This window comes from Rutidosis leptorrhynchoides, chromosome 10 (assembly GCF_046630445.1).
Source record: "Rutidosis leptorrhynchoides isolate AG116_Rl617_1_P2 chromosome 10, CSIRO_AGI_Rlap_v1, whole genome shotgun sequence".
Taxonomy (NCBI): domain Eukaryota; kingdom Viridiplantae; phylum Streptophyta; class Magnoliopsida; order Asterales; family Asteraceae; genus Rutidosis; species Rutidosis leptorrhynchoides.
This window is the reverse complement of record NC_092342.1, coordinates 319,091,640-319,163,728: the sequence shown is the minus strand read 5'-3', so window position 1 is coordinate 319,163,728 and position 72,089 is coordinate 319,091,640. Positions and strand designations below refer to the sequence as shown.

The 72,089-nt window shown below is 36.5% G+C and overlaps 5 protein-coding genes across 5 annotated transcripts; 2 read left to right on the top strand and 3 right to left on the bottom strand.

Annotated features, from left to right (window-relative positions):
• Positions 1-29,571: 29,571 nt before the first annotated feature.
• LOC139871278 (uncharacterized) lies at positions 29,572-31,113 on the bottom strand. The gene is made up of 2 exons (XM_071859008.1): positions 30,250-31,113; positions 29,572-30,135 (listed from the first exon to the last, which is right to left on the bottom strand). The coding sequence occupies exons 1-2, from the start codon at positions 31,111-31,113 to the stop codon at positions 29,572-29,574; spliced, it is 1,428 nt and encodes a 475-aa protein (XP_071715109.1).
• Positions 31,114-38,357: 7,244 nt separating this feature from the next.
• LOC139872860 (uncharacterized) lies at positions 38,358-39,454 on the bottom strand. Its single transcript, XM_071860791.1, has 2 exons — positions 38,973-39,454; positions 38,358-38,884 (listed from the first exon to the last, which is right to left on the bottom strand). The coding sequence occupies exons 1-2, from the start codon at positions 39,224-39,226 to the stop codon at positions 38,611-38,613; spliced, it is 528 nt and encodes a 175-aa protein (XP_071716892.1). The 5' UTR covers positions 39,227-39,454; the 3' UTR covers positions 38,358-38,610.
• A 2,131-nt stretch (positions 39,455-41,585) lies between these two features.
• Positions 41,586-42,014, bottom strand: LOC139871277 (uncharacterized). Its single transcript, XM_071859007.1, has one exon. It carries the CDS (start codon positions 42,012-42,014, stop codon positions 41,586-41,588), a length of 429 nt encoding a protein of 142 aa, XP_071715108.1.
• A 439-nt stretch (positions 42,015-42,453) lies between these two features.
• LOC139871276 (uncharacterized) lies at positions 42,454-45,445 on the top strand. Its single transcript, XM_071859006.1, has 3 exons — positions 42,454-43,638; positions 44,095-44,243; positions 44,611-45,445. The coding sequence occupies exons 1-3, from the start codon at positions 42,454-42,456 to the stop codon at positions 45,443-45,445; spliced, it is 2,169 nt and encodes a 722-aa protein (XP_071715107.1).
• A 22,703-nt stretch (positions 45,446-68,148) lies between these two features.
• On the top strand, positions 68,149-70,183 carry LOC139871274 (1-aminocyclopropane-1-carboxylate oxidase 1-like). The gene is made up of 3 exons (XM_071859005.1): positions 68,149-68,677; positions 68,980-69,358; positions 69,992-70,183. Exons 1-3 carry the CDS (start codon positions 68,175-68,177, stop codon positions 70,181-70,183), a joined length of 1,074 nt encoding a protein of 357 aa, XP_071715106.1. The 5' UTR covers positions 68,149-68,174.
• The last annotated feature ends 1,906 nt before the right edge of the window (positions 70,184-72,089 follow it).

The following is a 72,089-nucleotide window of genomic DNA, read 5'->3' as shown; positions in this document are numbered from 1 at the left end:
GGCGTCCAGGTCAGTATACAGACCCTGTTTTGCTGAAACACAAGTGCACGAACCAAAAACCAAACAAACTCAAATCATGATCCGCAAACAACCAAAACATGTATCATACACCGTTGGTAAGGTATTTTGACGAAGAAAACGACTAGACACATTTCAACAAGTAATTCAACACTTACAACAACCCAAAACCGCATTAAACGTTCATAATCAATGGTTCAAGTTCTAAAAACGCATTTCATGATTCGGGCAACCAATTTACATGTATGATATGCCGTTTCGAAGGTAATCAAACACACATTGCAACAAAACACTTATCAACAATATTTCATAGCATTTGATACATCAAAAGTTCATATAAAGCTTATCAAACCCTAACTAAAATCTCAAAACCAATAATCATGTTAATGTAAGGTTTTCATGTCAATCAACACACCAAAACGAAGCTAATGAAGTAACTAACACTTTGAACACACAACCATTAACATCTAAACACATTTCATCATCCAAAATCAAAGATTTAACAAGCTCTTTTTCAAGTTCATGCTAGTTATGTCAATTCACAAGATCGAGCATACAAATTACATATACGACATCACAATGAGCCATAGACACTAATTAACACACCTTTAAGTCAAGAACACTAAGATTATGAAATTTAGAGTTTTTAGAAAGTTACCCAATCGAGATGAAATTAGTATCAAAACATAGAGAATGAAGAGAGGATTCCAAATATGTAATTTGTTTTGATGTTAGCCTCCAAAATCGGATTTAGATGATGAATTTAGGATTGAATGTTGAGAGGATTTGGAAGTAGTAAAAGATGAGGATGAAAATGAATGGATGAAAGGGGTTTGACCCTTTGACCTAGTCAAGGGTTTGATCCTTTGTCAAGTTTAGTCCCTCAACTTTCGTTCGGGTGCGTGAATTACCTAAATGAGATAATTTAAAACGCGTATTAACGGGAGATGTTATAGTCATATAACGGACTTTAAATAATTAAACGGAAAAGTAAACAGAAAAAGGCGGGATGTTACATTACCTACTCCTTAAAAGAAATTTCATCCCGAAATTTAAGTAGGCGTAGTAGTCGTTGTTTCTTCCTCGAAATCTTGCGTTTCCGGAACCGGGAATAAGTGAGGGTATTTCCTTTGCATTTGATCTTGCCTTTCCCAAGTAAACTCGGGTCCCCTTTTGGGGTTCCAACGGACTTTAACAATCGAAATTCAGCTTTGTTTCAATGTCTTGACGGAGGTGTCCACAATTTCAACCGGTTCCTCCACAAAATGAAGTTTGTCATCAATAGTAAGTTCCTCGAGAGGGATGACGATATCGGTTTCGGCAAGACACTTTTTCAAGTTAGATACATGGAAGGTAGGATGAACGGAGTTCAATTGAGGTGGAAGATCTAAACGGTAAGCAACGGTTCCAATATGCTCCAAGATTTCGAAAGGACCAATATACCGCGGATTTAGCTTCCCGCATTTCCCAAAACAGATTACACCTTTCCAAGGTGCGACTTTTAACATTACCCGGTCACCGACTTGAAATTCGAGGTCGTTGCGTCGTTTGTCGGTATAGCTCTTTTGACGACTTCGGGCTGTCCTAAGCCTATCTCGGATTTGAACGATCTTCTCGGTTGTTTCATGAATGAGTTCGGGTCCGGTGATTTGTGTGTCACCTACTTCAGCCCAACAAAGGGGTGAACGACATTTTCGGTCATATAAAGCTTCGAATGGTGCGGCGTTAATACTCGCGTGATAACTGTTGTTGTAGGAGAATTCGGCGAGAGGCAAGTGCTTATCCCAAGCTTTTCCAAAGTCGATGACACAAGCTCGTAGCATGTCTTCCAAGGTTTGAATTGTACGTTTGCTTTGTCCGTCGGTTTGCGGATGGTATGCGGTGCTCATGTCTAAACGCGTTCCTAACGCTTCTTGAAAGGTACGCCAAAACCTAGAAACAAAACGGCCATCTCGGTCGGAGATAATCGATAAAGTACACCGTGTCGGGCTACGACCTCCTTGATGTAAAGTTGTGCAAGTTTCTCCATTTTGTCGGTCTCCTTCATGGCGAGAAAGTGTGCGGATTTGGTGAGACAATCAACAATAACCCAAATAGTGTCGTAACCGCCCGTCGTTTTTGGTAGCTTGGTGATAAAATCCATTGTTATTCCTTCCCACTTCCATTGCGGGATTTCGGGTTGTTGAAGTAACCCTGACGGTCTTTGGTGTTCGGCTTTGACTTTGGAACATGTCAAACACTTGGCAACATAAGTAGCTACGTCCCTTTTGATGTTCGGCCACCAATATTGTTGTTTAAGGTCGTGGTACATCTTATTGGCACGGGGTGAATCGAGTATCGTGACTTATGTGCTTCATCTAGAATAAGGCTTCATAGGTCCCCATAACTAGGCACCCAAATCCTCCCAGCGAAATATCGGAGTCCGGTTTCCTTGGTTTTGAATCGAGAGACGAGAATATTCAAGAGCTCGTGTGAAATGTTTTCATCCTTGAGAGCCTCATCTTGGGCTACCCGAATTTGGCTATTAAGGTTGGTGTGAATGGTGATGTTTAAAGCTTGGACACGAAGAGGCACCGCTCTTTTCTTTCGACTTAAGGCATCAGCTACTACATTTGCCTTTCCCGGATGGTAACGAAGCTCACAATCGTAATCGTTCAAAGTTTCAATCCACCGTCGTTGTCTCATGTTTAGTTGCTTTTGATCGATGATGTGTTGGAGGCTTTTGTGATCGGTAAAGATAGTACTCTTGGTTCCATAAAGATAGTGCCTCCATATTTTAAGTGCAAATACAACGGCTCCGAGTTCGAGATCATGTGTCGTGTAGTTTCATTCATGAATTTTGAGTTGTCGAGAAGCATAAGAAATGACTTTCGTTCGTTGCATCAACACACACCCAAAACCATGTTTCGAGGCATCGCAATACACAACAAAATCGTCATTGCCTTCGGGAAGTGACAAGATAGGAGCGGTGGTTAGCTTCGTTTTTAAGATTTGAAATGCGGATTCTTGTTCGGTCGCCCAAATGAATTTCTTTCCCTTGTGAGTTAATGCGGTTAGAGGACGAGCAACCAAAGAGAAATCCTTGATGAATCTACGGTAGTATCCAGTGAGACCCAAGAATTGACGAATGTGAGTAGGTGTAGTAGGAGTCTCCCATTTACTAATGGCTTCGATTTTCGATGGATCGACTTTAATACCTTGGTCACTTACAACATGACCAAGAAATTGAACTTCCTTCAACCAAAATTCACACTTGGAGAATTTAGCATAGAGTCGTTCTTGTCTTAAACGTTCAAGCACAAGTCGGAGATGTTGTTCGTGCTCTTCTTCGCTTTTAGAATAGACCAAGCTGTCATCGATGAACACAATAACGAATTTATCGAGATACGGTTTGCACACGCGGTTCATAAGATCCATGAACACCGCTGGTGTGTTAGTGAGTCCAAATGGCATAACAATAAATTCATAACTACCATAACGAGTTCGGAAAGCAGTTTTGGAGACATCTTCCCCCTTAACCCTTAATTGATGATAACCCGAGCGGAGATTGATTTTCGAATATACACAAGATCCTTGTAGTTGATCAAAGAGGTCATCGATGCGAGGAAGAGGATACCGGTTCTTAACCATCAATTTATTTAGTTCACGATAATCAATACACATTCGTAGGGATCCGTCTTTCTTTTTAACAAACAAAATCGGAGCGCCCCAAGGTGAATGGCTAGGTTGGATAAAACCACGGTCAATTAGTTCTTGGATTTGACCTTGAAATTCTTGCATTTCGGATGGAGCAAGTCTATATGGTGCACGTGCTATGGGTGCGGCTCCCGGAATAAGATCGATTTGGAATTCTAACGGTCGATGAGGTGGAAGACCCGGCAATTCGTCGGGAAATACATTGAAAAAGTCACTAACAATTTGCACATCATCGATATGCTTCTCATCGGACTCGACTTTCTTAACGTGAGCAAGGATCGCAAAACAACCCTTACGGAGTAGTTTTCTAACTTTAAGGCACGAAACGAGGTTGAGTCCGGTGCAACTCTTATCACCATACACAATCAAAGGTTCACCATTCTCGATAGGAATTCGGATTGCGTTAAGATCACAAAGGATGTGAGATTTCGTTTTGGCTAGCCAATTCATACCGATTATTACATCGAAGCTTCCTAGTTCCATGGGTATTAAGTCAATTCAAATTCATTACCCAAAATGTTTAATGTGCACCCCCGGTAATATGTGTCGGCACTCAATAGTTTCCCGTTGGCCACTTCAATGGTATAAGTGGTATCTAGTGGGAGTGGTGGAGTGCTAAAAGAATGAATCAAAGTCTCGGATACAAAGCATTTATCGACACCCGAATCGAATAAACAAGTAACATAAGTGTTCTTGAGAAGAAACGTACCCGTGACTAATTCATTGTCATCTCGGGCTTCCTCGGTGTTGATGTTGAAAGCTCGGCCGCGCGTATTGGGGTTATCTTTCCTCTTCGGGCAGGCATTTCTATAATGGCCCGTTTGGCCACATTCATAACAAGTGCCCATTTTTGGTGCATTGGGCCCCTTTCGAGCGATGGGGGCAACACTTTTACACTCATTGGCCTTATAACCAACTCCTTGGCACCGGTGGCAAATTAACTTGCCACATTCACCAAAGTGATGTTTTTTGCATTTGTTGCAAAGAGGTAGGTTCCCGGCATAACCCTTCTTGCCGTCGGAGGTGTAAGGCTTCTTAGCAAAGTTGTTGTTGCTTGTTTGGGGGGCTTCCCACTTTCTTTTGTTGTTACCCGACTTATCCTCGGCTTTAGGTGCCGGCACTACAATTTCGTCCACCGTTTCTATCAATTTGCAGGCCATGTTCAAAGCTTCTTGATGATTAGTGGGTTTGGATGACATTACTCCGTGTTTGATGCTCTTTGGAGGACCATCCATGTAAAGTTCAACCCTTAAAGCTTCGGGGTTCACAAGATTTGGGCACATCAAGGCTAGTTCGGAAAATTGTTGATTATAAGCCTTGAGATCATCTCCGACCGCCTTTAAAGTTCTTAGCTCTTGTTCGAGCCTTCGGGTTTCTTCACGAGGGAAATATTCGACAATCATATTTTCCCTCAAGTCGGCCCAAGAGAGGGCGTGAGCTTCATCGGTACCCACCAATTGTACATAGGTGTTCCACCACGTGAGGGCGATACCGGCAAAGGTGTGGGTGGAATATTTGACTTTATCTTGGTCTCGACAACCGCTTATGCTAAAAACGGCTTCCATTTGTTCGAACCATCGAGTGAGTACAACCGGTCCCCCAGTTCCATCAAAAGTGTGAGGTTTGCACCCCATGAAGGCTTTATAGGAGCATCCCTCGCTTGAGTTACCGGCTCCATGATTGTTGTTGTTGTGGTTGTTGTTATTGTTGGAGGAGTGATCGGCCATGGCCGCTTCCACGGCGGTGGCTATCATTCGTTGTAGAGCTTGTTCGGGAGTCTCATGGCGTGGCACACGATGAGGAGGCATTGTTCCTTCAAAACCCAAGAATACCGTTGATTAGTATTTTCAATAATACTAATCATGATATGGAATAAGGATAAAGAGAAAAATTTTCCTTGACTCGCCTTAAATTCTTTATGCCACAATATCGGAACGTTCATATGAGTCACCGTAATATAATCCCAGAAATTATATTACCCTGATTCATATGTGCATTCGACATCATTTCCTATAGTCAAGGTGGCGCGTCAATCAAATTAAACAACGTGAGGTTAAGATGAAACAAGAGTAGATATGAGTAGAAACGTTCGAGTATAATGCACAAGTAGTCAAGTAATTCCTACTTCAAGTCTATATGCCGGTTGTAGTCTAGACTCACTAATGTACCCTATGACTCGGGGTTGACACCAATGAACTCTAAATCCCTACAACCAACGCTCTGATACCATCTGTAGCGACCCGACAAAATCGTCATTGACGGCGCCGTCTACTTAGGTCCCGTTACGTGGTAATAAGTCTTTAAAACAACGTTTGACCAAAAGTATGTCGCATTCATTTCAAAAGTAAAGATGTTTCAAGGTTTACAACGTAGTTCGACAACTGGTTATATAACAAAGTTTAAAGTACAATTTAAACATATGCGACACAAATGAAAGTAGCCAAAAGACGCTCCACGTATGCATGTTTACTCGACATCCAAGCAAGTATCAAAAGTAATGAGAGGAAGCATGAATCACACAAATGTTCAAGGACCTGAGAAAAACATAGAAATCTGTCAACGAAAACGTTGGTGAAATCATAGGTTTGAGTAAGTAAGTACAAGTGAACCACAAGATTTGCAACAATGATATAATAGTAATACATTCCAAAAGTTTGTTTCACGAGCACCCAATTATCAATGCTTAACATTCCTTCCATAGAACCCCATCACAATAGTGTTAGAACATACGCTGTTTCTCGAAAATATATTTCATTCGTAAACGGTAGCGAACCGTTTGAATGAGGGTTTGTCAAACCCATATGGCCATATAACATAAGTTCTCGCTTACACCCAGCAAGTGTAACTAATGATAATCGAATTGAGGATTTTTGTTCAAACTCGTATGTAGAATGTTTGTTTTCCTGTACTTGTGTTCACTTAGTAAAAAGAAACGTTTATGTTTTCTCATCCCAAATGTAAGTGCAAAAGAGTAAAAGTGGGACTATGATCTCACCTTGAGCGCAAGAGCAAATAAGTACTTCGACAAGTAACGTGTGCAAAAAACAATGCTAGTCTTGACCTAAACAAATAGGTTGTATCAATAACGATAGTCACGATTGGTCAAAGATGTTCAATTAGTCTTATGGCTCAATACGACTCGATTATATAGCATGTGAATCAAATTGTCAAGTTTCATGCAAGATGCAAGTATAGAATCATGTTAGAAAGATTGCATAATCATTTGGTTAAGTTTGACAAAAAGTCAAACTTTGGTCGGTCAAAGTCAACGAAAAAGGCAACACGTTCGGGTCGGGTCCCGAACTATTTTTCTGAGGTTTTTAATCATATATGAGCATGTTAGAACAAGTTTCATGTGAATCGGAGGTCCATAGCATAGCAAACATTTTTCGTAAATTGACCAAGCAAAACAGAATCTGATAGTGCAATTGGACGGCGTCCCAGAGTCTGGACGGCGTCCAAGTCTGAAGGACTGGACGGCGTCCCAGAGTCTGGACGGCGTCCAAGTCTGAAGGGCTGGACGGCGTCCAGGTCAGTATACAGACCCTGTTTTGCTGAAACACAAGTGCACGAACCAAAAACCAAACAAACTCAAATCATGATCCGCAAACAACCAAAACATGTATCATACACCGTTGGAAAGATATTTTGACGAAGAAAATGACTAGACACATTTCAACAAGTAATTCAACACTTACAATAACCCAAAACCGCATTAAACGTTCATAATCAAAGGTTCAAGTTCTAAAAACGCATTTCATGATTCGGGCAACCAATTTACATGTATGATATGCCGTTTCGAAGGTAATCAAACACACATTGCAACAAAACACTTATCAACAATATTTCATAGCATTTGATACATCAAAAGTTCATATAAAGCTTATCAAACCCTAACCAAAATCTCAAAACTAATAATCATGTTAATGTAAGGTTTTCATGTCAATCAACACACCAAAACGAAGCTAATGAAGTAACTAACACTTTGAACACACAACCATTAACATCTAAACACATTTCATCATCCAAAATCAAAGATTTAACAAGCTCTTTTTCAAGTTCATGCTAGTTATGTCAATTCACAAGATCAAGCATACAAATTACATATACGACATCACAATGAGCCATAGACACTAATTAACACACCTTTAAGTCAAGAACACTAAGATTATAAAATTTAGAGTTTTTAGAAAGTTACCCAATCGAGATGAAATTAGTATCAAAACGTAGAGAATGAAGAGAGGATTCCAAATATGTAATTTGTTTTGATGTTAGCCTCCAAAATCGGATTTAGATGATGAATTTAGGATTGAATGTTGAGAGGATTTGGAAGTAGTAAAAGATGAGGATGAAAATGAATGGATGAAAGGGGTTTGACCCTTTGACCTAGTCAAGGGTTTGATCCTTTGTCAAGTTTAGTCCCTCAACTTTCGTTCGGGTGCGTGAATTACCTAAATGAGATAAATGAAAACGAGTATTAACGGGAGATGTTATAGTCATATAACGAACTTTAAATAATTAAACGGAAAAGTAAACGGAAAAATGCGGGATGTTATATTATTGTCATTAATAGAGTTATTATTAACATAAGTATATTATTACTGTTATTATCATTATCTTTATATTAACTTAGTATAATTAGAACTATTGTTCTGATAAACAAATGAAATACAAAAATTATATATGTTTAACACATAACATAACAAAATAATTTTTATTATATAAAAGGAATATATGAAATATAAACATATTATTAATATAAAAATAATATCATTAATAGGTTATATATATAAACTTATTCGATTACGATTATGTGTATTAATATATATATACACAAATGATATAGGTTCGTGAATCCGAGGCCAACCCTGCATTGTTCACTTATTCAATGCCGTCCTATGTATTTTTGCTACAAAATACAGTATTGTGAGTTTCATTACTTCCTTTTTAAATGCTTTTGCAATATATATTTTTGGGACTGAGAATACATGCGCTGCTTTTATAAATGTTTTACGAAATAGACACAAGTAATTGAAACTACATTATATGGTTGAATGGATCGAAGCTGAATATGCCCCTTTTAAACTTGGTAGCCTAAGAATTAGGGAACAGACCCCCTAATTGACGCGAATCCTAAATATAGATCTATCGGGCCAAACAAGCCCCATTCTGGAATTTGGAATGCTTTAGTACTTCGAAATTATCGTGTCCGATGGGTGTCCCGGAATGATGGGGATATTCTATATGCATCTTGTTAATGTCGGTTACCAGGTGTTCAATCCATATGAATGATTTTTATGCATGATGTTTATGAGAAATGGAAATATGAAATCTTGTGGTCTATTAAAATTATGGAAATGATTATTTATGATAAACTAATGAACTCACCAACCTTTTGGTTGACACTTGAAAGCATGTTTATTCTCAGGTACGAAAGAAATCTTCCGCTGTGCATTTGCTCATTTTAGAAATATTACTTGGAGTCATTCATGGCATATTTCAAAAGACATTGCATTCGAGCCGTCGAGTTCATCAAGATTATTATTAAGTCAATTATAGTTGGATATATTATGAAATGGTATGCATGCCGTCAACTTTCGTTGTAAAGAAAGATTATCTTTTAAAATCGAATGCAATATTTTTAAAATCTATCATATAGAGGTCAAGTACCTCGTGATGTAACAAAATGTAATGTATTCATCCAGATGAATTAGGACGGGTCATGAATGATACAAACTAGAAAGCTTGATCTTTAACAACAAACAACAAACAAGTAAGGTGATGATGATACTTGGCGATTTTCAAAGGAAGGAAGAAGAAAGAAAAAAAAAGTTCACTTACAATTTAGAAAGAAAAAGTCTAGAGGGAAAAAAAAGTGGTGTAAGTATGATATGTGTGGAATGGAGTAAAACTAGCATATATGTAACACACAAAAAAATGTGGATCTCCCTCCCTCATGCCAAACCGATCGGTTTTGGCTTCCTAAAGGGGATAGTCAATGTGGTTCTTTCATGTGTGGGAGGATAGTGTTTGCTAGGAAAGTGTATAAGGTTAAATACATGGGAAGGTGGTGCATGCATGCTTGAAACATCCTTGTCTCCAACACTTAATTAATCTTTGTTTAATCTTAATGAATCACTAGCATAATAATGGACTCACTAATTAGTTTATTAAGTAATGTAGGGTAGACTTTGATAGTCCAAGTTCAATAATATAAGCCCATGTATAAGTATGCAACAATTTAGTAAAAAGCCCAAGTAATTAACTACTTACATTAGTTAATTAGGAATAATTAATAATATTTAATTATGAACGTAAATAATATTTGAAATATTATTCGTGAAAAGCGCGCGTCGAAAAGACGAGTCATGACATTGGAAAGTCAATTACGGTGACAAGGAAAATGTATCAGAATACATCTATTAAAACGCAAGTATTAATAATAAATATTAATAATATAAATGGGAAAATCCAGGGTCGTTATATTACCCACCTGTTAAAGAAAATTTCATCCCGAAATTTTAAGCTAAGGTAGATGGAGGAGTTGGAAAAGGTGAGGATACTTCTGCATCATTTGATCCTCTCGTTCCCAAGTAAACTCAGGTCCTCGTTTGGCATTCCATCGGACTCGGACGATCGGAATCTTGTTGCGTTTCAAAGTTTTGACCTCACGATCCATAATTTCGACAGGTTCTTCCACGAAGTGAAGTTTGTCATCAATTGTAAGTTCCTCCAGTGGTATGAAAAGTTCCGGTTCAGCAAGACACTTCTTCAAATTCGATACGTGGAAGGTAGGATGAACTGAGCTCAATTGAGTCGGAAGATCCAGACGGTAAGCAACGGGTCCAACACGCTCCAAGATTTCGAAAGGACCAATGTATCGCGGGTTGAGCTTTCCACGTTTTCCAAAATGGATTACACCTTTCCAAGGTGCGATCTTCAACATTACACGGTCACCCACATTGAATTCGAAGTCTTTACGTTTAAGGTCGGCATAACTCTTTTGGCGATCACGGGCCGTCTTGAGTCTCGCTTGAATTTGGACAATCTTCTCGGTTGTTTCATGGACTAACTCGGGTCTGGTGATTTGCTTTTCGCCTACTTCGGCCCAACAAATAGGAGAACGGCATTTGTGGCCATACAACGCTTCGAAAGGTGCGGCATTAATACTCGAATGATAGCTGTTGTTGTAAGAAAATTCAGCTAGCGGTAAATGCTTCTCCTAAGCCTTTCCGAAATCAATAACACATGCACGCAACATGTCCTCTAAAGTTTGAATCGTGCGTTCGCTTTGTCCGTCGGTTTGCGGGTGATACGCAGTGCTCATGTCGAGACGTGTCCCCAAGGCTTCTTGCAAGGAACGCCAATATCTAGAAGTGAAACGGGCATCTCGGTCTGAAATAATCGATAAGGGCACACCATGACGAGATACAATTTCCTTTATGTATAGTTGAGCGAGTTTTTCCATCGTATCCGTTTCTTTCATGGCTTAGAAGTGTGCAGATTTGGTAAGACGGTCAACGATAACCCAGATGGTATCGTATCCGCCCACCGTCTTTGGTAGTTTCGTGATGAAGTCCATCGTTATCCTTTCCCACTTCCATTGCGGGATTTCTGGTTCCTGAAGTAACCCAGATGGCCTTTGATGTTCGGCCTTAACCTTTGAACAAGTCAAACACTTTCCAACGTAAGTAGCAACGTCCTTCTTAAGATTAGGCCACCAATACTGTTCCTTGAGATCGTGGTACATTTTATCGGCTCCTGGATGAATCGAATATCTTGACTTGTGGGCTTCGTCTAGAATGAGGCTTCGTAAATCCCCATAACTAGGCACCGAAATTCTTCCGGCGAAGTATCGGAGTCCAGTCTCCTTAACCTCGAATCGAGAGACGAGAATGTTCAAGTGTTCATAAGAAATATTCTCCTCTTTGAGAGCTTCATCTTGGGCTACTCGGATTTGGCTATTGAGATTTGAATGGATGGTGATGTTCAAGGCGTGGACATGAAGAGGTACCATTCTTTCCTTTCGGCTCAAGGCATCGGCTACAACATATGCCTTGCCAGGATGGTAACGAAGTTCACAATCATAGTCGTTCAGCGTCTCGATCCATCGTCGCTGTCTCATGTTCAGTTGTTTCTGATCGAATATGTGTTGGAGGCTTTTGTGATCGGTGAAGATAGTACTTTTAGTTCCATAAAGATAGTGTCTCCATAATTTGAGCACAAAGACAACGGCTCTAAGTTCGAGATCGTGAGTAGTGTATTTTCGCTCGTGAATCTTCAGTTGACGAGAAGCATAAGCAATGACCTTCGTTCTTTGCATCAATACGCAACCAAAACCATTTTTCGAGGCATCGCAATATACGACGAAATCGTCACTGCCTTCAGGAAGGGATAGGATAGGTGCGGTGGTCAATTTCTGCTTCAAGGTTTGAAATGCTGATTCTTGTTCGGTTTCCCAAACGAACTTCTTCCCTTTGTGAGTGAGTGCGGTTAATGGGCGTGCAATCAGAGAGAAACCTTCAATGAACCTTCGGTAATAACCGGCGAGGCCTAAAAATTGGCGGATGTGAGTCGGAGTAGTGGGGGTTTCCCACTTGCTGATAGCTTCGATCTTTGTGGGATCAACTTTGATACCCTGGTCACCCACAATATGACCCAGAAATTGGACTTCCTTCAACCAAAACTCACACTTGGAGAATTTGGCATAAAGTTGCTCTTGTCTCAAGAATTCCAACACTAGTCGAAGATGTTGCTCATGTTCTTCTTCGTTTTTGGAGTAGATGAGGATATCATCTATGAAGACGATAACGAACTTATCCAGGTATGGCTTGCATACACGATTCATGAGATCCATAAATACGGTAGGTGCATTGGTTAAACCGAATGGAATTACCAGGAACTCATAGTCACCATAACGAGTTCGGAATGCAGTCTTAAGTACATCGCTCTCCTTCACCCTCAATTGGTGATAACCTGATCGTAAATCGATCTTAGAGTAAACGCTTGATCCTTGCAGCTGATCGAAAAGATCGTCAATTCTGGGAAGGGGATACCGATTCTTGATCGTCAACTTGTTTAGCTCACGATAATCGATACACATGCGGAAAGATCCATCCTTCTTCTTCACAAATAAAACAGGTGCGCCCCAAGGCGAAGAGCTTGGTTGGATGAATCCACGGTCTAGCAGTTCTTGTAGTTGACTCTACAACTCTTGCATTTCGGAAGGTGCGAGTCGATAAGGTGCGCGAGCCACAGGTGTTGCTCCTGGTATTAGATCAATCTGAAACTCTACTGATCTCGGTGGGGGTAATCCTGTCAATTCTTTTGGAAAGACATCGGGAAATTCGTTCAAAATTCGTACATCATCTACGCTTTTCTCCTCAGTTTCTAACTTCTTCACATGCGCTAAAACAGCAAAACGCCCCTTTTTCATAATCTTTTGTGCCTTCATGCAACTAATAAGGTTCAACTTTGGGCTACATTTCTCCCCATAAACAATCAACGGCACACCGTCTTCGCGAGGTATACGAAGAATCTTCTCACCACAGATAACTTCTGCCCTTACTTTGGACAACCAGTCCATGTCAACTATCACATCGAAGCTTCCCAACTTAATGGGTATCAATCCAATCTCAAAATCTATACCAGCTAAGTTTATAATACCTCCTCTGCTAATTTGGTCAACTTTCTCAAGTTTTCCATTGGCTACCTCAACAAGCATACTTTCCTCCAAGGGTACTAACAATCAATCTATCTTAGAGCAAAAGTGTCTATCTACATAACTCCTATCGGCACCGGTATCAAACAAGATAGAAGCTAACAGTTTATTAATAGTAAATATACCTGTGACCAAGTCAGAATCCTCACGGGCATCCATGGCGTTCATGTTGAAGACTCTCCCACGTGCTGGCCCGCCATCCTTTTTCTTGTTTGGGCATTCATTCTTAAAGTGACACTGATGGCAGCATTCAAAGCACTTCTTTGGCCCATTCTGATTTGTTCTCACAGCTGAGGTGTTGGTCTTGCAATCCTTGCCGATGTGTCCAGTCCTTTTGCACTTTTCACAAACCACGTTGCAGTACCCAGTATGATATTTATAGCATCTCTTGCACTGCGGGAGGCTACCTTTGTAGTTAGGGTTCGAGCTAGGGTTCGGGTTAGGATTCTTCTAGTCGTTGTTTCCCTTGAAATTCTCATACCTCTTAGCTGGGTTTTGATCAAAACCTTTTCCCTTGTTTCCGTCCCACTTACATTTCCCATTACTAGCTCCCAATTCTGACTTCACTTTCTCTGGTTCCTGTTGGGTAATTTGATTCATCAGGGTGTGCACCATGCGCATAGCTTCCGAGACATCAGCTGGTTTCGAAGAGGTGATATTTCCCTGAATGGACTTGGGAAGTCCCCACAAATACCGTTCCATTCGCTTAAATTCAGGGGTAACCATCGTGGGGTACATCAAAGCTAGCTCCAAGTACCTTCAGTTATAGCTATCAAGATCAGCCCCTACAACTTTCATTTCCCAAAACTCCGTTTCCATCTTCTGAATTTCAGTTCGGGGGCAATACCCCTCAATCATAGCCCCCTTAAATTCCTCCCACAGTGTAGCATAAGCCTCGTCAATTCCCTTAGCCTGAGCAAGGGTGTTCCACCAAGTTAAAGCGCCGTCCGACAGTGTACAGGAGGCATACCTAGTTTTGTTCACTTCGAAGCAGTTACTCACACGGAATACAGATTCCAACTTCTCGAACCATCTTGTCAGCCCAACTGGCCCCTCAGTACCACTGAAATTGTGGGGTTTGCAGCTTTGGAATTCCTTATAAGTACACCCGTTATGAATGTTCTGGTTAGTCGGTGGGACTTGAGGGTTGGAATTCGCCATAGCTGCAGCTACTCAAGCAGCAATCATTTCCTCGATCCGTGCCGCTGTAGGCGTTTCCCTTAGAACTCTTCCGTTTGCCATTGATCTTCTAAACGAAAATTTTGACTTAAGTCAAAATCCAGCATTCAATAATAATAATACAGTATATGGTAACTAACATAGAATCAACACAACACATGCTAATTAAGTATTGCAACTAGGTACAGATACCACAAAATCATCATATAGTAACGTAAATAGATCACCGTACAAAAATTAAACAACACTAAGTTCCATTCATTAATAAGAAAGTTGTATACATCCGCATAAGGTTCGTACAATACATGAGTAAAACATGAAACTACAAACGGGATTACATAGTGAAATCTAATACAATAGCCCTATGGTGATGGTGGGTAAAGGATGTCCATCATGTGAGACACCTGGTCCTTGAGCTCAGTTACCCGAGCACGGAGGGCATGCACCTCCCTCGTCAGTTCCTCGACGACGGGGATGCTGGTGGGGCAGGCGGTGCAGATGGTGCTGGTGGAGCTGGTGGTGCAGATGGTGCAGTACCAGAAGTAGATGGTGCATAACGGGAAATCTTACGCACGAACGGATCAGCTGGGTATGGCACAACCCTCTTACGGGCGGTAACCCTAACCAACTGTCCACGTGCGTCCAAGAACGGTCTACCTTCGTTAACCCCTGGAATAACAGTACCATCAAAACGATACCGCTTCTTCGTCGGGGTAGAGGGCGGCTGCACGGGCACCTCCTCAGGGTCCTCCTCGGAGTCATCCTCGGAATCCTCCTCGTTGGAGTCATCGGATGATGAGTCGTCTGAATCATCTGAAGGTGGATCTGCTCGGCCGGTGGTCATAATTCGATATCTGCTAGGCGGGATCGGCACGACACGTCCATCAGCAAGGCGTCTGACCCAATGTCCTCGCTCATTATGGAAAGGACCGTCCCCGTTTCCCCCAGGAATCACAGCACCACCGGAATGGTGCTGTGGCTTCGGGAGTCCTGGGCTAGGTGGAGCTGGAATCTCCTCTGGATCCTCGTCTCCGTTTGAGATGATCATCAAGTCAGGTGCGTGGCTACTGTCCCCAGAGGACGAATTGCCAGAGTCGCTGGAGGGTAGCGATGACGGGATCTGTGAGTCAGCAGCAGTAGCAGGCGAGGTGGCAGATGAATCTGAGTCGCTCTCCAAGTCAATGATGATGGGTGGAATGTCCGACATCTGAACAAGGAAAAATAACTTTTTCCATGTCAGTAAGACATATAGCAAGCACGTAATGAGGCAAAATAACTACGACAGTCTAGATCATCTATAGCAGTAAATAGCGTGGCAATAATAAAAAATCCTACAGAAGTATCGTGCAATCGAAAGCAGATAGTAGCATGCAGTAGTGAAAACAGGTAGTAGCATACGGCATATAGCAGTAAAAGTAAACAGTAGCATGCAGCAAGTTCCGCAGAAACAAGTAAGCTAGCAAGTTGTAGATTAGTCCTATTAGTTAATCCTATTTGGCTCGGTCTAGACTCACTAATGCAACCTAATTCCCTACAACCAATGCTCTGATACCAAATGTGATTCCCCGTACAAAATTAACGTGTACAGATCATCAACAACAGGATCATTACAAGGTCAAACACTATATGCTGTTTTAAAATAAGTTTGCATTCATAAAAAGATGTGACGTCTTAACCAACACCAAAAGTTCTACAAACGATAGTAGGCTTCTACGAATAGAAGCAATTAACATAAGTACGAGACCCAATGGTCATTACAAATTCATTGTTCAGAAGTAACATAGTTTGTGAATGCAAGGTAAACGTTTCATGCGGAGACATCTCTAACAAAAGTAGCGGGAGTCTACACAGCAAGACTACTACAGCGGAAGCATCAAACCTCTAAGCACCGGAGAAAACATGCTTAAAAATGTCAACACGAATGTTGGTGAGCTATATTTTAAACTGTAATAGTAATGTACGGTAGGCCACAAGATTTCAGTATTTCAAAACAGTATGAAAAGTATATGCTTAACCGTGGGCACTTGGTAACTAACTTAACGTAATTGATGGAATACCACAAGTAAACAAAATCATAAAACCCATTTTATGTGTCAAATATTTCGGCCATAAACATGACCTAGCGGAAGCATTTTTAACTTTTGTTTAGTGTGTGTTTTAACCATTTAAAAGTATTCCATTTTTAGATCTAGTCTTGTAAAATATACTCAAAAATAAATAGAGCTAGTTTAAGGTTTATACCTCTCCAAGTTAGGAGGAATAAGAACAAGATGAAGATTATGATGTAGATGAAGAAAGCTTCTCACTTGAAGCCTCAAATCTTTGATACCCACAAGCAACTAACAACACCAAGTAGTTAGGATTTTAGACACAAGTGTATGCTTGAAAAACCAAACTAGAACACCCTTTCTTGGCTTCAAAAGTGGCGGCCAAAGGAGGTGGTGAGGAGAGTTTTTGGTTTTTTCAAAAGTGTAAGTAATGTGTGTGTTTAGATGTGTAAGATGCATGCACCAAATGGATATCTTTTTAATCAAAATTAAAAGCAAGAGATGGAGTGTCTTGGACTCCTAAATGCAGCCCCATTCCCACTTTAATTTGAATTTTATTTGATTTTCTTTTCCATTTAAATTCTATGCTAATTAATTTAAATTAGCAAAAGTTACACATGCATAATACTTACACTATATTATTTATAAACCCATTATAATAATAATGTAAGTATTATTATTACTTGTACATCATTAAACTTATAAGCCATTTATAAGTTACCTAAGTGCTCCTTGCACTTATTCTTAATTTTATAACCATATTATAAAATCATCACACACATATAAGTTTAATCATAAAACTTACATTTATAATTATCCAAATAATTATTTCATGCATATTAATTTTAGAAAACCAATTTCTAAAGTCTAAGTGTCTAGTATTTATTTTAAAGATCCATTCATTAAAATAAACACTCTTAAGGTGTTGTCGACTTGTTATTGGGTATGACCCGACTTGGATCATAACATATTGGCCACATTAATTAATATGTCTCTCGAGCATATGAAATACCTTCAATCTCCCACTTGCACGAGAAACATAAGAAATTAATGCAAGTGATGGATACCACCTAACGACCGTCCATCACCCCCAACGTGTTATGACTTAGTGCCATTCAATAACATCATCCCCTACGAGTTCCCATCTCGAATATGATTAGGTGAATCTTCAATACATCCTTTTGTCCTAGATGTCATGTTAAATCCAAGAGACATAGAGTGATCACTCTCTTATAGATTTAACTTTATCAGGCCTTAGACATCTGACTCTCAACGAATAAGAGGGACAAATTCCATCTTGATTACATACGTCCTAGACACTACACCTTGTACCATACCTGAAGCCCCCTTATGAGCCACCTTCTCAGGATAGCAAAGAAAGGAATCAAAGCATGACATTCGGTGAATATCCGAACCCAATATGTATCTCAGGTCAGAGGATACAATGATATTCTCCTTTACTCAAGATTACGTGTGATCAACCACAAAGGCTCCATACAGTAAATCTTGAGAGCGGGTCTCCCAATATTTGTTTCCCACAAATATCTATGAACTTTGGCAGCTACCTAGCCCCACATTCAATCCTGTGAATGTATACCAATCCTAGTTCATAATAGTTTAAACCTCATACTTGTTCCCACAAATATGATCAACTACGGGATTTAGAATAAATATTTATTCATGGATTAAATATGCTAAATAGGAACATAGCTCAAAATTGAAATAATACCATAATTATATTAATGAGCTTGAACTAATTCGTTCCGTTACAATACATAAAATAGATCATTTCCAATCACTAGAATATCGAAGCCCTAATGCACAAACATGTCCCTCATGTTTTGGCCCATGTAAGAGCTTCGTGAGTGGGTCCGCAACATTTTGATCTGTGTGAACTTTGTGAATACATATCTTTCCCTTTTCAACTTCATCTCTGATGTAGTTGAATCTCCGCTCAATGTGACGAGTCTTTTGATGAGCACGAGGTTCCTTAATTTGAGCAATCGCTCCCTCGTTGTCACAAAAGATCTCAAGAGGGTCCTGAATGGAAGGGATCACTCCTAAGTCGTCTATAAATTTCTTCATCCATGCAGCTTCCTGAGCTGCCAATGAGGCGGCAATGTACTCCGACTCTGTAGTGGATAATGCAACAACATCTTGTTTCGAACTCTTCCAAGAAACTGCACCTCCATTTAACATGAACACATAACCGGATTGCGATCGAGAGTCATCTCGATCAGTTTGGAAACTCGCGTCCACGTAACCTTTTACAACGAGTTCCTCCTCACCAGACCCATATATTAGAAACATATCCTTAGTCCTTCTAAGGTATTTCAATATACATTTAACCGCAGTCCAATGACTATTTCCTGGGTTATTCTGGTATCTACTTGTCAAGCTTAGAGCGCATGACACATCCGGTCTAGTACATATCATCGCATACATGATAGACCCAATAGCAGATGCGTATGGGACCTTTTTCATTCTCTCTTGTTCATCTTTCGTGGTAGGACACTGAGATGAACTGAGAACGGTTCCTCTTTGAATAGGTACCAAACCTTTCTTAGAGTTTTCCATCTTGAACCTTTTCAAGACCTTATCAATGTATGTACTTTGACTTAAGCCTATCAATCTCTTGGATCTATTCCTATAGATTCCAATCCCCAATATATATTGTGCTTCTCCAAGATCCTTAATGGAGAAGCAACTCTTTAACCAAGTTTTGACTTCTTGCATTGTGGTTAAATCATTCCCAAATAATAATATATCATCCACATATAGCACAAGGAACATTATGGAGCTCCCACTAGCCTTCTTGTATACACAAGCTTCATCACCATTTTTAATGAAGCCAAATTTCTTTGCCTCTTCATTAAAACGATGATTCCACATTCTAGATGCTTGTTTCAATCCATAGATCGATTTCCTTAACTTGCATACCTTTTTAGGATTTTTCGGATCGACAAAACCTTCTGGCTGTACCATATAGACATCTTCCTCAAGATACCCATTTAGGAAAGCGGTTTTGACATCCATTTGCCAAATTTCGTAATCATAATGAGCAGCGATGGCAAATAATATCCTAATAGACTTTAGCATGGCCACAGGCGAGAAGGTTTCATCATAGTCAACCCCTTGAGTTTGAGTGAAACCCTTTGCTACAAGTCTAGCTTTGTATGTATCCAAGTTTCCATGTATGTCGGTTTTCATTTTGAAAATCCACATGCAATCAACTAGCTTAGAGCTAGGAGGTTGCTCAACAAGTTCCCAAACTTGGTTTTCATACATGGATTGCATCTCGGCGTTCATGGCTTCCTGCCATTTATCTTTATCTATCCTTGATAAAACATCTTTGTAGTTTGTCGGTTCATCCAAATCAACCGTATAGCAACCATCCACGAGAAACCCATATCTCTCGGGAGGATTACTAATCCTACTAGATCTTCGAACGTCTTGTGTACCTTGATCATCCACTTGATCATTTTCAACATCCTCATGTTGAGTGCTAGTGTCAACCAATTGTGTATCATCGGCTTGATCTTGTACCTCTACAAGATCTATTTTCCTTTCACCATCACCTTTCATAAGGAACTTGGTTTCAAGGAATTCCGCTTTCCGAGCTACAAATACCGTTTGCTCGGATGGATCATAGAAGTAATATCCCATGTCATCTTTGGGATATCCTATGAAGATACACTTTGTGGATCGAGCATGTAGCTTATTTGCTACATAACGCTTAGGATAAGCTTCACATCCCCATACTTTCAAGTATGAAAGAGAGGGAGGTTTTCCAAACCACATCTCATGAGGAGTTCGTTCCACTTTCTTGGTTGGGGCCATATTTAAAATACGAGCCGCGGAGCTTAGACAATAACCCCAAAATGATAGAGGCAACGAGCTTCTTGCCATCATAGATCGAACCATATCCATTAGGGTTCGGTTCCTCCTTTCGGAAACTCCATTAAGTTGGGGTGTTCCGGGTGGAGTAAGTTGTGAGATAATCCCACAACTCCTAAGATGATCTTGGAAGGCATCGCTTAGGTATTCACCTCCTCTATCGGTACGTAGTACCTTAATTGTCTTATTGAGTTGATTTTGTACTTCGTTTTGATATTCTTTGAATGCTTCAAACGTTTCGTCCTTGTGTCTTAATAAGTAGACATATCCGAAACGACTAAAGTCATCAATGAAAGTAACAAAGTATCTTTCACCTTTCCTAGTCATGGGTTTAAAGGGTCCACATACATCCGAATGTATTAATCCCAATAAATCTTTAGCCCTTTCATAGGTCCCTTTGAAAGGTGTTTTAGTCATCTTGCCTTGTAAACAAGATTCACATACTTCAAACGAATCCATTTCATTTGATTTCAAAAGTCCATTCTTTTGAAGTGTATGTATTCGGTTCTTGTTTATGTGACCAAGGCGACAATGCCATAAGTAGGAATCACTCAAATCCCTTTTGAGTTTCTTGGTGCTTGTATGGTACATTGAGCTACTAGATGATGTGTCATCATGAACCAATTCATAAATTCCATTTGAAGGCGAAGCCTTGAAATAGAATACATTATCTTTAGAAACATGAATATCATCATCAATAAAATTAACAACGTAACCACATTGTTTTAAGCGAGAAATAGAAATAATGTTTCGACATAAATCCGGTGCATACAAAACATTTTCTAAAATAAGCTCCAATCCACTTGGAAGCTTCAAAACAAATTCTCCTTGAGCTTTAACATGCACCTTTGCACCATTGCCCATATAGAGACTTGATGTTCCCGCTTTATGATCACTTCTTTTGAACCCCTGCAAAGAATTGCAAATATGAGTTCCACATCCCGTGTCTAATACCCATGTATTAGAAGAAGTAATACTAAGCTCTATATATACCATATATATATTACCTGAGGTTTGCCCTGCATCCCTCTTGTCCTTCAACTCTTTAAGATAGACCGGACAGTTTCGTTTCCAATGACCCATCTCACCGCAACCGAAACATGGGTCTTCCTTGGGGTTTGCCTTCTCGGCTACCTTTTGCTTCTTGGCCTTGTTGATGGTTGGGGTAACCATCTTCCCCTTCCCTTTGCCTTGATGGACGGGTCCTTTTCTCTTAGCCACCTTTGGCTTAGAGGTGTTACCTTTAGACCCACCTTGATCGATTGCTAACACGGGTAAAGCCCTTTTACCCATGCTTGTTTCCGCCGTCCTAAGCATACCATGAAGCTCACCTATGCTCTTATCCATCCCATTCATGTTGTAATTAATTACAAATTGATCAAACCTCTTTGATAGGGAGTTAAGGATAAGATCGGTGGCTAACTCATTAGATATGTTAAGGTTGAGACGGTTTGCACGATCGATAAGGCTTTTCATCTTAAGTACATAAGATGAAACCGATTGGGATTCGTCCATACGACAAGCATGAAGCGCCCGAACCGTTTCAAAACGCTCAACACGTGCTTGTTGGAGAAACATCTCCTTCAATTGTGTTATCATGTCGTAAGCGCTATGATGCTCGAAATCCTTTTGGAGTTCGGGTATCATAGTCCCAAGCATTAAGCATGAGACTTGAAGGGAGTCGTGGCAATACTTATCGTAAGAGGCCATTGCCTCCACATCACTCTCATCCGGTTGGTCGGGAATGGGGTCCTCAAGCACATACATTTTATCCTCTTGTTTGAGGACAATCCGAAGATTGCGGAACCAATCCATAAAATTTGTATGGTTGAGTTTGTCTTTCTCGAGGAGAGACCGTAACGATAGGTTGTTAAAGTTAAGTGGTGCGTTGTTCATGTTGTTGTTGTTATTAGCGGCCATCTACAAATTTCAACAAAGTTCTTTTAAGTATTGATTTCAAATTTAATAAACAATACCCTTTTAATATCAATTGTTTAATTAAATCTTAGAATCCAACGGTAAATCAAATTTTGGTTAGGTGACCTTTATCCCATCATTTGATTTAGCTAGGTAGTCATTTACATGACAATTGCAATCCTTTTGCAACTTCTAAGTTATGGGATCATGCAATCTTTTTGCATGGCATATTAATCCCATCAACGCCTATTTGTTCCTCATGCTTCGGTGACCCTAAGTTCATGATTCCCAAATCAAGTCGTCCTATTTGTGCAAACATGTAAGATTAACATACAAGTGGTTAGGTGACCTTTATCCCACAAGCATGTGAATCTTACCTTAATTACATTAGTTTGCTCATGACGGTTAGGTGACCTTTATCCCATCATGAGTTCACTACTATGTTCAAGTGTTCCACAATTAGGATGGCGTTTAACTTGTTTTGCCATGTTGTAGTTAAGGGATTTTAAGTTTTCCTAAATTCTAGTTTAAGAAAACAAAGTGCTATACACCAACATGCATTTGGTGTGTAGTATATTTTGAAAAACTAATTTTCATGTCCTTTTAGTAAAACCAATTACTACCTTTTAAAATAAACCATTTTATTTAGTCCTAATAACCAATTATTAGTGTCTTATGTTATGTTTTATTATAACCATTTATAATGTATTTTGCAAGTTGTAAACATGTGAAATATTTGTAGCAATCCAAACAAACAAACATAATCATACAAGCATGCAAACACACAAGTCCACAATCAAGCCAATTTGGTAGACATTTGTTTAGCCAAAACAAATGTCACCTTCTAAGGGTTAACAAAACAAGCAAGAGATTTTATACAAAATCTCCCACTTAATCTTGTAATCTTCAAAGTTCCATCTTGTAATCTTCATCTTGAATCTTCATTTTCTCTTTACAAAATTATATCCTAATACAATCTTTCTAGAAAATGAAATACAACCTATTCTATTATTACAAACCAAATAGAATAAATTACATCAAACTTACAAGAAATAATACAACTTATTACATACCAAAATGAATAAATTTATTACAAACCATAAGAATGAATATTACAACCACAACATTCAACAAAACAACCACAAGGTCTAGGCTTGATTGTGAACCATAACATACAACAAATTTTGACCAAAACAAGTTCCAAACCCCTTTTGGAACCACCTATATTTCGGCCAAAATAACCAAACCCACCAAAACTCATTATTTTTACTTTCTACTTTCATGCATGTTGGTAGATTGTAAGATAAATGAGTTTACTAGCCAAAAACAAGAAGCATATTAACAAGACTTTGGCTCTGATACCATTGATGGAATACCACAAGTAAACAAAATCATAAAACCCATTTTATGTGTCAAATATTTCGGCCATAAACATGACCTAGCGGAAGCATTTTTAACTTTTGTTTAGTGTGTGTTTTAACCATTTAAAAGTATTCCATTTTTAGATCTAGTCTTGTAAAATATACTCAAAAATAAATAGAGCTAGTTTAAGGTTTATACCTCTCCAAGTTAGGAGGAATAAGAACAAGATGAAGATTATGATGTAGATGAAGAAAGCTTCTCACTTGAAGCCTCAAATCTTTGATACCCACAAGCAACTAACAACACCAAGTAGTTAGGATTTTAGACACAAGTGTATGCTTGAAAAACCAAACTAGAACACCCTTTCTTGGCTTCAAAAGTGGCGGCCAAAGGAGGTGGTGAGGAGAGTTTTTGGTTTTTTCAAAAGTGTAAGTAATGTGTGTGTTTAGATGTGTAAGATGCATGCACCAAATGGATATCTTTTTAATCAAAATTAAAAGCAAGAGATGGAGTGTCTTGGACTCCTAAATGCAGCCCCATTCCCACTTTAATTTGAATTTTATTTGATTTTCTTTTCCATTTAAATTCTATGCTAATTAATTTAAATTAGCAAAAGTTACACATGCATAATACTTACACTATATTATTTATAAACCCATTATAATAATAATGTAAGTATTATTATTACTTGTACATCATTAAACTTATAAGCCATTTATAAGTTACCTAAGTGCTCCTTGCACTTATTCTTAATTTTATAACCATATTATAAAATCATCACACACATATAAGTTTAATCATAAAACTTACATTTATAATTATCCAAATAATTATTTCATGCATATTAATTTTAGAAAACCAATTTCTAAAGTCTAAGTGTCTAGTATTTATTTTAAAGATCCATTCATTAAAATAAACACTCTTAAGGTGTTGTCGACTTGTTATTGGGTATGACCCGACTTGGATCATAACATATTGGCCACATTAATTAATATGTCTCTCGGGCATATGAAATACCTTCAGTAATATCACCCCCTAAAAGTACACTTGGCGACTGCGTAAGTTTACGAAGTATTAAACACTCATTAAATGCTAGCACGACTAGCCCGAGTGGTGATGTCAAACCCTATGGATCCATATCTAAGATTCGCGTTCACCGGTTCAAAAACCAATGACTAAACGTTACCGAGCTAAGGGGAAAGTTTATGTTATTATATAACCTACACATATATAAAGTTTAAGTACTAGTGCCTAGTATGTAAAACGTAAAAAAAAACGCATGTATTCTCAGTTCCCAAAATAGTTAAAGTAAAAAGGGATGCTATAACTCACAGTGAAAAGTAGTAAAGTCGATACGAGATAAGTAAGCAAGTAGTTGGTCCGAAAGATCCTCAACCTAAGTTAAAAGTTACTAAGTCAGTAAATCGTTCCCAAGGGTTTAAAAGTATGTAAATTAGTTCTTCAGTATCATCATCATTCAACAACATAAGTAAAAAGTAAAGTAAGTTTTCAATCAAGAATAGAGATCGAAACAAATGCTGAATTCGTTCAGCTGCCATGACCTCTATACGAACTGAAATGAGGTGAGACCAGTGGCCATGGCTCCGTATATGAGTCCTTTAACCACTGACCAACTTTCAGAACCAAACTCATCTTCGTTTGACCGTGACGACATTTTAAGTGTGAGTAGGTCAGAAATTTCTGCACAACGTTAAAAGGGCGTAGTGACTTTCGGAAGGCTATGAATCCTAAACCGTATATCGGATTTAGGAGAGGCCTAAATGGAAAATCATCTACTCGAACCGAACTAACTGGAAATCAACTTTACAGTAGCCCAGGGAGTTTGATCAGACCCAGAAAATAGTAAGCAAAGTGCTCCGATGGGATTCTTGGTGCTTGATGTTCATCACGGTTCTCATCCTTGATGCTTGTAGCTTCAAGTGTACAACTCGTTGATGTGTTTGCATCACTTTAACCAAGTTTTGACCATCATGACACTAGTGTATGTCTAAGATAAATATCACAACTCATTTAAGGGTTGTAAGAAGGTTAATGAACCAAAGTTACATCAAGATCTTAGATCCGACACATACATGAGTTCTAATAGTAATAGTAAGCTGTAAACTTGAATGTAAACTAAATAAACAAGATCTTAAGTTGTAGAACTTAGATCTTAGTTAGATCTTGAAGATCCTAGTCTAAAAAGTCTAGATCTAGTGTTCTTAAGTTAAACCCTAAGTTATAGAACTTGGATCTTCACTTTAATAAAACCATAAGTTATGAAACTTAGATTTTAATCTTGTAGAATGTATATAAGCTTATAAGCTTTTGTTTTAGAAAAAATTGGAAGACCATAAGATATAGAAACTTAGATCCAACATAAGTGTATAAAGTTATAACTAGAAAGTTTAACTTCCATGTTCTTGAACTTACAAGGTTTAAACTTTGGTTTCAAGAAGAATGAGATCAAGTTTAACTAGTAATACTTGACCAAAATTATACAATCACGATATAAATAAAAAAAATGAAGAAATAAACTAAAGTTACAAGTAACAAGTTCATGTTTATTTTATACTTAAGGAGATTCAAGTTAAAGCTTGGATCTTAAGACAATAAACCTTAAGTTTCCAAAACATAAACACAAGTAAGATCTTAAAGCTTATGAACTTTAAATCTTTATAACATTTCAAGTGTAGAACCATAAGCTAACAAGCTTAGATCCTTGTTCTTGATTCCTCATCAAACAAAGGATGGAAGAAGCAAGATTACATGAAGATACAAACTAGAAAGCTTGATCTTTAACACAAACAACAAACAAGTAAGGTGATGATGATACTTGGCGATTTTCAAAGGAAGGAAGAAGAAAGGAAAAAAAATTTACTTACAATTTAGAGAGAAAAAGTCTAGAGGAAAAAAAAAAGTGGTGTAAGTATGATATGTGTGGAATGGAGTAAAACTAGCATATATGTAACACAAAAAAAAAATGTGGATCTCCCTCCGTCATGCCAAACCGATCGGTTTTGGCTTCCTAAAGGGGATAGTCAATGTGGTTCTTTCATGTGTGGGAGGATGGTGTTTGCTAGGAAAGTGTATAAGGTTAAATACATGGGAAGGTGGTGCATGCATGCTTGAAACATCCTTGTCTCCAACACTTAATTAATCTTTGTTTAATCTTAATGAATCACTAGCATAATAATGGACTCACTAATTAGTTCATTAAGTAATGTAGGGTGGGCCTTGATAGTCCAAGTTCAATAATATAAGCCCATGTATAAGTATGCAACAATTTAGTAAAAAGTCAAAGTAATTAACTACTTACATTAGTTAATTAGGAATAATTAATAATAATTAATTATGAACGTAAATAATATTTGAAATATTATTCGTGAAAAGCGCGCGTCGAAAAGACGAGTCGGGACATTGGAAAGTCAATTACGGTGACAAGGAAAATGTATAAGAATACATTTATTAAAACACAAGTATTAATAATAAATATTAATAATATAAATCAAAAAATCCAGGGTCGTTACACAGAGTGTCCGAAGACACCCTTTTTAGTTCCCCCGACGTTTTAGGATCACGGCACTCATCTCATGCCCCCAACAACTCATTCAGTGACTCTCGGAGCAGGGTGGACAATCGACGAAGGGTCGTAGAATTTAAGTCCCACGTGACTTATAATGAGAAATAATTTTTGTGGATTTAGCCCCATCTAGCTCTATTTTTAGCGGTATTATACGCCCCAACAAGGCTCGCGTGTAGGAATATTTATCCAGCCCCTATACTGGCTGTTTGATGGATTTGGCTCCATCGATCTCTTGTTTTGTGGTTTTAGCCCCAAGCACGGCTCTCGTTTAGGAATATTTATCCAGCCCCTAAACTGGCTGTTTTGCAGCGAACTGCGGGTATGGCTAGTGTCATCCACAGCTAATCCTGGTTTTGGATAGCGACACAGAACAAGTCTAAGCACTAGCATTTGTTCCCGGTATCGAAACAAGATGTGAATGAACAGGAAATGACATTTTGTACCTTTCACTTTCGTCAATTCATGGGTAAAAAGCTACACTAAAAAGTGCTTTAAATATAAATTGGAAGACTTTACTTCCTTTTTGAAAACACCTTGATAACACAACTAAGAAGACTTTACTTCTTATCTTTACCACTTTGAAAAATCTTGTTTAATTTAGGTGCTAACAACTAACTTTTCTTAATACCCATTAATACCATGCCACTTCACTTATTCTTTCAACTCCTTTGCACAAAAATCACACTTGGTTTGTTATAAAATTATGATAAAATTTTTGTTCAATTTTAATAATCATAATGTTTTACTCACTTTAAGCTTCAAACCAAAGTAATGTATCCCAAAAAAAAAATTAATTTCCCCTCTCTCCCACACTTACATCATGCTACGCCCTCGTATGCATGTTTTAAGAATATTACAATGTTTGTGTGAAAAGAAAAGAAATTATTACATATTAACGAGATACTTGCACGTTCACCATCCATTAGTAACCATTGAACACGATTTTGATTCATCATCATGCATTCCATTTGATTAGATTTATCCTTCCATTACAACTTAAAAAAGAAAAACAAAAGAAAAGCGTAAAATCCTAACTAGCCATTCCGTAGGGCTCACGATTGCATTTAGCATATGCAACAAGCCTTTAAACCACCCAATTTTCTCGGGTGGACGAGTTTTGTCTCGTGAGGGCTTGCAGTGAACATACCCACAAAGTTCATTTAACTAAAAATAAGAAGGAAAAATAAAATAAAAAGGTAAAATAAAGAAGACTTACAAACTCTACACATAGTTTGTGCAGTTTTTATTTCTGAGTCGTGCACGCGACTCTTTCTCCATTTCAGCTAATTCTAGGATTGTAGAAGGTTCCTCCTTCCCTCACTTTCTGAGAACCTTCACTATCTCTAACTTTCCTCAACTTAGAATCCAACCACACATCATTCTCCTTAGCCACATGCATTAACTTAAACAATTTATCTTTTTCTTTAGGAGACAAGTTACACACAAGATGGTTGGTTAAGCTTTCATCCCCTCTACTCCTAGCATCATGGACCCGTCTATGTAATTTCCTCATGGAACGATCAAGCACCGGGTCATCCACATATTCCTTACACTTACTATCATGCCTCAAAGAACTATGTGGCGGGTTTTCACTATCTCCCCCACACTTAAGCCCTTCAAGATCCTCTAATTTGGAAGACACCTCATAATCAACTTGAGAATTCACCTTTTCATTCTTATTCACTTTGATCTTGCGACCTCCAAACCGCTCAGCGAGTTTTTCTACGGTTCCCCCAATTACTTTGACTACATTCCCATCGAACTCTCTAGACTCCTCAAGTGCACAAACAGGCCCATTCGGAACATAAACATTCTTCATTTTGTTATCACTAGATACATGTTCATTTGATTTTCTTATCGATGGCGGTCGATAGAGCCTACTCGTCTTCGGTGTTACCAAATGTTCATCCTTTTCACATTTAGAAACTTTTTCATCTACCTCAACAAATGTGGATACTGCCATCACAGTTTCTTTCATCGGTAATGAACAAGTGGTGCTAAATGATGAACTCAACTTGGTTTCAAGAACTTGACTCAGATTTTTCAATTTCCGCTCAAGATTTTGAATCGAATCTTGTTGACTCATCAAAATTTCTGCATTAGTTCTTATTTGAGATTCCATTAATTCACTTGACATACCCTCTTCACTAGATTTCCTTACCTCCTCTTTCGTTCACATCTGGTGCATACTTTTGAACATGTTCATGGTTAGTATCCAACAAAAAACAATCCTGGACATTTGGTGTATGTAATGAATTAAAAATATTAATCCGTGATCTCTTATTACCAAAAGAAATGTCCATAACCCCAGTTCTACAATTGATAAGAGCATCAATTGTGGCCAAAAATGGACGACCAAGAATGATCGTCGGTTGGGTCTCCCTAAAAGTGGTCTCAATGTCCATAACAATAAAATCTACCGGGTAATAAAAGTCTTTCACTTTCACAATCACATTTTCCAACATACCCCGTAGAGTTCTCATTGACTGATCTGTAAGTTGGACGAGAATATCAGTGTGTTTTAAAGTTCCCAACTCGTATCGGTCAACAAGGTTCGATGGAAGTATGTTAATACTAGCCCCTAAGTCCAACAAAGCCTTTTTGACATTAACATTACCCACCATAACCGAAATTAAAGGTGTCCCCGGGTCCTTCAACTTAGGTGGAAGTGAACCCGAAATTACAGCACTCACTTTTTCAGTTAATTTTACCTTTTTGGGCAATGATGCGTTGAGTTTACGCTTTTGAACACATAAATCTTTTAAAAACTTAGCATATTCAGGAATTTGTTTGATTGCATCAATAAGTGGAATATTTATTTTTACTTGTTTAAATATTTCCCACATATCATCCGTTTTCGGTCTCTTTTTCCTATAAGGGAATTGGTTTGGGGACTCTAAAGCCTCGGAGAATGGAATGGTATTAGTCTCCATGTCCGGTTCCCCAAACTTTTCAACTATCGGTTTTTCAACATTTAACCCAACCCCATCACCTTCTTTAACATCACTTCCCTCGTTTTCAACAATGTCATCATGCTCATTAAAAACGATAGGAGACTTACCTGAACCACGCTTAGTCTTTAATTTCCCGGTTGCCTCGACTTGGTTGTTATAAATCTTTCCACTTCGCAAAGTTCCTACCATGTTCACACCATGACCTTTACCATTTTCTTTGTGATTTGGATTTAAAACCGTGTAACTTGGAATGGTACCCGATTCTCTTATTCCCTTGCTTTTAGCCACATTACTAATTTCTTTAGCCAACGCACCAATAGATTTATTTTGAACCTCCACTATCTTTCGCATCTCTAAAATATACGCATCCATCTTTGCATCCGAGCTCGATGGTTGATTTGGTGGAGCATTGCTTTGGTTTTGATCTTGGTTTTGGTAATGGTTTTGGTAATGGTTTTGGTAATGGTTTTGTTGTTGGTTTGGTGTATTCAATGTGTTGTTGTTGTTCCAACTGAAGTTTGGATGATTCCTCCACCCTGGGTTGTAGGTGTTAGAATATGGATCATATTTCCGACCTTGAACCTCGTTCACTTTCTTTTCCATTATTGGTGGGTTCCATTTCTTACATCCATTTGCATAATGTGAAGCATCCCCGCATAGTGAACACACTTCTTGAACCTGCACATAATTAAAACTACCACCCTGCTTCGGGTTGTTAAACATTGGCATTAACATCTTTATCTCGTCTAATTCCTTTTCTAAATTTCTAGATGACCCTACTGAAGTGGACACTTGGTTAACTTGGGAAGAATTGTAAGTTTTTCGTTTAACCGAAGCTTTGGTTTTTGAACCCTTGCTCAATTGCTCAAAAAATGCTCACTCATCCTCACTACTTCGAGTCATAAACACACCACCACTAGCCGCTAATAGAAATTGTTTATTTTGAGAATCTAGACTATCATAAAAGACTTTGACTAATTCCCATTTTGGTATTTCATGGTGTGGGCATTCCCTAAATAATTCCTTGAGACGCTCGTACGCTTCATGGAAAAGTTCACCAGGCAGTTGCCTAAAAGATTTTATTTGCGTACGCATGTTTGAGGTCTTACTTATTGGGTAAAACTCCTCTAAAAACCGTTTTTTCATTTCCGCCCAAGTATTAATACTCCGGGTGGGTAAGGATAAAAACCAACGTTTTGCCTTATCTTTTAATGAGTAAGGAAATAAGCGAAGGCGTACCTCTTCGTCAGTGAATCCGTTTACCTGATTAGTAGCACAAATTTTGTTGAACTCAGTAATTTGTTCATATGGTTTCTCATTAGCCATACCTCGGTAGGTTGAAAAAATGGAGATAAGTTGAGGTCGGACCTCAAATCTACGATTGTTTCCCCCTTCTTGGGTGGGAAAAACAATGAGTGAATGATCCGCATAGTCACCCGGTTGGTAGTAGGTATCTACTCCTCTTGCATGTTCAGCCATTTCGGTTTGATGAACGAAAACTTCCTCCTCGACGTCGGAGTCTGATTTAGGAGAATTTGGTGGAACAATAGGATGTGACTCTGGTGGTGGTTGTGTTGATGCTGAAGCCACCGTCGAGCTTTTCGAAATCCTTTTAGCTTTTCGATTAGCTTTTGCAGATTTCTCGATTTTCGGGTTTAAAGGCTCAAGATTTTGATCTCCTGAACTCCGAGTTTGCATACACTAACCTGCACTTCAACAAAAACAAGAATACCGAGCGTAAAACTGACAAAACAAAATAAAAGAAAACAATATTTTTGAATTTTTTTATGGTTTTATGATTTTTATGGTTTTTTCTAATTTAACAAGAAAGCAAATAAAATAAGAGCTTGCAATCAAGCGCACACCTCCCCGGCAGCGGCGCCAAAATTTGATCGGTGTCGAAGGGCCGGTCAAAAATAGCCTAATTACTCTACTTTAGATAGGGTAAGCATAATTCGTTCCACGAAAAATAGTGGTTAATGGCAACCAATTTTAGGATGGGTTTGTTTGTTTAACTAAGAGCTACCAAGATTAATCAATTAAATTAAAGCTTAAAACTTAAACTGAAGTGCAATTGAAAATATTGAAATGTAAACAATGAGATTAAAAGTCTTTATCCTTTCACAATCCCAATCTAGCATGTATTCATTCAAACAAGTATTATGTTTACCAAGTATTGATCAAATCTCATAGATAAGATTTCTTAAGTTCATCAATTCTACTATCTTGGGATTGAACTTTGCAACCTAGACAATATGTCTTTATCCTTAATCTAATTAACACTAAGTTGGATCAAGAACACAATGTTAAATCACAATAATTCAACTTGCAATAACAAAATCATAGAACTTGCATTGATCAATAATTGATTGGTTTTACAATATCATAATTTAAAAGACATAAGTATTAAAACATCATAAACCACATAAACTTGAATGAAATAATACATGTTTAATTGTTCATGGAAAGGATGAAGATAAGAAAACTAGTCAAGCACGTTGGTGATGATGATCATGGTTGTTTCTTGAAGTTGCATGATGAACACCACTTGAATCCTAACTTGAATCCTTGATTGATGATGATTTGTGATGTGTTTTGGTGTGTTTTTGGCTCTCAAACTGATGGAAAAGGTATTCAATTGGTAGCCTAGGGTTTTCCTTATATAGGGATGAAGTAGGGTATTCCCCAAGCATGAAATCCCTCAAATCCGGCTCTAAATTCTATCCAAAAATACGTTCAGCCGCAATTTATGCTCACCAGCCGCAATTTACGCCCAGTCGCAAAAACCCAAGCGCCTCCTTATGCCCGTTTCTGACCTGAACAAACTTTTTATTTCGTGCCAGCCGTAATTTATGCTCACCAGCCGCAATTTGCGGCTGGGCACTTTTTTCGCGCCTTTTTCTCGTTTTAATCCTCGTTTTCGCGTTTCGTCTTGACTCGTTACCCATTATGAAAACCTTAAAAAATAGCCTTTTAAACCTCAAATGCACACATAAAGTTCATCCTTTAATATCAAACACAATCGGCATTTATGAACCGATCAATGATTGCAAACACAACACAAAACAATTAGCGCAAAATTAGTTCACTTATACCTAGGCACCAACCAATCCCGGTCCGACCCGAAATCCTACAAGTCACGCATAAAGCGCATACACAATAAAGTCTAAGTCTAGGCACCTATCTCAAGTCGCCTAAATCCCTTAGACCATGCTCTGATACCACTTTTAACGACCCAATCTGTTTCTGACTTGTACAAAAATTATACAACACCAAATTTCGTGGTAAACGACAACCGTCAACACAAAGACTTTCCGCCGCGTAAGTAAATAAAGTGTACATATTTTAACAACCACAAATCGAGTATTTGACCACCGAGCTCCATATGCTCACTTACACATCAAATATAAGTTTCGACCGACAAGTTTAATTACCAAACAAAAACCCGAGCATGGCGTTTGGGGTTAAACTACCCAAACCTAGGTCGAACTTCAAAAACAATACACTAGCATAACATTAAGGAGTCCGCTAATCCAAGCAAATACCCTTGCCTTTATCTACGCCGGAGCCTAAAAAGGTAAACAACGAGAGGGTAAGCAAAACGCTTAGTGAATGCAATAATTATACACATACATATAAAACCTACTTACTTGCAATCACTTACCCAATTACCTCATACACGCTAGCATTTTAATTAGCATACCGTCGTAAAGTATAATGCTAAATCTCCGATAATATAAGCTAGCACAATAATAGCATATAACACGAGTAATACAATATGCTACACTACATCACGTAAAACGTTGATGTTCTCAACATCCATTAATATTCAAGGTTTCAAGGCTAGCCCAACGAATGGTATCGTCAACATCGAACTTAATTCCCATCCGTCCCAATAAATGTGGTATCGTCAACATCGAACTTAAACCCACATATGAGGTATCGTCAACATCGAACTTAAACCCTCATCAAATGTCACTACAATAGTGGTATGGCTTCGTCAACATCGAACTTTAAATCCAAGCATGAGGTATCGTCAACATCGAACTTTAACCCTCATCAAAACAAACAATATACTCTAGGACATGGTATCGTCAAAATCAAACTTAAACCCATATCCCACAAGCAAATAAATCATATACATACATATATAATTATTCCACTCACCTTAAAGCCTTTCGTGAATGATAACTGAGCTTGCAACCTTCAATGTAACGTACCTATTACATTATGCATATAATCAATCACACAATCAAGTTGGTCAACCAACTCACTCACCATCCTAGTGTCATTTTGACCCATAGTGCAATTTCGACCCATTTGCACTCTTAATCATAATATTAGGTCAACTTTGCCAAAACCCTAACGCTAGCCAAATATGGTCTTAATACACTTTTTAACACAAGTTTATCGCATTTTCACACTCATTAAACAACTTAGGTCATCAAAGACTCATTTGACCCATTTCAAGGTTAACACACCCATTTGGGTCATCAACATACCCAAATAACACCCACTTACTAAATATCAAAGGGTGCTAGTGATTAACTAACCATTTAAGACTCATAAACACCAATTATCACTTTGAAACCCTAGGTTAGTCATTCTTGAGTGCTCATGACTCAAACTTACCCAAAATTTCCCAAATTACCAACAAATGGGTTTCAAGTTCAACACTAGCTCAAACCCTAACCCTTAATCTATCAAAATAAAGGAAATCAAGATTAAGACTTACCACCACAATCAAAACGTAGCTAGTGACTAGATGAACAACTTTAATACTCGCGTTTTGACCCGAATCAAGCTTCTTCCTCCTTAATTTGAGCTTTCTCTCTCTTAAATTGGGTTCTCTCTCTAAAATTGAAGTGGAGAGGATAAGGTGGGTGAAAGAGGAGTAAATGACCCTCCTAAACTGATCGTGTGGCCTTAAATTCGTCCTTCAAGTGAAAATACCAAAATGCTCCTCTTTATAATTAAATAAAGCAAAAGAACTTCCACCTGACGCTGGCCGCGCCGCGGCCCCCTGCTGAAACTGATACCGGCAGCCTTTTTATTATATTCATAATTATGTATCATTCGAACTTAGGTCTTACATAACTACTTGTTGTAAATATTACTCGTAACTACTTGTTGTAAACATTGTTAAGCTACTTGCTATAAACATTGTTTTATTGTCAATTGAGTTTTAACTTTGTAACTTCAGGTGGCTTCACATTAAATCAAATGTTGTTTTAATGATTCATTTATATTTATATTAAACTCCTACTGCAATATATTATATGTTGATAAATTATACAGTATCAGTTTTACCATTTAAAACAACTAATACTTCAATTATATTGTCTGGGGTATAATAGTTATTTTTATCATTCAGCATATTTGTTCAACACAATAAGTAAACATGATTATTTATTTCCAGATTTCTTTATACATTCATTCTATATCCATTTAAATTCATTCTGTCATCTTTATTCGTATGTGTCTTAATGAAGTAAATGGTAAACGGGCCTTAAGTTAATAATTACGAGGGTTAATTTTAGAGTATATATGTATCATCACTACTCATTTTATAAAAAAAATTGTGAGCCCATATCATTTGTAATTTGTGAAGAAAAAAAAAACCCCTTCCCAATAAAATCCCCAATTACTGTAACGGCCCCATTTCCCGCCAAATCTCAGTCAATTTCATCCGATTCAACAACCTAAATCTCAAAATACTGAAGAATTATGGATCGTTCTAGCAAAGATTTCACTCCATCAACATCTCCCACACCCAAATTTGATATTTACGGTACTTTCAATCTGTTCTGCTTTGTATCTGTATTCATATCAGTGTGTATATATATATGTGTGTATATATATCATTTTTCTTTCATTTGATTCATTTTACATAAAGTAATGCTCCGATTTCAGTTTTAGAATTTGGGTATTTGATTCTTGAAGTTTAATCATAAGTTTTGGCCTAAAGTTGCTATCTTTTATAAATCTTGATTATCGTTGATAGAAATTTTATACGAGATTTGTTTTTTCATGAAGGTAATGATGAAAATGAATTAAGTGAAGAATTGGATTTGAAGTTAAAGATTTTCAATAAGAAACGATCACCCGTTACTGATTTTAAGGATAGCGTGCGTAGAATGAAAACTTTCGCTGAAAGAAACGAAACCCTAGATTTTCAAGAACTACCCCGTATGTCGAAATCGTTTAGTTTTGATTCAGTTGCTTCAAGATTGTCCGTTAATGGTAGTAAAGATGTTGGTAAGAACAGTTTAGTTGCTGATTCGAATTCGCAGCCTTATGATCCCATCAACAATTACCTTTCCCCTAGGCCAAAGTTCTTGAGGTATAGCCCCGATAGGCATAATGAAATTATCGCTCGTCAAGAACACGTAACTAGGTTTATAAAAAGTCATTCTTTTGATTGCGGGGTTCTGTTTTCTAACGAAGAAGAAGAAGTGGAATCGAGTGTTGAGTGTTCTGTTGATGATTCGGGTGAAATAATTGATGAATCTGTTGATTATAGTGAAAACGAAGATAAACAGGAAGTTGAAGATCATGGTAATAATGATTTGGATGAAGAATTGTGTGATGATATTATGGATGATAACGGTTGGAGTTTGAATTTGTTCTGGCAATACTTGTTTGTATTGATTACTTTGATTTTAATCACATTGAGTATAGTGTTCATCAACATGCCAACTCATTCATCGGTTGACGAAACTTATGATTCGGTGATGTTAATGATGGGGAATTTGAGTAATAATGTGATTGATCGTGTTTACGATAATTGGGATAAGGGTATTGTTGTAACTAGTGGAGAATTGTATGAAATGCAACACGGTATTATCGAAGATGTTTGCAGGGATAAAGATGAAGAATTAGATTTTACAGAAATCGAAGATCATGATGAAACTGATGTGATTAGAGTTGCAGAAGATGAAGAAACAGAAGAGAAAGATATTGTTATTGTAACAGGTAAAGGGACTGAAACTGTCGAAAAAGAAACTTACAGTCATCTTAATGATGAACCAGAAGTAGTGGAGATGAACAACAATGGTCTGGATGAAAACAGGATTGAAGGGATAAAGACCTATGGTTATGTAACAAAATTGGCAAGTTTTGATACAAAAGTTGCAGGCTTTATTGGGATTTCAGTGCTAATTTTGGTGACTTTGAGTGTTGTATGCTATTCCACGATGATGAAAATATTGAAGAAAAAGGTTTCTAATGAAAGTTTTACCCCAAAAAGAAACCTAATTGCAGTATCTGATCAAGAGTGTAACTTTTCACAATCTTACGGAGACAATTACGTGTCGTTGACCCACAGCAATGCAAGTTCATTCAGTCGAACCGAATTTTCAAACTATGAAACGTCGACTGGAGATTCACCTTCTATCGGAAGCTTCACAGTCGAAAAGAAGATTATCAAGAAACCGGTAAGTTTTTACTTTTTACCACTTTTATAGGAGATATATAAACTTATGGTATTTTTGAACATTGAATATCGCTTTTAGATTCGAAAATGCTAATCGGTTTGATTTTGTTACAGAAAAGCAAAACACCAGAAGTGACAATATCTAAAGTGAGGCGATCAAGCAGAATACACAACCGATCATTCATATAATCTACAAGCAGCTTCAATGTCTCTAATTGATATTTCATTGTAATAAATAGTTTTTAAATAATAATCTGTTTCATGACATATAGTGTTACTTCTCATATCATGGTATATTGGTATAGATAGATATAAACAGGTTTTAACTGTATTCATCTTTATCATTTTGGTAGGTGTTTAATTTTACCCATTTGGGTTATATCATTCATTGACCCAATTACTTATGAATGGGTCCATTTGGGTTATACACAGAATCCAACCATAAAAGGAAACTGGTTAAAAGGATAGATAAGTTCTAAGCATCATCCCATGTGAATTGCAGAAAAAGATACCAAACAGCTTAAGAAATAAAAAGAATTGCACATGTATAATAATTTCCATATATATAACTGTGTCACTCTAAATGTACAAAAAAAATAATAAAATCTCTTTACAAGCATTCAATAAGATTATATGTATATTATATTATATTTTGCCTTAACTTCTCAACTCAACCTGATAAAAGCTTACTCCCCAAAAATTTCATGATTTCATACTCAACCTGCTAACCAAAACTCCCAAAAAGTAGTATATATTGCTGAGTTTGTGAGGTGGTTCTTGATCAATTTTAAATACAATTAGTGGTTGTTTTGTTGACCAAGAACAATACTTGATCTAGCAAAGCTTCTTTGTCTAAAAAAAGGTGAACCTTTTTTTGAAATGGTTGATTTAGGGAGGGTGTGTGATTTAAAGCTATCCAAACCACCTCCATAGCTTTTGCTGTTAGCTTTCATCTTCATCATCTTGTTGTATGGATTCTTTGTTTTTTTGGGAAGATCTTCTATGCTTTTTACACTTGCAAGAGATGTAAATGATTCTGATTTACCATGATAAAACATTGATAGCCCTCTCCTATAAACAGTTCAAGAAACAAAGTTTAATATACAATTAACAGTTTCTTGATTAATTAAGATAGAAAAAGTTAGGAAAAGGAGCTTACTTGATAGGTAACTGAGTCATCAAGTCTGATAAGTCAAGTAGAGAAGATCTAGTTGAACTTGAAGAGGAAGCATCATCTGTTGTGTCAAATGAACAACATGAAGAAATTGATGATGATGATGATGATGATGATCCATTTGAAATTGTTGATGTTTCTTCATTGGATTCTTGATTTGATTCTTTAATGAACTCCCATGTACCTTGATGCTTACTATCTTGAAAATTTTGTTTCTTGAATTCACTTAAATTTTCCATTATCTAAAGATAAGATGATAATTTGAAGAAACTAAGAAAAAAGTTTCAATTTTGATGGCTTTTTCTTGATGAATGGTTATGAATAAAAAGATGGTTTTATGGAATAATGCAATACCATTATGGGTTTGGAAGCTTTATTGAAGAGCATATATATCAGAAATGAGTGGACACGTGGCAGACACATGTTGGTAACATTGAATAGACTTTTACTAGTAGTACCTTACCAATTCTACCCACTTGCCCAACATTTCATTACTAGATATATATGAAATTTTCTAAGTATAATATAACTAAACAGATAAGATATATAATTATCCTAGGGGCATCCCTTTTCAATAATTCAATGTCCTTTTATCCTTTAATCCCGACATCATGAGCAAGTAAGACAATATTATGCAATGGGTCCTTAAATTTTATTTAAAATTGCATCTTTTGACTTAAATTTTTTTATGTGAATGACCCTGAAGTATGCATCTATTGCGCGATTAGTCTCTAAAACTAATGGACGTTAATTATATTCTGTTAAGTGTTCACATGTGCTCCTCACATAAGAGTTTGTGATTTTGATAGGATGAATGAAGATGATGAAGTTCGAGAAGTGAATAATGAAAGAATAACAATACCCATTATGTGAGACGCACATGGGGTAACTAACAGATTTGACCAATGTTCGTTAGTATCAAGTACCAACTACGCAACATGTGCAAATTTCAAGGCCATTCTTATATGTGCTCATTGTTGTACTGGTTTATTCATTGTTATATCGGTTTGGAGACATGTTGTGGATGATTTGGAAACATCGTAATGAAATAGTGTTTAAGATAACTCGATGAAAAAGTGGTCTATTTCAGTGGAAGATTGGAAAGGAAATTCAAGGAATCTCATTGCTAGCTGAAGGTGTATAAATTAGGGCCCATTGCTAGCTAAAGGTGTATTACATTAGGAATTAGAGTGGTTAATGTATTCTTAAAGGGTGATGATTCTAACACATCCTTTTTGATTCTCACACACTTATTTTAACCTTTTACTCTTCTAATAATACTCCATTTCTTTAAATTGGTGTGTGAGGATTAAAAAAGTGTGTGTGAGAATCATCCCCCATTCTTAAAAATAGAAGCAGTTGTATTATATATTCGAGTTTTTTTTTTTTTTTTTTTTTTTTTTTTTTGTCATGTCTAGCTTGTTCCTTTCAAGCTTTCATGGGTTTGTAAGCCCAATTGGGCTTATTAATACAAATAACATTTCTGAAAAAAATTAAACGGAGATAACTCGTTGCAAAAATATACTTTGTTTTATTTTCTTGAAAAAAATAAAAGGGAGATAACTCTTTTATATGCCTTACACATATAAGTAACATAGTTATTAATTGAATCAATGACATAAGGTCTTTGTAATTTCTCATCTAATAACTTGATAGGGTGTCATTTTAAAGATATGTTTGTCCTAAAAAAAATATTGGTTTGTATCTGGGTGTTCATTGTTGTACTATTGTATCTATTAGTATATGTAAGGGAGCTCCCATTGGTTGCCACTTCACCTCCGCCCACCCTGCCGCACAACTGGACGTTGATGGCAGCGCCGCGTCGAGCCCTCTGCCTAGCCCTCTGTCTTTCTATTCGTGCTCTTGTACGTCCTTCAGTGAAATATTTGTGGACGGAATAAATTGCTAGCATGACTTGTACATTTGGTTCCAAAAATTGTACCATACGATAATTAATTAATTTAGTGAGTTTAATTTATTTGAAGGAGTATGTCATGGTTGGTAGTGTTTATTTCTCGGGTTAGTCTTTGTGAGGAAGTGTTGATGTGGCGCTGATGTGTCACCTAATAGTGGAAGACTTGAGTGTCACCGTTAGGACCTCTCTAATAGGGTTGGATCAATTGTAGTCATAAAGACTGTTAAATCTTCTCAATTCAGATGGAGTAGGTTCTTATACATATGTAAAGCATATAGATCTTCAATTCTTTTTTAGCAAAGCTGAGATTTATTGAAAGCTCGCAAGATGCGAGCGGAAAAAATACAAGGACAATCATAGACCATGAAACATAACTAACAACTGCCTAAGCCAAATTAAGGCTTCAAACACTACAAATATTAAACAATGACCATGGAAAGATCAGTTCTTCAATCTTCAAAACTACCTTGAATCATCTTCGATCTATTAACAAGCCATAAATGCAATAACGCCTTGAGATAAACCATGATGTCTTCATTTGGAACCGACTGCAAGGACTCAGAAGGAGAAAAATGAGCTTGTTGCGCCATTTCAAAATCAACCATAGGAATATTAGTCTTGTTGCAAGAAATGCTTTACTAGCGTTGGACGACTCAAGCTGAAAATTTGCTGCACTCATGACATTATGAATCCCATTTAGGGTTGTAGCATTGATACACCACCAAGTTAGAATGCTTCCAAAGTGGTATTATATATCTACAGTTCAAGAAGATATGATCGATATCTTCCTTTCCTAATCGCAAAAGAGGCGTACATCTGACCCCCAAAGTTACTCCACGCTTCATCAGGCTCGATCGAGTGGCAAGCTTGTCAAGAGATAATCGCCACACAAATATATTGATTTTTGGGGATACAAGATAACAATACAACAAAATTAAAAGGCCTTTCTCTACCAAGTATTTCTTGTCGATTAACCTTGTCAGAAACTTCGCCTTAAAAGCACCCTTAACATTTAAATTCCATACCCATTCATCCTCATTCATAGAAAAAAGAGGAACAGAAAATAGCAATTCATTCAGCTTATTGAGCTCATCCAAAGCTCTACCTCTCATTGTGTTACATCAAACCCAATTTTCTATTAAGTCAGAGACCCTGTTACTTAACCTATCCGAAACAATAACAGTTTTATTACTTTAAAGCGCGAAGAGTCTTCGGAACATGTCTTTTAATGGTGAGGTCAGATTTGAAATCCAACCATTGTATCAGAAAGCAGTGTTAGAAATAAAAAGACAGCAAGATTAACTTTTACAAAAAGGGAAACATACCTTTATTTTTTCCATGATATTGTCATATAGCCGTTAGGCTATTCTCTGTATAAGTTTAGCTTTCATCTTCCAAATGTAAAAAAAAAAAAAAAAATTTAATACTCAAGCAAAATACAATTATAATTCTTATTTTAACATGGTATCAGAGCTTGTGTTGATGATCTAAATCATTCAATCACAGCAATTTAAATCATTTGCCTATTTTTTTTTCGTTTGAGTGGTTATCATGGCAGAACATGACAGCCAAACTCAACTCATTACAGAATTAACTAGCCAATTGGCTAGAATTCTCCAAACCAACAATGAAAATCAATCACAAAGGCATCCTGATTCTTTAAAAATCAGTGTTACCCTTAACAACTCAAATTATTCATTATGGTCTCGTATGATCAAGGTTGCCATCGGAGGTAAATCCGAGGCCCTCCTCAATCATTTAACCGAAGATCCACCATCAACCAACAACCAGAAGTGGAACCAGGAAGACTTGGTGGTATTTTCATGGATCATTCAAAATATAGAGCCACAAATTGCAAGCAATCTGACCCAGTTCCCTACAGCAAAAACCTTATGGAATGCCCTCATTACAACCTACAGTTCTGGTAAAGACAAACTCCAAACCTTTGATTTACATGTTAAAGCTAATAATATCAGGCAAGATGGTAAATCAACCGAAGAACTGTGGTTGAAATTGCAAGGAATCTGGGGTGAAATCGACACAAGGGATCCAAATCCCATGGAACATCCGAATGATATTGTCAAATATAACAACATCAGGTCAGAACAAAAACTTTTCCAGTTTTTAAATTCTTTAGATCATAAACATGACAATATCAAACGTGAGTTATTAAGAACCGATCCATTACCCACTGTCGAAGGAGCTTATGCTGCCATTCGAAAAGAAAATGCACACCAATTTATATTTAATAAAACGGATGCCTTTACCCAATCTGGCATAGCCACTGGTCTGGTAGCACCGGCATCAAAATCCAATGATTTCGACGGCCATGGTTTGCTATCAAGAAATCAACAGCGCCGGTCAGACTCCACGTCATCGTCCCGAGATAAAGACAACCTTGAATGTACAAAGTGTGGTATGAAACGACATACCAGAGAACAATGCTTCAAGGTTATTGGATACCCCGATTGGTGGGCTGATAAACACAGAAAGGGAAAAGCCTCGATGGTAACGACGGCCACAACCAAGGGAAAACAGGAGGATAACGAAACCGGCACCACCACTCAAGGTGGTTTCGGTTTATTCACAGCCGAGCCACCATCATCATCATCATCATCCGGTGAAGGTAACAGGGGATTGGGATTAGGGATTAAATCCCTAAAAATCATACCCGACAAATTGAATAAAGTGGGTGGGGATAAATATGTCGATGAGTATGATGGGTTAGGAGTGTCGGTCACGAACTCAACACCCACCACCGAATTTAATTCCCCAAATTGTTTTATTAACACAAATAGTCCCTGTAATAATATAGTTGGTAATAAACAAATAAAACCTTTTTTCAATAAAACTAAAGATTTTAAAATTAAAAATAACGTTTCGTCAATTAATATTGTTTCAAATAAAACAAAAAGTAATGAGTGGATTATCGATTGTGGTGCCACCGATACTATGACTTTTAATAAAAATGATATTATTATAAATACGAAACCAAACAAAACCAAAATTAAAACCGCTAATGACGGTATTATACAAGTCAAGGGCGGGGGAACAGTTGAAATCTCACCAAATTTAAATTTAAAAAACTGCCTTTATGTTCCCGATCTCTCCCATAAATTACTGTCTGTTAGTCACGTGACAAAAGAACTTAATTGTACCGTCTTATTACACCCTACATTCTGTATCTTACAGGACATCAGAACGGGGGAGATAGTTGGGCGTGGTACTGAACGGGATGGTCTATACTATGTGGATGAGGTCACTCAAGATTGTAGGATCATGCTAGCTCACGGGACTCCCGACAGACAAGCATGGTTGTGGCATAGACGTCTTGGTCATCCGTCTGCTGGATATTTACGCATTTTATTTCCTAATTTATTTTCTTCAAATAAAAGTATTGAGTGTGAAACTTGTATTTTGGCCAAAAGCCATCAAAACTCGTTTAAAACTAGTAATACAAAGACCGAACGTCCTTTTGCTTTAGTTCACTCCGATGTATGGGGACCCGCAAGGGTTAATAGGGGACACAATTTTCGATATTTTCTTTTATTTATTGATGATTGTACTCGTATGACTTGGACATATTTTTTAACTAACAAATCCGAAGTATTTGATAAATTTACTATATTTTTCAAACATGATTCAAACACAATTCCAAAGTAAAATACAAGTTTTAAGATCCGATAATGGTGGTGAATTTGTCAACAGTCAAATGCAACTCTTTTGTGAAGAAAGGGGTATTATTCATCAAACCACGTGTCCACACACACCTCAACAAAATGGGGTGGCTGAAAGAAAAAATCGTATTTTACTAGAAATAACCCGTGCTTTAATGATTGAATCTAATGTTCCAAGATCTTTTTGGCCTGAAGCTCTTGCCACTGCAACTTATCTTGTAAATAGACTCCCAACTAGAGCTTTAGAACTTAAGAACCCTCTTGAGGCCTTGACTAAATTTTATAAACCGCCATCTAATCTCACCCTAAGACCTCGAATATTTGGGTGCACGGTGTTTGTTCACATTCCTAAAATCGAACGAACCAAATTAGATGCGTGTGCTGAAAAATGTGTTTTTGTGGGATACGGGGTAAATCAAAAGGGGTATAGATGCTATAGTCCAAAAAGGAAACACATGTACACTACAATGAATTGTGATTTTTTGGAAACTGAATACTTCTATACCCAACACACAAGTCAGGGGGAGACAGACTTTGGTGACGCTGTGAGTTGGCTAGATATTCCATCATCTGAAGAAGTGACTCATCATACCACTCCACAAAGTCCTCCTCCAATCAATACTACGGTTAATGATCTTCCCGACCATACAGAGGTAAATACCGAATCTCCTGATATTACTAATCATGAAAATTTAGAGGAGATTTTACAGGAAAATAGCGATCAAGTATATCCTGAAAATGAAACACAACAACAAGAACCGGAACGATATGTTCTTCCTCCAAGAATCAACCGAGGAATTCCTCCCAGGAGATACTCTCCTGAGAGAACTGTATCAAAATCAAGATATCCAATGGCAAATATGTAGCGACCCCGACAAATCGTCAAGTGACGGCGTCGTCTACGTGGGTCCCATTACCTGGTCATAAGTCTTTATGACAACGTTTGACCAAAATATGTCGCCTTCATTTCAAAATAAAGATTGTTTCCAAAGTTTACAAGAATTGTTCAACCCAAAAGTTAAGTTACGAGGTTATAAGTACAAATGAAATCTAGGCGACACGGTTTAAAGTAAAGTCAAAAGACGCTCCATGAAATGCATGTATACTCGACATCCAATGCAAGTATCAAATAATGAGCGGAAGCATGTATCACATATCGTGCAAGACCTGAGAAAAACATAGAAATCTGTCAACGAAAACGTTGGTGAAATCATAGGTTTAAGTAAGTAAGTGAGTAAAAGTAAGTAAGTCGAACCACAAGGTTTGCAAAGTTGAAATAATAGTAACACATTCTAGAAGTTAATATTCACGAGCACCCAATTATCAAAACTTAACATTCCGTCCGTTGAATACCCCATCAATAGTGCTAGAACAAACACTGATTCTCGAAAATATATTTCATCCGTAAACGGTAGCGAACCGTCAAAGATGAGGGTTGTCAAACCCATATGGCCATATAACATAAGTTCTCGCTTACACCATCTGATGTAACTAATGATAATTGAATTGAGGATTTTTGTTCTAAACTCGTATGTAGAATGTTTGTTTTCCCGTTCTTGTGTTCACTTAGTTCAAAAGAAATGTTTATGTTTTCTCATCCCAAAAGTAAGTTCAAAAGAGTAAAAAGTGGGACTATGATCTCACCTTGTATGCACGAACCACAAAGTACTTCGACAAGTAAACGTGCAAGAAACAATGCTAGTCTTGACCTAAACAAATAGGTTGTATCAATAACGATAGTCACGAAGGGTCAAAGATGTTCAATTAGTCCTATGGCTCGTTACGACTCGATTAATATAGCACGTGGATCAATTTGTCAAGTTTCATGCATGACACAAGTAGTTAAGCATGTTAGAACGATTGTATAATCGTTTGGTTAAGTTTGACTAAAAGTCAAACTTGGTCAAAGTCAAAGTCAACGGGGTCGGGTCGGGTGTCCGACAATTTTCTCATGATGAGAAGTCATATACGAGCATAATAGTCAAGTTTCATGGTAAACGGGGTTATAGTAAAGCGGGAAACATTTTTGTGACATGAAAAACAAAGACAAATGAGCTGGGCAGTATGCGCGGCGCGCTATGGGTTGCGCGGCGCGCACCCAAGTGTAAATCCTGGTCAGAACTTAACCACGAAGGCAAACATCTGGGATTTCTAATTCTACGCGGCGCGCGGGTATATGCGCGGCGCGCAATACCTGGGAAACATGCAGTTTGCAGAAAAATGGTCCAAGTCACGAACCAAAATACAATTTAACACATCTCATGCACCGAAAACACTTAAAACGCATATCATATATCATTAGAAAGGTAATTTGACAAGGAGAATAACTAAACGCATTTACTCAATCAAAACCAAACAAACTCATATCAAAATCACCATTAATGCTCATCATTTATTACTCCAAGTTCATAAATGTCATATTATGATTCGGGAAATTAATGCACATGTGTAATACGCCGTTTTGAAGATAATCAAGCATACAATACAACTAAACGCAAACAAAACAACATGGCAATCATTCAATGCATCTAAGATTCATTTCAAGAACTATCAAACCCTAGTCAAACATCTCAAAATCAATAATCATGTCTTTGAAGTTTTCTTAATCATCCTCCACATCAAATTGAAGCTAATGATGCTAGTAACACATTTAATACATGAACTTTAACAATTAAACAACTTCTAATCATCCAAAATTAAAGATTTAGCAAGCAATTTTCATAATGAACAAGTTACACCAAATACAACAAATCGAGCATACAAATTACATACACGACATCACAATGAGCCATAGACACTAATTAACAACTTTATAAGTCAAGAACACGAATTTAAAGAAATCTAGTGTTTTAGAAATGTTACCCAAATGTGATGAATTTGGTACCAAATCGAAGAGGATGAAGAGAGGATCACGAATATATAATTTGTTTTGATTGAAGCTTGATCGATTGTAAGTAGATGATGATTCTTGATGATGAAGATTGAAAGAAAAGTTGAAAGTGTTAAAGGAAAAATGAAAATGAAATGAAAATAAATGAATGGAGGAGAAAGGGTGTTGACTAGTTGACCTAGTCACACCTTTGATCACTTGGCAAAAATGGTCCCTCTAGTTCGGGTGCGGGTGCGTGAATTAACCAAACGAATATTTAAAAAAAACGCTAGAGTAAACGGGTGTCGTTATAATTAAATAACGGAAGATATTATATATATATATATATAAAAAAAAGACGGTGTTAAAATAAATTTAACGGAAAAACGCGGGATGTTACATTATCCACACCTCAGAAGAAATTTCGTCCCGAAATTTAGTTGGAAGTAATAGCCGATGTCTCTTACTCGAGACCTAGTGTTGTAACTCTACGAATGATTGAAGGTACTTTCTTGGACATTCCACGAATCCGGATAGTCGGGGTGTTACGTAGTATCAAGGTTTGGTTTCACGACCCACAAGTTCAACCGGTTTCCTATGAAGAGAAGTTTGTCATCGATAGTTGAGGTATCTAACAGGATTGCACGTTCCTGTTCCGCAGGACACGTTTCTAAGTTTGTTACACGAAATATAGGGTAAACGGAAACTTAATTGAGTCAGAAGTTCTAAACGGTAGGAAGCGGTTCCAATACGCCCCAAGGTTTCAAAAGGTTCGATATTGCGGATATAGCCTTTCTCGATTTCCCAAAATGGATTACACCTTTCCAAAGTGCGGTTTCTCAATATTACGCGGTTACACACTAGGTTTGGTGAGGTTTTCATCTAAGTTCGGCATAACTCTTCTGGCGACAATGGGTTGTCTCGAGCCCTTCTCGGACTTGAACGATCTCAATTGTTGTTTCTTGATGGAGTTCAGATTTCGGTGGTTGATGCTTTGGTTAAATGAACAGGGGTATGACATTAGCGGTCATATAGGGTTTCGGAAAGTGCTGCGTTAATATACGAGTGATAGCTGTCGTTGTAAGAGGAACTACTGAAGGTGACAATACCAGTCTGTAACATGTCTTTCCAAGATTGAATCGTACGTTTGCTCGGTTCGTCGGTTGTGGGAGATACGCGGTACATGTGTCTAAGCGGGTTCCCAAGGTTTCTTGTAACACTAGAAGTGAAACGAGTATTTCGATACAGGATAAATGACGAAGATACACCGTGTTGGAATAGAATCTCTTAAGATATGTTTGAACAAGTCAGTTAGGGTTCGAAAAAAAAATGTTCGTTAGGACTATTCACCGTCGTGGCGAATACTAATGTAATATAAGGAGTTTCTCTATCCATGGAGAAATGTTACAAGGAGTTTCCTTAAACGGAAATGCGAGCGATAAAGATAGGAGTGAAATGAGGACTTAGAATAGGATGAGATTGCATCTCGAGGTTGCCATAACGTGCCTCTAGTTGTCAAAAGTTGAAGTCTGAAAGAGAAACGAGATAGTACACGTAGTTGTATAGTTCGGGGTTGAATAATAGTTGGCCGATTATCAGAAACACAAGGGCGTTAAGTCAAAGAAGAGTGAAGTATCGTTGGATTGTGTGTTATCTTAATTTCCAGTAATATCATACGGTAACGATGAAATATCATAGGTATGTAGTATGGTATGAGATGACGAGAAAATTGATCGGATCCACAATTTAGTATTCGAATTCTTCGTGCAAAATAACGAATTTTTAGCTACGTTGATTTTGAGTCGAGAGAGTATGCCTTTCGGCGTTCAAGTAGAAATATTTCCATGTTTGAGTTCCATCTGTTGCTATACGAATTTAACTAGAAATGTTGGTGTGAAGAATCACGCTCAAGGTTCGAACACAGAGAGGTTTAAAGTTTTCCTTAGTGAGTTAACGAGTTTAAAAGTCGTGTAACACGAGAAAAGTCAGAAATGAATCTTCGGTAATAACAGACGAGACCTAAGATTTTACGAATACAAGTCTGAGTTGGGAGAGTTTCCTGATTACATGTGGCTTGATTTCGAGATTGATTGTAATGCCTCGACCGTTAATATCATGGTTTAGAAAAATTAGACTTCGTTCAACAAAAATTCCCACTCGGAGAATTTGGTATAAAGTTGCTCTTTTCTCAAAAGTTCGAGCGTAAGCTGGTGATGTTGTTCGTTTTCCTTCTTTACTTGAATAAGTTAAGATGTCATCTATAAATACGATAACAGATTTGTCTAGATAAGTTTGCATACGTGGTTTAAGAGGTTTATGGATATGGACGAGCCTTGGATAAATCGAATGGTACTAAGAGAGATTTACAACTAACGTTGCGAGTTCGGAAAAGACTCAGGAGACATCGTCTCCCTTAACCCCCAATTGATGATAACCGGAACGGAGGTCGATTTGGAACATACGGGATTCATGCAAATAATCATGAGGTCATGGATGTGAGGGAGAGGGTATCGGTTTTCAACCGAAAATTTCTTAGTTCACAATAATCTATACATAAATGTAGGGCAACAATTTCTCCTTAATGACTGGATTTTGAGTTCCTTAGTTCTATAGGTGTCGAGTCCAATTTCTTAACGCATATCCTCTGATAGAATTTATAGGCACACAATATTTTTCCGTTGGTCACTTAAATTGCCTAAGTAGTGTCTAGGGGAAAAAGGTGAAGTGCAAAGAGTATGAGTCAGAGCCTTGTTTATAAAACGTCTAACGGTAACCGAATCGAATAAACATGAAACGTGAGAATTTCGAGAAGAAACATACCCGTGACTAGTCCATCGTCGTCTCGGGCATCCTAGGCGTTGATGTTGAAAGTTTAACGGCGTGCGTTGGGGTTGATTTTCTTATTTGGGCATTCATTCCTAAAATGACCCGTTTGGCCACATGCGTAGCAAGTGACCGACTTTCGTGGGTTGGGTCCCTTTTGAGTGACGGGGGTGGCACTTCCACAATGTTTGGCGATGTGACCACTTCCTTGGCGCCAGTGGCGGAACCTGCCACATCCTTCAAAGTGATGCTTGTGGCATTCGTTACAAAAAGGTAGTTTTTCGGCATACCCTTTCTTGTCGCCGGGGAAAAAGGGCTCTTTGGTGAAGTTGTTATTGTTGCGGTTGCTTGATTGGGAGGCTTCCCATGTTCTTTTGTTGTTACTCGGGTGGTTCTCGACCATTGGTGCCGGTGCTTCCATTTCCTTCGCCGTTTCTAAAGTTTGGCGGGCCGTTGTTAAAGCCTCTTGTAGGTTAGTGGGTCGAGATGTCATTACCCTGTGTTGAATGCTCTTAGGGAGGCCATCCATGTAAAGTTCGACTCTTAGGGATTCGGGAGTCATGAGATTTGGACACATTGTGACTAGTTCGGTAAACCGTTGATTATAAGCTTCGAGGTCATTCCCGGCCGTTTTTAAATTCCTTAGACCCTGCTCGAGCCTTCGAGTCTCGTCGCGCAGAAAATATTCGGTGATCATTCTTTCTCTTAATTCGGTCCAAGAGAGTGAGTGGGCTTCATCGATACCCACCGATTGTACGTACTTGTTCCACCACGAAAGAGCAATGCCGGTGAAAGTGAGGGTGGAAAACTTGACCTTATCTTGGTCTCGACAACCGCTTGTGCTAAAAACGGTCTCCATTTGTTCAAACCATCGGGTGAGAACAACCGGTCCTCCGGTTCCATCGAAAGTGGGAGGGTTGTACTTCATGAAGTTCTTGTAGGAGCAACCTTCGCTTGAATTACCGGCTCCACGATTGGTGTTGTTGGAAAAGTGATCGGCCACGGCCGTACCCACGGCGGTGGTTATCATTCGTTGAAGAGCTTGTTCTAGAGTTTCGAGAGGGGTATTGTGTTGACCTTGGGGAGCCATTGTTCCTTCATGACACAAGAATATCGTTGATTAGTATTCTTAACAATACTAACCATGATATGGAATAAGGATAGAGAGAAAAAAATTTTCCTTGACTCGCCTTAAATTCTTTATGTCATAATGTCGGAACGTCCATGTGAATCACCGTAATATAATCCCGGAAATTATATTACCCTGATTCTCATGTGCATTTAACATTACTTCATAAAGTCAAGGTGGCGCGTCAACAAAATTTATCAACGTAAGATCAAGATCGAATACTAGTTAGATATGATAGAAGAGTTCGAGTATAAATGCACAAATAGTCAAGTAATTCCTACTTCAGTCTATATGCCGGTTGTAGTCTAGATTCACCTATGTACCCTATGACTCGGGGTGGACACAAATGAACTCTAAATCCCTACAACCAAAGCTCTGATACCACTTGTAGCGAACCCGACAAATCGTCAAGTGACGGCGTCGTCTACGTGGGTCCCATTACCTGGTCATAAGTCTTTATGACAACGTTTGACCAAAATATGTCGCCTTCATTTCAAAATAAAGATTGTTTCCAAAGTTTACAAGAATTGTTCAACCCAAAAGTTAAGTTACGAGGTTATAAGTACAAATGAAATCTAGGCGACACGGTTTAAAGTAAAGTCAAAAGACGCTCCATGAAATGCATGTATACTCGACATCCAATGCAAGTATCAAATAATGAGCGGAAGCATGTATCACATATCGTGCAAGACCTGAGAAAAACATAGAAATCTGTCAACGAAAACGTTGGTGAAATCATAGGTTTAAGTAAGTAAGTGAGTAAAAGTAAGTAAGTCGAACCACAAGGTTTGCAAAGTTGAAATAATAGTAACACATTCTAGAAGTTAATATTCACGAGCACCCAATTATCAAAACTTAACATTCCGTCCGTTGAATACCCCATCAATAGTGCTAGAACAAACACTGATTCTCGAAAATATATTTCATCCGTAAACGGTAGCGAACCGTCAAAGATGAGGGTTGTCAAACCCATATGGCCATATAACATAAGTTCTCGCTTACACCATCTGATGTAACTAATGATAATTGAATTGAGGATTTTTGTTCTAAACTCGTATGTAGAATGTTTGTTTTCCCGTTCTTGTGTTCACTTAGTTCAAAAGAAATGTTTATGTTTTCTCATCCCAAAAGTAAGTTCAAAAGAGTAAAAAGTGGGACTATGATCTCACCTTGTATGCACGAACCACAAAGTACTTCGACAAGTAAACGTGCAAGAAACAATGCTAGTCTTGACCTAAACAAATAGGTTGTATCAATAACGATAGTCACGAAGGGTCAAAGATGTTCAATTAGTCCTATGGCTCGTTACGACTCGATTAATATAGCACGTGGATCAATTTGTCAAGTTTCATGCACGACACAAGTAGTTAAGCATGTTAGAACGATTGTATAATCGTTTGGTTAAGTTTGACTAAAAGTCAAACTTGGTCAAAGTCAAAGTCAACGGGGTCGGGTCGGGTGTCCGACAATTTTCTCATGATGAGAAGTCATATACGAGCATAATAGTCAAGTTTCATGGTAAACGGGGTTATAGTAAAGCGGGAAACATTTTTGTGACATGAAAAACAAAGACAAATGAGCTGGGCAGTATGCGCGGCGCGCTATGGGTTGCGCGGCGCGCACCCAAGTGTAAATCCTGGTCAGAACTTAACCACGAAGGCAAACATCTGGGATTTCTAATTCTACGCGGCGCGCGGGTATATGCGCGGCGCGCAATACCTGGGAAACATGCAGTTTGCAGAAAAATGGTCCAAGTCACGAACCAAAATACAATTTAACACATCTCATGCACCGAAAACACTTAAAACGCATATCATATATCATTAGAAAGGTAATTTGACAAGGAGAATAACTAAACGCATTTACTCAATCAAAACCAAACAAACTCATATCAAAATCACCATTAATGCTCATCATTTATTACTCCAAGTTCATAAATGTCATATTATGATTCGGGAAATTAATGCACATGTGTAATACGCCGTTTTGAAGATAATCAAGCATACAATACAACTAAACGCAAACAAAACAACATGGCAATCATTCAATGCATCTAAGATTCATTTCAAGAACTATCAAACCCTAGTCAAACATCTCAAAATCAATAATCATGTCTTTGAAGTTTTCTTAATCATCCTCCACATCAAATTGAAGCTAATGATGCTAGTAACACATTTAATACATGAACTTTAACAATTAAACAACTTCTAATCATCCAAAATCAAAGATTTAGCAAGCAATTTTCATAATGAACAAGTTACACCAAATACAACAAATCGAGCATACAAATTACATACACGACATCACAATGAGCCATAGACACTAATTAACAACTTTATAAGTCAAGAACACGAATTTAAAGAAATCTAGTGTTTTAGAAATGTTACCCAAATGTGATGAAGTTGGTACCAAATCGAAGAGGATGAAGAGAGGATCACGAATATATAATTTGTTTTGATTGAAGCTTGATCGATTGTAAGTAGATGATGATTCTTGATGATGAAGATTGAAAGAAAAGTTGAAAGTGTTAAAGGAAAAATGAAAATGAAATGAAAATAAATGAATGGAGGAGAAAGGGTGTTGACTAGTTGACCTAGTCACACCTTTGATCACTTGGCAAAAATGGTCCCTCTAGTTCGGGTGCGGGTGCGTGAATTAACCAAACGAATATTTAAAAAAAACGCTAGAGTAAACGGGTGTCGTTATAATTAAATAACGGAAGATATTATATATATATATATAAAAAAAAAAGACGATGTTAAAATAAATTTAACGGAAAAACGCGGGATGTTACAAAATATTGCTAGAGGAAATCTATCAAAAGAAGCAACAAAGTTCACTTCCGCATTATACTCTGAAGAAATTCCAACAACGGTTGAACAAGCTCTAAAATCAACATACTGGAGGAAAGCAATGGAAGATGAAATGGAGGCTCTCAAGGTAAATAATACTTGGAAAAAATGTGTTCTTCCAGAATCAAAGAAACCTGTAGGATGTCGATGGGTATTCACAATCAAACACAAAGCCGATGGATCTGTCGAAAGATATAAAGCACGGCTTGTTGCCAAAGGGTACACTCAAACCTATGGCGTTGATTACTCAGAAACTTTCTCACCGGTTGCAAAAATTGATACTATTAGAATCCTTTTCTCCGTTGCCGCAAACAAAGACTGGCCACTTCACCAATTTGATGTTAAAAATGCTTTCCTACATGGAGAACTCAAAGAAGAAGTCTATATGGAAGGTCCTCCCGGTTTCACATCAGAATTCAAAGAAAGGGAAGTTTGTCATCTTAAAAAATCTCTTTATGGTTTAAAACAATCCCCTCGGGCTTGGTTTGGGCGTTTTACTATTGCTATGAAAAATTACGGTTTTAAACAAAGTAATTCCGACCATACTTTATTTTTAAAAAAAAGAGGAAACCTTATCACGTGTCTCATTATTTATGTTGACGACATGATTATCACAGGAAATGATCAAGAGGAAATTACAAACTTAAAAGCTAACCTTTTTAAAGAATTTGAAATGAAAGATCTCGGAGGTCTTAAATACTTTCTGGGAATCGAAGTTTTACGTTCAAAAAGGGAAATTTTTATATGTCAAAAGAAATATATACTTGATCTTCTTGCAGAAACAGGAATGGTCGACTGCAAACCCGCGGATACTCCTATGATTCCAAACCTCAGGTTATATATAGAGGATGATGCCAAAGCAGCAGATCGAATTCAATACCAAAGGATCGTGGGAAAACTTATCTACCTAGCTCACACTCGTCCAGATATATCACATGCTGTTGGAGTTGTTAGTCAATTCATGCATCAACCACAACAACACCATATGGATGCAGTATGGAGGATTATCAAATATCTAAAAGGCACTGCAGAAGATGGAGTCCTGTTCGAGAAAAACAATCATCTAGAAGCACAAATATTCACCGATGCGGGTTACGGAGGAGAAAAGGGAGATAGAAAATCAACATCCGGATACTTTGCCTTTGTTGGAGGGAATTTGGTTACTTGGAGAAGCAAGAAACAAAAGGTTGTTGCCCTGTCTAGTGCTGAAGCTGAATTTCGGGGAATTTCACGAGGTGTAACCGAGGCTTTATGGATCAAGAAACTTTTGACGGAAATTGGTTTTCCTCCTAATACCTCGATCAAGATCATGTGTGACAACGAAGCGGCAATTGCAATTTCAGAAAATCCAGTTCAACACGATCGAACCAAACATATAGAAATTGACAGACACTTCATTAAAGAAAAATTAGAAGCCGAAATCATATCTTTACCTCACGTCCGATCAGAAGACCAACTAGCAGATATCTTAACCAAGTCCGTCAACGGAAGACTTTTCAAAGGAATACTCTCCAAGTTGAACATCGGAAACCCCACTATTCAACTTGCAGGGGAGTGTTAGAAATAAAAAGACAGCAAGATTAACTTTTACAAAAAGGGAAACGTACCTTTATTTTTTCCATGATATTGTCATATAGCCGTTAGGCTATTCTCTGTATAAGTTTAGCTTTCATCTTCCAAATGTAAAAAAAAAAAAAAAATTTTAATACTCAAGCAAAATACAATTACAATTCTTATTTTAACAAGCAGCACTCGTACCATTACCAATTTTACAAGTAATGGATGAGGTAAATGGGACATCACAACTATCTAATTCAAAGCCATTTTTCTTTATGTTGCTTCGTATTGTCGAACCAGTTACAATAAGTAGAATTTAGATCACCATAAGCACCATATATAGATCAAATAACACTTGGCCAAAGTGACTGATTTTCATTTTTCAACTGCCACCACCGTTTAGCTAGTCGGCTAAGGTTTTTAGCGCAAAAGCTACTAATTCCAAGACCACGGCATGCTTTACTTTTTAGACAATGTTTTCATTTCACCAAAAGCTACTAATTTCAAGTTGATTTAAAAAAAATTTAACCACACCTATCGGGGCCTTAAAAGTGACTTGTAAAACAACGAAATGCTACTCAAAAACGCTTTGGTTAAAGTGAGTCTTTCACCAATTGACAATAATTTTGCCTTCCAAAGGTTTAATTTGTCTAAAAACTTATTGATAATGACATCACACGAGTTGATTTATTCATTTGTTGATCCACGGGTAATCCCAAGTAAATAAATGAAAAAGATATTTGCTGAATAATTAAAAAAATCTAGAATATCTATTAAGAAAATAATGACACAGAAATAAATAGGGTATAACTTTCTAGAATTATCTACTAAAATAATTCATATGTTTCCCTTCCACCTTTCTATTATAACCTACTATTTTCGCTTATAAGTTTTGTAAACGTTTTATATTAATATGATACTTTCTAGATGGACTTATTTATCATTTCAAGTCAAATAACACGATAATTTGTAAAGAATGTTTCCTAAGAAAAACAAAATTACGTGATTGGTTCCTAAATTTTGTTAAAAATTACACATATGACCTTTTTCTTTATTTTTTATCGGAATTACCTTAAAGTTTGCAATTGTTTCCATTGAAACTTTAGCACTATTTGTTCATCTTATTTCTGAATATACAAACAATATAAACCCTAATTCTTTTTCTCTGAAATCAACCCACATCAACTCAATTTAATTCACTCACCAATTAAATTCACTCACACTTTTCTACTAATTTACCAATTAATAAATTTTAAATAAATTAAAGAAATATTTCATAAGAGAAAATTAAATGAATAGAATCTATAATAAACGTAAACAATAAATAATATATATAAGTTTGAACTCTAAACCTAATCTTAACTAGTCCGGATAGGACCGCACAAGGCGGCGGGAGCTTTCGGTCTGCATATTCGTATTTAACGTAGCATTGTGTATGTACAGAGGGAGAAACGACCCATGTGTTAAGACCCGTTTTAAATGCCGTTGTGGTTAACGTTTTTTTCTCTGAAATCAACCCACATCAACACAATTTAATTCACTCACCAATTAAATTCACTCACACTTTTCTACTAATTTACCAATTAATAAATTTTAAATAAATTAAAGGAATATTTCATAAGAGAAAATTAAATGAATAGAATATATAATAAACATAAACAATAAATAGTATATATAAATTTGAACTCTAAACCTAATCTTAACAAGTCCGGAGAGGACCGCGCGATGCGGCGGGAACTTTCGGTCTGCATATTCGTATTTAACGTAGCATTGTGTATGTACAGAGGGGGAAACGACCCATGTGTTAAGACCCGTTTTAGATGTCGTTGTGGTTAACGTTTTTGAAAAAGTGTCCGTTTCGAACGTAGTTAGTCTCGTTTTGTTCGTAAAATTATTTAAAGTTTAATGGTGGTAGCGGTGAAATTTAACTCGCGGCGAGTAGGAAGATATAGTCCTTTTAAGTTTGTGGTGGGTGTTGTTTTTTTGATTTAAATTAAAAATTAATTTTTCGTTTTAAACCCTGATGCTTTACAATTTGTACCCCTTGTGGAGTGTATGAAGTGAATTCTTGATGGCGGGTGAGGTGAAAATTGGTGACAAATTTTGCTCGTGTCGTTTTGGAGTGGGTTTGGGTGGGGGTGGGTGTCAAACGACACAAAAGCCCATTTCTTTTAGTATGTAGAGATATATAATCTATCTATCTATAGTTAATATTAAAATGCTATAATGATGACATCATAAATACTAAATTCCCTTCATTGAAAAAAATTAAAAATAAAATAGAAAAAAATCTAACCCACTTGGATGACATCATAAATCAATTTAATTTACAATTAAAATTTAATCCTTACAATTAATTATGATTAAGATAAGATATAAATTAACAAAATATGCAGCTTTTATTTCTTTTGCAATTTACGGAGTATTTGTTATTTTTATATGGTAAATAAAATCATCATCGTGCAAACTTTATTATTATTATTATTATTATTATTATTATTATTATTATTATTATTATTATTATTATTATTATTATTATTATTATTATTATTATAGTATTAAATTCAAATATAAATTCTCTTTACGTGATTAATATGCGAAAATACATGTCTCTATATGTTTGTAAAAACGACAAGTTTCTTAGTCGGAATCCGTGATTTTACGGGTCATTAAACTAAACGACTTTAACAATTACATTCACTTAATTCCCAAAACATATCATTAAACTGTTTCGTTTAACCAAACTCGTGATTCCACGGGTCATTTCAATAGTATAATTATATATAAAAAATCGAATACCAGCGCTTCATATACGATAATTTGACCGACCCTCGATTTCTTGCGTCGTCGTTTGACTTCGAATCGTGGCCATAATGTATCCGGATGCTTATGCCATCATGAATCGTTTGTACGGCAGTGAATCGTATACGTATCAAATCGTCATTTCACTTGCACAAATCTTGTTTCGGATCTTGTAACAAAGTGTGGCCCGATTTTCATATCTTGTTTCATTTTCGATTTTCAAATCTTGTTTCATATCCTTCATCGCCGGTTTCTTGCGGATTAAATGGATGAATTTATAGAAATTAAATGAGCCGTTCATATTTTTATTAAAATAACAACGAAAGAAATTTCAGGTTCATAATTCTAAAAAATTGTTGACTTTTCATTTTTGTTTTTGAACGATGCCGATTTTTTGTTTTACGCTTGAACAATATTTTTTTATTCTCTGAATCATAATTTAACTAGTCAGTTGTGACAAAATTACACGAGATGATGATGAGAGTACGTGAGATGATACACAGAAAGATGATGATGATTTAAGATTTATTATGATGACCATAACTTGAGATGATTGTAATAACCCGCGCACGTTTATTGGTTTCTAATTTTTAGCTGATGATAGTGATGATGATTTTCTGTAATATTTAATTTATTTTTAGATTTAAATTTAGTTGGTGTTAAATCACTTTTTAGGGTTTGTTTTGTTTCGTTGAAGATGAAGGGGAAACAAGAAAAGAAAATGAGAGATGTATTGACTAAATTACCCTTACATGTTTCGTACATGATTAGACTTAACGAAAAAACTTACAATTGTTAGTGACTCGGTTTTAATTGAAACGATTGCAAACTTTAAAGTTATCTAGATTGAAATTGAAGAAAAAGATCATCCGTGTAATTTTTAATAAACTTCATGAATCAACCGCGTAATTTTGTTAAATAGAAATATATTCTTTCTCAGACGTGTGAAATGGGGTTAGTTTTAGTTTACTTGTATGTAAATAATAATTATTTGATTGAATTTTATTTTTCTCTCCGAGATTTCCGATCTCGTTTTTAGAAGGCAACCGAGACGAGATATCAATCTCCCGAGATATCCCGATCAACGGAGTCATACTTGGTCAAAGTCACGATTTCTCGAATTTTTTTGCTCATTTCCTAAATTTTCTCGTAAAATCTAATAATTTCTCAAATTTTCTCACTCATTTCTCAGATTCTTTTGTAAAATCTCGTAATAATGTATATAAATATACATATATTTATTTATGTATATAAACATATACTAAAAACACTAAAAAGTCAACGTAAGTCAACGACCGAGATTTTCCCGAGATCTTTCCGAAATGTTAAGATCTCCCCAAAAATATCTAACTTAGAACTCCCCGAGACCCGAGTTCTCCAACCTTCTTGATGTGAACAAACACACAAATTTTTTCTACTAATATGTACATAACTACATATCATCCACCCTTAAAGTTAGAACTCCTTTTGAAAACACGAAATTAAATTATAGAATTAAATTACATTTAGTTGGAGAAGAGAGAAATGTGGGTCGTTATCTTAAAAAGTTGCCATGGGCGATAATTGACCAACAAAAGCGTGTCGATGATAATGGTAAATGTGTGGATAAGCTCTAAATTCCTTATTTTCCCCTACCATCCAATCCTTACATTTCATGCATATCCTTTTGTGTCCTTTTCTTTTTATTTAATTTATTATAGATCAAGATTAATCATAGAATTTTAGATAGATAGAGACAGGTTTAGCAGTTGAACACTTGAACATGATCATATTTAAGGGTATTTAAAGCGATCTAAATACCATATACATTATTTAGTTAATGCATTAACATAACGAAAATGGTTAGTAAAAGTATTTTGTAAAAAATGTAACTCTAAACTATTTTAAAAACATAATTCTAAACACACACTTTAAAATAACCTAATTTTATTATACTTAACAACATATAAATTTTAAGGAAGTAATGATAGTCCCTAGAGTTATGGTCAAGATTTCTAAATTTAAATTCAATCTAAACTAACAATTTTCATTAACAAATGCTCTTAAAATATTTATAAAAGTTCATATTCATAAAAGAAATCGTCATTTAAGAAAATATTGTTAGCAGGCCATGGAATGGATTTGTGAATACTTGATTTGAAAGAATCGTAATGCTATGGTTTTCCGTAACAAAGGTTGGTGCCCCCCGGTCGCCCTAAATGAAATTCAAGTTGCTTCATTCGAGTGGATTTCGAAGAGAATCAAAGATAAATTGATCGATTGGAACACGTGGTTAATCAATCCTTCTGTATATATTTTATAGTTTGTGTTGTGCATCTCGCACCTTGTTTCTAGTTGTCGGTTTTTGCGGGTTTTGACTTGGATAGCTTCGTGTTTGGGCCGTTGGCTTTTGGGTAATTTATACCCCCTTCGTGCTTTCTTGTTCTCGTTGTTCTTCGTGCTAATATATTGTTTTTAGTGTGACAACCCGGAAATTTTTGACCAAATTTAAACTTTATCTTTAAATGATTTAATGTTTTCGACACGATAAGCAAAGTCTGTAATGTTGAGTCACGAAAGTTTTGGAACTATATTCATGTAATCAATTATTCTTTGACTGTTCTCAACGATTCACGAACAATATATATATAACTTGATGTGCATATATATATATATATATATATATATATATATATATATATATATATATATATATATATATATATGATTTCAAGTTATTTAGTAAACGATAGTAACATTCGATTATTGATTCGATTGATATTTAGATAAGTTAACTAAAACGTTTAAAATGAACAAGTAAAACACTAATTTGCTACAGTATTTTCGAATTGCTACAGTACCCGAAAAGCTACAGTGTTTTCGAAAAACACTATTTACTACGGTAAAAAAAAATTGCTACAGTAAAATACTATTTCAAAATGAAAATGTATATATATATTTTACAAGGTGATAAAATAAAATATTAACTTAATCTTAAAACGATTTGATTTAAAATAATATTATTAAATATATATTAATAAATAACGAGACGTTGATTTATAGAAGGAAATGACCACAACACTCAAATGTAAAGATTACACTTTAAGTAATATAGTCTATCGATGATTGGGTCGAATTATTAATAAAGGTACACGTCGCATAACGTAACGTGCTAGTTTTCTAAGCGTACGAAGTAACGTTCGAAAAACCGAAATCCGGGACATAAGTCTAGCGTCAACGTACAAGACAACGGAGCTAAATTTACAAGTCAGCTATGCACGAGAATATAATATAATATATAATTAATTAATATAAATTATATATATTATATATAATTAAATAATATGTCGACGAGGAAAATAACAAAAATCATGTGAGCTGAATTCAGAGGCCATGCGATCGCATGGCTGTAGGCCTGGGAACCCATGCGATCGCATGGGGACCAGGTTCAGCAAACATCTATAAATCACGATCGAATTCAGCCAGTTTGTGCATTCATTTCTCTTCCCTCGTTCTCTCTACATTATTATTAATAATAATATTATTATTATTATTATTATTATTATTATTATTATTATTATTATTATTATTATTATTATTATTATTATTATTATTATTATTAATAAGATTAATAATATTAGTATTATTAGAAGTATTAGTATTATTATTATTAGTATTTATACCTAAAATACTACGACGAGGTTCAGCCCAAGTGTTTACAAAACGGGTTTTCAAGCGAGATAGAGCTAAGGAAATTATGGATTATAACTATGGAGGTTATGGGTATTGTTCGGGGGTATAACTCGTGAGGCAAACCTAGTGTTTATCATCTCCGTTGCGTCCACGTACTTTCCTACAATATTGAATCACAATATTGATAAGTAAGCATTTATATTTTACCTTTTATAAATTAATAGTGTATCCATGACTAGTGCTCGAGTATATATGTTTATGCATATTTGTATGCTAATTCTCGTCGTTAGATAATTTATGATGAATCACGAATTTAATACATATACAACTGATATAAGGTATATGATATGCATGTTATTAGAAAGCTGGCGAAAAATCAATAACTTTTCATTTAGAAATCGCGTAATTTCGATGGACGAATTAAAAGTTATGGTCAACTGAATTATGATTGACGTTAATTGGAATTGCTTTTGAATCTGCAATTAATATTTAAACTACTTGTTTATAAGATTGATGAAGTGGATTTTTAAATGTTACCGGCCGAGTAAATGAATTCTTAAATAAGGCATGTCTTGTTCTGTTGGACAATGGTCAAGTTGACTGTTTTATCATATTTTAAAGCTTTATAAAACTACAGTCTAATTATACAAGTATTGGGAAACCATGTGAAATGTTAAACTATTTTCGATTGTCATGATCATTCAAACTATAGTATAGATTTTAAAAGTCACTATTGAGTCAGGTTGACTTTTTTAAATGACTTTTGATAACTTATGTATGTCGATCTCGAGCATTAGGATTGTGATACACTATGACCTGACCTAGCTTGATAGACATTTATTGACCAACATATGTTCTCTAGGTTGAGATCTACGATTATTTGGTATTCCGAGTTTCGGTCACATTTCGGTGAACGACTTTATGTGCTGCTAAGGTGAGTTTCATTTGCTCCCTTTTTTAAATGCTTTTGCAATTTATATTTTTGGACTGAGAATACATGCACTTTATTTTAAACGCAATGGATACAAGTACATACTAAATTCTACACCGAGTTTGAACCGAAAATCCCTTAGCTTTGGTAACTAGTAACTACCGGTTATAAGAACTGGTGGGCGCGAGTAGTTATATATGGATCCATAGGGCTTAACATCCCCGTCTGTTCCAGGTATAAAAACCCTGGCCTGAACTATAAAACAGACGTATACTGTTTGAGTTTAGTACACGTTGGATTGCGTGTATTGTACATGTTGGTTGCATGTATGTTAAAACAGGGGTACTTATTATAACGTTAAAGCTTAGTTACCAGGGTGCTCAATCTTGTAGAATATTTTGATAAACGTTTCTGGATTAAACAACTGAAATCTTGTGATCTACCTTTATATACATATTATACGAAACATTAAAACTATGAACTCACCAACCTTTGTGTTGACACTTGTTAGCATGTTTATTCTCAGGTTCCTAGAAGTCTTCCGCTGTTTGCTTATACGTTATACAAGATATGTGCATGGAGTCATACATGCTTTATTCGAGAAAACTTTGCATTCACAAAATCATCACCATGTATCTTATTTTGACTGCATTGTCAACAGATGTATTATGGTATACTATTATATACGATGATTGTCTATACGTAGAAATCAACAGACGTCGAAAACCTTAGATTTATATATTCATTTATGGTGTGCCTTTTCAAAAGAATGCAATGTTTACAAAACGTATCATATAGAGGTCAAAACCTCACTATAAAATCAATGAATGATGTATTCGTCCAAGTGGATTTGGACCGGTGGTCACATTTAGTAAAAAAAATACCCTAAAAAGATAATGTAAAAAGGTAACTTACTACAAAGCAAACAGTAGTTCAAGAGGGTTAGTAGGGAAATTTTGGAATTACTATATTAGGATAATGTTCAAATTTTAATTATAATCAGTTAGTTATGATATGAAGAATTTTAGAATTGGATAAATAAATCGATTATTAAACCACGCACCAAGTTTAGTACGAGTAAAGACATAATAATCAAATTAAAGACAACATAAAAATATGATTACTACCTTCTAATGAATTATCTTACCAAATTCTGCGATAATTGTCGATCTATCATGCATATATCTACTCCTTATCTACAATATATTGAAAATAACATTTTTAACTTATTATAATAACCATTGTCGGCTGTTTCTTTTATAATAACCTTTGTCGGGTGTATCTATGTCTAGACTTATTTTATTCATGATTTCCAATTTTGACTTTTCTTATTTGTATAATGAACTCTACTAGTAGATATATTAGATATATTGTCCTTATAGCAATTCACAAATTTATATTCTAGAGCTTATGATCCACGATGGAGTACTACATGATCATAGCCATATTATTTACCTTCATTTTTATTTAAATAACACAAGTGTAGAGAAATCTTTTTAATTTTTATTGAAAAACAATTTGAACTAAAGAGTTATCGTTAAAGTGTATAAAAATCTTTTTTTTAACAGTTTAATATATTTTTCAGGGATGCTGTATAATATATAGTTATATACTATATATCCATCATCAGAATCATAATATATACGAGTATAAGTTTGCAATGAATGAATTAAATAAATATGTATAAATAAAATATATAATGTGGGTGGTTAGACGAGGTACGTAATGGGTCACTGGTTATCCATGAAGTCAAATCACAAATGGGTGGAAATTGAAAGCATGGTTGAGATCGTACATAAACACGCGTTGCTCGTTCTTATCATCTACATTTCATTACCAACAGTGGTCCGAACTTGAAAATTTCCTAAACGGGTAGAAACTCTTTATAATCTCATTGCTCAAGTTAAAAAATTGTTACATATTATTGAAAGGACAAATTATTTACTTTCTAACCACTTTAATTTTGCTAAGTGGTTACCGCGCTTCTTTATCCTACGATCTCGAGTTTGAGTCTTAAATTGGGATTTCATAATGCAATTTACTTTGCAGTTGGTTATGTAGTCATGTAGAGACCGCTGTCTGAGGTTGTCTTTTGACAGTTGTTCAGGGGAAGAGGTGCTTTCAAGGCTGACTACACGCAGAGTTTGTCCTATGACAGTTGTTCGATAAAACGTTTTTGACACGTGAAAAGGATATGATCGGATGAGAGGAACTCTTTTAGTGGTCCCTGTCAGTGTTGTAAAAAACCCGATTACTCGCCGATTAATCTCCGATTAATCATTTTAAGTGCAATCCGTTCCGATTTTCAAAATTCCGTTTAATTAAACGGCCAACGTCAATTAATGGGTCAAAAACGAATTTGGTAATCAAAGTCGGTCAAAGTAAAATATTATTAACATTTTAACATGAATTTACACTAGAACTTTATAGTTTTTGAGCAATATGAGAAATTTTAGACAATTATGTTAAAGTTTATTTTTATATTGATGGTTTTTTTTCCTATATTTACACATATAATTTCTGAAATTTAATATTTAATTGTATACAGTACAATCTGATTAATCCCTGATTAATCCCCGAATTACCGATTAATCCTTCAAAAGTCCCGACCGATTAATCCTCGAATAGCGAATTTTGCAACCTTGGTCCATGTTATATAAATAAAATGTATAACTAATCAAAATTTTGAGGGTGCAAAATTATTTAGCTAAGTAAAGTTTGGAATTACTTATTACCAAATTATTTACTTTCTTAATCTTAATAACGATGCTTATTTTTAAGTGTTCATTATCTTAAAAATCAAGCCGATAAGCAAATTTTACAAGAGTATTTCTTTTGCTTTATTGTATGCTATAGAAATATAGAAATAAGAAATCTCAAACACTAACTTACTTTGCACGAAGAGCCGTTGTTGATATCAAAATAATTAAAACGTATAGATCAACGAAGTAGTTAGGGCTAAAGTACGAATACATATTATTATGATAGATGAATATCTCAATTAAATAGTGGTCACTATAAAATTAATACTCCTTAGTAAGCATTTGTTAGGTATGTTATTTCTGATATCTGTTATGCATGTTAGCAATAGTAATTCAAACAACACTTTGTCGCGCTCGGGGGGCTTGATTACCCGGGATTTTACCTTCTATGGAGGAGCCAATGTGCTCGTTTATAGGAGGGTTTCCTCGCTTAAAAAAAAAAAAAAAAAATAAAAAAAAAATAAAACTGGAGAAGATTCAAAAATTCACTAGGACGTACACCCAATTTCATACTTAGGCCACGTGAAATGGTAACACATTCTTAAATCACATTCTTAAATATTACGTTTAGAAATTAAATAAAGATATAGTCTAAAAAATCTATGTAAAATATACTAGTGTACTTTGGAATTATCACCAAAAAAACTCATTTTTTGACATTTTTGCGTGAGAGCTATAAAAAAAAAAAAAAAAAAAAAAAAAAAAAAAAATTTGTCAATTTGCCCTCGCATGGAGTATGATGACTTGCTCACTTGCACCTTGCGTCCTTGCAACCATGGTTTCACCTGGGAGCAAGGTGTCTTGCTCCTTACCCTTGCTCCTTACTCCCAGGTGGAAGCAAGGACGCAAGGTGCCTCTTACGACCTTGCTTCCACCTACACCTTGCTCCCAGGCAGGGGCGAAGATGGTATTGGGGGGGGGGGCCCGGTGGATTTTTTTTTTCAGTGTAAAAATTTTGGGTTTTTCGATTTTGCCCCCGGTGGATTTTTTTTTGCCCCCAAACCTACATATTTTGCCCCAAAACCTTCAAATTTTGCCCCAAATTCTCCAACTTTTGCCCAAAAATCTTCAAATTTTGTCCAAAAAAATTGCTACGGTTAAATTTTTTTTTTTCCCCCGGTGAAAAAAATCCTAGTTTCGCCTCTGCTCCCAGGTGGAACCAAGGTCGCAAAGACGCAAAGCGCAAGGGAGCAAGGTGCCTTGCTCCTTGCGAGGGAAAATTGGGAGAAAAAAAAAAGAATAATTGGGCTCTCACGCAAAAAAGTTCAAAAAATGGCTTTTTTGGTGATAATCTCATGTACGGGATTATCACCAAAAAGCCCATTTTTTGACTTTTTTTGCGTGAGAGCCAAAAAAATATGTCAATTTGCCCTCGCAACCTTGCTCCTTTGCGCCTTGCGACCTTGTGACCTTGGTTTCACTTGGGAGCAAGGTGCCTTGCTCCTTGCTCGCAGGTGGAAGCAATGACGCAAGGTGCCGCTTGCTCACTTGCTTCCACCTGGGAGCAAGGAGCAATGAGCAATGCACCTTGCTCCCAGGTGGAAGCAAGAGAGCAAGAGGCACCTTGCGTCTTTGCTTCCACATGGGAGCAAGGTGTCTTGCTCCCTGCGCACAGGTGGAACCAAGGTCGCAAGGTACCTTGCTCCTTGCTCACAGGTGGAACCAAGGTCGCAAGGTACCATGCTCCTTTCTCCCAGGTGGAACCAAGGTCGCATGGCACCTTGCTCCTTGCGAAGGTAAATTGACAAAAAAAAAAAAAAATTTGAGCTCTCACTCAAATTTTTTTTGAAAAATGGCCTTTTTTTTTTGATAGTCCCAAGTTATTTCTCCCTATGGTAACAGGTTTTTTATATGGGCCTATACAAGCTTTAGCGTATGGGCTTTAAAACTAATGATTTAAAGGGCAACGTACTATGAAAGCCCAATCATACAAATTTAGCCCAACCTAAAATACTCCTCAATTCCTCTAGGTAGCCAAAACGGGACCACTCTCCGGTCAAAAATATCGCCGGAAAAGTAAAGCAAAGAAAACACCATCATTAATACTTCATCACAAAGTCTCTTTACAGTCAAAAAGTGCAAAATATTATTAATTAATATAAAATAGTTAAATAAAAACACATTTTCGTATCAATTAACAAGTGCTAGTAGTACTTAATTCATATGATTAACAATACAAACTTCGATAAATTCCTATAATGGCAAACTGGCCGGAATCCTTCCGAGCTCCTCCGCCGTCTCCGGTGGCATCCGGCCGTAAATCATCCGTCGCTAACGACGAAATCCTCACACAATTTCTCCACCAGTCTCTTCGAGTACCTGATCTCGTCTTACCGGATCGTCAACAAAAGTCAAAGATCAATTACCTTCCAAAACTTGATTACGAATTACTAGACTCATTTCATGATCAGAATAATACTGATTACATTTTTGATACGATTGCGGAAACCGGTTGTTTTGAGCTTGTTAATCACGGAATTTCAAATCAAATTGTTAGTAATGTGGCGAATTATGGCGCCAAATTATTCGAGATATCGAAAGAGAAGAAGGCGGTTATGTCGAGATCTGGTGATAGGATGTACGGTTTTGTTGAAGGTGAAGAAAACGAAAAAAGTGAAGAGTTTTTTTGGTATAAAGACGATTCGTTTAGATCCAAATTGGAGGGAATTTTACCTCTTGATATTCCATTTTCAAATTTCAGGTAATTTGTTTGTAACTACTTTTTAAAATTTTTACGAATCAATATTAAGGGCTGTCTTTAACATGCTAAAACAGTTGTGCATAACAGTTATGGAGTATATATTAACTTTGAAGTAACGGTTATTAAATTATACAACACTCTTATGCGTTAACGAATGTTAAAAAAAAAAAAAAAAATCCCTTTTTAAATAACCATATTTTATATTGGATTTGGATATGAATCAGGATTTTTATTCATGAATGGTATTTTTGATTTTTTGCTTAAGTTTTATACGCCTTTCAAAAGTATATAATTTATTACAGTGATAGCATTGAGATTCTTGCTTATGAAATTGAAAAGATATGCGAAGTTATGTTGAAATATATGCTCGAGAAGACGATAAGAAAATCAAGATTTGATGATTATGATGATAAAGTGAAAGGGAAACAAGTTGATGGATCGGTTTGTTACATATATAAGCACCATCAGAATTTGAATGCAATTGTAAATGATAGTAACTATATGAGTTCTTTGAGATATGATATGATCCGGATGTTGATAAGGGGATCGGAACATTCTCACACGCTATCTGTTCATGTATGTGATGGATCATCCGAGTTTCATGTTTATTCAAAGAAGGGTTGGGTGTCGTTTTGTCCCGACAAGGATGCATTGATCATCACTATAGGTGACCAGCTGCAGGTAAAAGCACAAAGACTTATATTGCCTGAACAGGAAAAACCATCTTTGATATAAAGAAATAATATTTAGCTCTAGTTAAAAGTATACATGATTCATGCTTGTTTACTTTCCACTTAATCAGCTCTTAAATTTAATTCAGTAAGTAAGCTTGATGTTTCTTTATCACTTAATCTTAATCTGCTACTTAATATGAAAATTGTCAGTTTTTCGGAGATATCGAATCAAACACCCCTTCCCATTAAGAGGCAAATGAAATGGAACTTAATATATGACATGAGAGTCTCTACTTAAACAGACCCAAGACACCCTATGATACTTAAATGTGCATTTGCGTACTTATGTATGACATGAGAGTCTCTATAAGATTCGAGTTTTGTGCTTATAAACTCAAGCTTGATCAATCCGTGAACTTTTATTTGTACTCGGATTGAAACTCGTTAAACTTTAAGTCAATCGAGCTATAAGCTTGACTCGTTTGCAGCCTTACTTTTTTATACCTGGGTATCCGACTCACTTTGCGAACCGACAAATCCCATGGCGACTACTCGCTTTACAGAAAGTCCGGAGTTATCGCGGGTGAACCTTCATGACCACAATTTTAACAGAAGTGTTTTTTGATGTTAATGACAACAGAAATGGAGTGAGGGAAAATATAAACATGTAATGGGGAGGCCAATTTCCAAAAGCAAAGAAGATTATATATCAATGGCTTTTATGTACAACCCTGCATCTGCTTCCATAATGGAGAAGAAGACTGTCTCAATTTATCACCAAGCTTTTATGTTTTTCATTTTGGTTCTACTTTACAAGTTTTATTTCACTTAAGTATGATCTTAGAGTGTTTATTTGAATGTGACTTCCCTAAAAAAATTTATTCTAAATTTCTTTATTGGTTCTTCATATTGATTTCTAAATTAATGTTCATAGTTTTTGCTTTCTAGTAACTGTGTAGTAAGTAATTTACTTATTTTAGATCATGACAATGATTCATCTAAATTCACACATTATTCTTTAAAGTCAAGTAAATCAAAACATATCAACTACAACAAATCCATTACATACAGTTCTACACTTTACTACCCCATTACAGCACTATATATATATATATATAGTTTAACCATCCAGGCATAGCCTGGATGGCCACCGACACTTCCAGTGAAGGGAGCCACCCGGGTTCGATTCTTGGCACTGTCATCTCGTTCAAAAAGGAAGCTCACTTGAGGATGCTTTACCTGGTAACCGTGAGGGTCGGCTTGCGGTTTACCCGGGGGTTTACCCGCTGTGTTGGGGCCAATGTGCCTGCTTCGTAGTTGGGGTTCCACCGTCACCCAAAAAAAAAATATATATATATATATATATAGGGGCAGGATCAATGGGGAAGTAACCAATCGGGGGGAAGCAAAATTTTTTTTTTTTTTCGTTTTTTTGAATTTTTTTTTTCCGGCATCAAGATCGAAAATATGAACATTTAGAAGAGACACTTCGTAATGAATGTTATTATTTAGGCGGGAAAACGATCGACAAAAATAACATTCAAGATAATATTGTTCGTGAAGAATATGAACGTTTTTTTTTCTTCATGTTTTGTGAAGTAAAATTTAGCCCGATTTAGAGTTTAGGGTTTAGGGTTTATTCCATAAACCCAAAACACCAAACCCTAAACCCTAAACTCTAAACCGTTCGTGTTAAAAACTCAATCTAAATCCTAAATCTAAACCCTAAACCCTAAATTTCTAAACCCTAATATCTAAACCCTAATATCTAAACCCCAATAGCTAAAACCTCAAAATACGCTCGAAAAACACGGTAATTGTTATATATTATTTCTTCGAGCGTTTTCCCGCCAAAATAAAAACATTTATCACAAAGTGTCTCTACTAAATGTTCATATTTTCATCTCATCTATAATGTTCGTGAACAAAGTTTTTAAAAAAAAAAAAAAAGTTTTTGCTTCCCCCCGCTTCCCTGGTTACTTCCCTGTTAATCCTACCACTATATATACATACATATACATATATGGGTTCCGATGCACGAGATCTTGTAGCAATTACCAATGAGGCCCTATCGATTAGCATTACATAGAAGAAATCAATTATAGATACTAATACAATTAGATCCGCTCTTCATAGACAAATTTGGGTTTTGCGATCCCAGGTAAGATCGGTCCAGGATCATGGGATCCTTTTCTATCAGATAGGAAGGCCTGTAGCACAAAATGTACTTTTAAGTAATTGCCACATAGATCCTATATCTATCTATATGAAAAAGAAATCATGTAACGAAGTGGATTATTATTTGTACAATTGGTACTTCGAACTTGGAACGAGCATGAGGATTTCTAAGATTTGAATAGAGAAATTTATCTAAGGTGTAGCTATAATGGTCTTCAATTCTCCAAAACAGAATTTCCTAAACATTGGTTAAAAGACGGTTTTTAGATCAAAATCCTATATCCTTTTCATTTGAAACCTTGGCGCAGATATGAACTACGACTCTCTATTTTTATATTTTTCCCCCTTTGGGTTCGAGATTCCAACTCGCTTTGTGAGCACACTTATCTCAACACGCTTTGCAGCTTGGAGCCGTACACGGTGAACCTCCTTGGCCACAAAGGTTTTTTTATGCTATGTTGTCCACCCAAAGTGAAACAAATTTAAACATGCTATTATCGAGTTTTATTATTATTATTATTATATTATTGGCCTGGTAACAAAGGCAAAAGTTCTCAAGT

Coding starts and splice junctions, on each gene's coding strand:
- LOC139871278 (XM_071859008.1), bottom strand. CDS start 31,113: ATGTTAATGCCAATGTTTAACAACCCGAAGCAGGGTGGTAGTTTTAAT. Junction 30,136..30,249: donor TGTGGGAAATATTTAAACAA/GTAAAAATAAAT, acceptor TTGCCCAAAAAG/GTAAAATTAACTGAAAAAGT.
- LOC139872860 (XM_071860791.1), bottom strand. CDS start 39,226: ATGGAAAATTTAAGTGAATTCAAGAAACAAAATTTTCAAGATAGTAAG. Junction 38,885..38,972: donor ATGACTCAGTTACCTATCAA/GTAAGCTCCTTT, acceptor AACTGTTTATAG/GAGAGGGCTATCAATGTTTT.
- LOC139871277 (XM_071859007.1), bottom strand. CDS start 42,014: ATGAGAGGTAGAGCTTTGGATGAGCTCAATAAGCTGAATGAATTGCTA.
- LOC139871276 (XM_071859006.1), top strand. CDS start 42,454: ATGGCAGAACATGACAGCCAAACTCAACTCATTACAGAATTAACTAGC. Junction 43,639..44,094: donor ATGATGGGTTAGGAGTGTCG/GTCACGAACTCA, acceptor TGTATCTTACAG/GACATCAGAACGGGGGAGAT. Junction 44,244..44,610: donor CATAGACGTCTTGGTCATCC/GTCTGCTGGATA, acceptor ATTTGTCAACAG/TCAAATGCAACTCTTTTGTG.
- LOC139871274 (XM_071859005.1), top strand. CDS start 68,175: ATGGCAAACTGGCCGGAATCCTTCCGAGCTCCTCCGCCGTCTCCGGTG. Junction 68,678..68,979: donor ATTCCATTTTCAAATTTCAG/GTAATTTGTTTG, acceptor AATTTATTACAG/TGATAGCATTGAGATTCTTG. Junction 69,359..69,991: donor CTATAGGTGACCAGCTGCAG/GTAAAAGCACAA, acceptor TAATGACAACAG/AAATGGAGTGAGGGAAAATA.